Raw genomic sequence first — 70,712 nt, forward strand, 5'->3', positions numbered from 1 at the left:
TCTGTTCGCATGATCGTATTTGGCTTATAAGCCATGGCTTATTAGCCAATAAATAGTATTTTTCTCTCACACCAAATCAGCCAACAGTACTTTCAGCCATAGCTTATAAGCCAAACAAGCCCAAATGAACAGGGCGTGAAAAGAGGGTCTATATGCAAGCATGGGTGCTTAGACCAGTGTGGTGGGATACTATGTCCAAATGGCCCTACAAATTCATCCTGGGGGTTATTTGAACATTATTAGATGCTTTAAGGCTACAATATCAGGTTTTATAGTTGGAGGAGTTATATAGTCAACTCTTGATATATTATGGGGATATTTAGACTTTTAAATAAGCCACATCAGCAAAACCACCTTTAAAACTTTCTTAGTGGGTTATTTAGATGATTTTCAATAGTTTAGGGATAAAATTTGATAAGATTTGTATCTACAAACAGTGGCCAGTCCAGAAATAGTACAATTCTAGGTTTTAAATTAGTCAAATTTTCTTCAATTTGGTCAACTTTATAGAAAATAGTATCACCGTTTATATCTACCAAACAACGGTGAATCTAGAAATGAACCAACAGAGACCCTAAATAATAGAATGCTAGAAATTTTACTAGTCATACATTAAATAATATATAATAAACAACAAATGACGATATCAAATCAACAAGCAATATATAGAACATCGAGGATAGAAAAATACCAACTAAAAAACATCTGATAACCGAAAGATCATACTCCCTTTGTCCCATAAAGGATGCAACAATGGGATTTTGTGCAAGTCACTATGGTGGATTGTGCCCATGTGTGGATGAGTGATGAGTGATTGTCAAGTGATGAATCCAGCTTTAGTTTAGCGTTGAGACTAAACATATATAGCGTGAGTAGTGGTGTATGCAACATGTCTATTGCCTTGTGATGTGCAGGTGTTGAGCGTTGAGACGGTCAACGATAGTGGAGAAGGTCAAGTGAGTTCATGTTGATAAACTAGGAGCGATGAAGGATGGACATGGAGGCTTGGATCGAGGAACCGAGGGCCAGAGGATGGACCATGGACCGCTAACACTTGGCAACGTCGACAAGCAAGTGTATATGCAAAGACGTAGTAGACGGTGTTGATTGAAGTCAAGATGGTGGTTGACCAAGTCAAGGTGGGTGTGCGAGGACTTGGTGATTGAGCGGTCGAGGACGAGTGGTGACACGCGTCGAGATCGTTGAGGAGGCGTAGCGGATACGCGACTCCAGTCGCTGGGTTTGACAATTTCGGCCCAAAAACTATGAGTGGCAGATACAAGATCAAGAAAATATGCATTGTCGCACTTCTTCTTTATGAGACTGCATATCATTGCACTTTGATATGAACTTGGAACAAGTTGTATATGAACGAAATCTTGTTCTTAAGCTTATGACTATTAAAAAGTGACATAGGCTTAACTTGGTTGAAAAGTAAGACTGACAAGGCATATAATTTCTTGCAATTTAAATTTTATTGCTATAATGTATAATCGATATAACAGTTTTTTAAGCACCAATAAAGTGCACAAAAAAATTAATGTTTTCAAGTATTAAGGCAGCTAAGAAAGAAAGACCATACCATGTAATAAAACTACTAATAGGATTTGAACTTTTGTTTCTGCTTAAAGTACATTGTATATGTATGGATACGTGGTCCAACTATTTTCTAGAATGGCTTGTATGAGAATATGCTCGTATATGAATTATCTATGATGCTCATTTAAAGAAACATAAAAACTCAAAGCTAGAAATTTGTATATCTCATCAAGAGGTATAACTTTCATGCACAAAGTATGTTTATCCGACATCATACAAGAGAGATATGATTTTCTAAGGCGACAAGAGCTGGTACACAATTAATATGCTTCTAAAACTTTATATTATTTTTTGAGCATCTTAACGACTTCAAATGACAAACACACAAAAGAAGAATTTGTAGTTGAGAACTACAATTTCTATATACAAAGCATCTTTATCCGACACCATACAAGAAGATATGATTTTCTTGGGCGACAAGCCTTGGTATGTGATTAATATACTACTGAAACTTTATTTTTTTAGCATCTTAATTATGTCAAATAAAAACTAAAAACTAGAATGTTGTAGATGTCATCGAGAGCTACAATTTTTATATAAAAAACATCTTTGCCCTAGGTCATATAGAAAAAAGGTATGATTTTTTTAAGGTGGAGCTTTGTCGCTAACATGTGGATTTTATCTGTCTGATCCATGCAAGTGTTGAATTGACATGTCATGTAAGATAGCGGGTCAGGTAAACGCCCTGTTTAAATCTAGATGAGACCTATTATAACTTCATAGAGCCATAAATGCATTTTAGGACTTTGAAGACCTAGATAATACCTCAAGACAACGTTGAGAACCGCTGATGAATTTTTGTCTGTTTGAATGTGTTGGGCGCTATATGCCTATAGAGAGAGAAAGCAGGGCAGCGACATGACCAGTGCTGCTGCCTCTAGAACCCCATATATCCATAAGAAAACAATAAGATAAAAAAACAAAATCCAATTTATTTTTGGAATGTTTAGCAACTCTTTTCTAATCTAGCATCTTCATTCTAGCTTTTCTGGCTCCACTCACAACTGGATTTAGGTTGAGGCACTCGGCAAAGGTCAAATTGCACTCGTCAAAGCCTTTATTGAGTGCGGCACTTGACAAAGAACACACGGCAAAAATTTGATCGACAAAGCCCTCTTTGCCGAGTGTCTTTTATCAGGCAATCGGCAAAGGCTTTGCCGAGTGCCCCGGGGACACTTGGCAAAGAAAAGCGACCGTCACGGCGCCGGTCCCGTTGACGGTCACTTTGCCGAGTGCCAACCCTACAGGCACTCGGCAAAGAACTTTTATTTTTTTTAAAAAAATTTCTTTGCCGAGTGCCAACCCGGAAGGCACTCGGCAAAGAGCTTTTTTTTGAAAAATTTCTTTGCCGAGTGCCAACCCTGCAGACACTCGGCAAAGTGTTTTTATTTTTTTAAAAAAAAAACTTCTTTGCCGAGTGCCAGCCATAGGGCACTCGGCAAATATTTTTTATTTTTTTAAAAAAAAATTCTTTGCCGAGTGTCAACCCGGAAGGCATTCGGCAAAGATTTTTTGTTTTTTTTTTAATTTCTTTGCCGAGTGCCCTATGGATGGCACTCGGCAAAGTTTTGAATTTTTTTTAAAAAAAATTCTTTGCCGAGTGCCCTATGGCCGGCACTCGGCAAAGTTTGAATTTTTTTTTAAAAAAAAAATTCTTTGCCGAGTGTTATGGTCACAGCACTCGGCAAAGCTGAAAAATCTGTTTTCTAGTTGCCCATTTTTCTAGCTTTGCCAAGTGCTGTGACCATTGCACTCGGCAAAGGGGTCCTTTGCCGAGTGCAACACTCGGCAAAGTGACCCAAAACGGCAAATTTTAATTTTTTTTACATTCCATCATGACAAATAAATTCATACAAACATATATCACATATATATCTCATCCATCACATATATATCACATCCATCACATATATATCTCATCCATCCACACATCCATCCGCCCATATCACATCTATCATAATATATATCACATATATAATAATAAGTGCTCAAGTCCATCTAAATAAATCCACAAGTCCATCAAAGTCCACAAGTGCATCACAAGTATATCACAAGTCCATCACCAAGTGAACAACAAATATAAAAAATACAACATGCACTCATCTCGGCCACTGCGACTGTGGTGAAGGCCTAGATGCATCATTCGGAGGTGCATGAGGTGGATTATTCGAACCACCGTCAGATGGAGACTGCACAAAGGAGAAAAGATTGCATGTGAGATAAGATTATTTTGATAGCTAATCTAGGACGATAGAGGCCATACAAGCAAAGCACAAGCGAAAGTAAAAAACTTTGATACTCACAGGAGTAGTTGCAGCTGCAGGACGCGGAGGCGGAGGTGGAACCAACAGCCCAGGTGGCAGAGGCAAGCCCATATGTTGCACAAGCCCTTGTAGGAACTCCGTAATGTCCATCAACCTCTGCGCCTGGGCCCGCCGCTCGGCCCGCTCGGCCTATAGCTGGGCCCCCAGCTCCTGACGTTCCTTCATTTCTTGTTCCAGCCAGACCTACAATATTTCACTCCAATGTTTCAGTAATGCAAAGCTAATTAAGGTGTGTAAAGATCAATGTATGACGAGTAAAACAGGAATAATCTCGAGTGCGTCGACCCAGTGCTGTGCAGCGGTCAGCCATGTGCGAATGGCCGGGCTCTCGCTCGTGCTCCGTGCTCGAATCTGGGAGAGAGAGAGGGAGTAGAGGCCGTGTCGATGACGCCGTCTCCAAGCTAGAACCGCCCATGCTTCTTGCCTTGCCCCGCCCTCATGACGGCCTCTCCATCAAAGTCCTAGGTGCTCGGATCGTGGTCTGACCCATGGAGCGACCTCGCCACCTCAGTGTACTCACTGATGCGGGAGTGGACGCTCGGGTTCATGTATGCCTCGGGCAGGTCCTCCAGGTTGAAGGAGACGTCGGACGTCGCCTTGCCCTTGTGGGCCATACACCATGCCTGGAAGTCCGAGCAAGCCTGGCCACTATGTGACGCCGACTGCGAGAAAGACAGCACGATGATTAGAAATCAGGCAGAATTGAGCGTGACAATAGATAAATCAATTCACGTACCCATGCTTGTTTGTATCCACGCGAGGTTGCGGCTGCCTTGATGGTGTGCTGGACCTTGCATCAGCAAACGACGGTCCTGAGCATCCGTGCGCATCTTGAGGTACTCCTCCATGAACCACCTCTCCACCATCATCGCCCAGCACTCGGGATACGCTTGGCACTACCAGGGAATCATCTACACGTCATCAAGTATTGGACATATAAGAAGATCAAATTAAACCAACTTAATCTCAAAACGAATCAATATTGATGTTCTTTATTTACCTCAAGGTACTGTTCCCGGGTCAGCTGCATCTCTCTTGCGTCTTTTTTGGTTTTCCTCTCTCCAAGCTTCGACCCGTAGTAGGTTACGATGGCCTGGATGCGCACCTCATGATGCATGTCGGTGACGAGTTTTTACAGGCTTTGGTAGTCACTTGCTCCGCCCTGTCCTCAAATCCCTCCTCGCATCTATAATAAGTCTGCATACAAAAGCGATGTATCCATTCATTATTTCAAGAAAAGTCCAATGAATGCGACGTATTGAGCAATGTTGTGCGAGGGAGACTTACCCAAAACTCTGCCTTCACCCATGCCGCCTTGTTGGGGTACTCCGCATCGGAGGCGACGATGTAGTGGTCAAACGAGTAGGCTGGCTCCGTCTTCGATGCGTACATGACAATGCCGGGGAAGTGTTGTCTGCACCGAAGACCCAGGATGCTGTTGACTAGCCATGCGCTACCACCCGACACAACCACCCAGTTCCTACACAAGTGATTAAGAAAAATTATTAGTTTTTTTCATCATATCATATGAAGTGGTGGTGATAACATATATAGTTACTTACTTTTGTCCTTCGGGGCGAATCACCGGGCGTTGGTGAGGAAGCGGAACCTGTGGGAGGCTCGCGGGACCTCGCAAGTAGACACTCGAAGAGAAGTTGGAGGAAGCGGAACCCGTGCCTACCGCCTCCCCTCCTCCTCCTCCTCCTCCTCCTCCTCCTCCTCCTCCGTCTGCCGAACCAGCTCCTCGTCTGACTCGTCCATGGGCGCCACCTCCTCCTATGGCTGGTGGTCCTCCTCATGTGGCGTGGGAGGAGACGGCCCCCTCCTGCGGCTAGCGGTCCTCCTCCTCCTCCTCCAGTCTGATCCCTCTGCCGTCCCCTCCGCCCCCTCCTGCGGTCGGCGTGGTCTTTGGTAAATCGAGTTCATGGACCTATGACGGTCGCCCGCCATCTTTGTTCAATCACCTGCAATAAAAAGGAAAAACAAGACGTAATTAGAAATAGGTGCAAAAATGAACAAAACATAATTACAAAAAACATAGTAATACATGTATTAGAAATATATGCAAAAATGAACAAAACATAATTACAAAAAACATAGTATTACATGTATTAGAAATAATCTCCATGATTGAGATTAGCTGGATCATAGGTCTCGTCATCACTATCAACATTGTCCAACTCATCAACACTATCCGAAGGAGGATAAATGTAATCGCTCAAGCATTTGTATGTCCTTCAGATTTCACACCTCGTCTCCAGCGTCCTCGTCATCATCCCTTTCATTATCTACTTCCATTCCTATCTCTTTGGTTAAGTCTATGTCAAACCTCCCTTGTAGCCCCTCTTCTTGATAGAACTCTCCATCATATGTGTTTGGGTTGAAGTTGTAATCTTCATCGTTTAGGATAGGTAGTTTACCATGTGGCGATACCTTGTGCACAATAGACCAACCCTTAAGATGCTCGGCGTCTTTGCACGCGTATGACGTATAATAAACCTAGACGGCCTGTTGAGCCACAATGTAGACATCTTTTCCTGGATAGACAGAATCCTGTCGAATCTTGACTAGCCTAAGCTTAGGGGTCTGTCTCGTTACACCAGGATGAAACCAGTGGCATTTGAATATGACAGGAGTAAGAGGTTTGGAACCATAAAATGATAGTTCGTAGATTTCTTCAATTCTTCCATAATAGTCGAGTCCATCAGTGCCAGGCGTAACAACTCCGCTATTTGTGGTTTGTCGATTGGGCCGACTCTGCTCGTAGCTTGCTGTGTGAAAACGATATCCATTCACGTCATAACCGGTAAATGACTTGACCCTAACGGCACAGCCGTTTGCAACCTATCTCAACTCATCACTTATAGGCGTATCAGTTTAGGCTTTCTGTTTGAACCAACAAATGAAATCAGGGCTCCCTGGTCCCGTACCCCGTGAAAGAAGGGTATCATTTTCTTGCGGGGTAGGTTGCCTTGATCCATGCTAGGATTGACGAAGAAATTCCCTGTACCAATGAGAAACAAGGGGGTTGGACGAAGAAACAAGGATATACGGCGAAATGAAACAAGTTCGTTCAGAACTTACCCAATGAATGGTTGCACCTTGACAAGGTTGGTCAACACATATAGCATGATACTACGCCACTCTTCATTTTTCAATTGCTTAGTGGTCGATGCACTTGCGCTTCCGAGTTGCCCTTGGAAAAGGCTGAGGTTCGATTCATTTTCGCCATCATTGTAACGAGGGGGTGGATTATAAACGTTAGGAAGTTTCTCAGTGTAGTATTTCTCTGTGAAGTTCGACACCTCCTCTAGAATGTATGTCTCTGCAATGGAAGTCTCAATTCTGGCTTTATTTCTACATTTTTTGCGAAGAGTCTTCAGACATCTCTCGATTGGATAGCACCAATGGTTCTGCACGGCCCCCCCATCCGTGCCTCATACAGGAGGTGTACAATCAAATGCTGCATCAACAAGAAGCAGGCAGGTGGAAAGATCTTCTCCAACTTACAGAGCAACACGAGTGCCGCTTTTTCCAAGTCATCAATGACGGTCTGAGAGAGCTCCTTGGCACAAAGCTGGCGGAATAAGTAGCTCAACTCTGCCAGCACTTGCCAGACATGCTCCGGGACATAGCCTCAAACCATCGCCGGAAGAAGCCGCTCAATCCATATGTGGTAGTCATGACTCTTCATCCCATTGACTTACAGAGTGCCTAAGTTAACTCCCCTCTTTAGATTCGCTGCATACCCATCAGGGAACATTAGCTTCTTGATCCATTCAAGTACTTCCCTCCTTTGGTCCTTTTTCAAGACGAAATTGGCCTTAGGCCTTCTCCAGGTCTTGCCACGACTAGTAGGTTGCATCTCTTGATTTGGTCTATCGCACAACATTGCCAGGTTCACTCTAGCCTTTGGGTTGTCCTTAGACTTTTCAGTGTCCATGAGTGTTGCCCAAAGTGCCTCGGCGACATTCTTTTCAGTGTGCATTACATCAATGTTATGTGGTAGAAGAAGGTCATCGAAATAGGGGAGCCTCGTCATGCCCGAGATACGAGTCCACATATGCTGCTCACCATATCCCACAAAACCACCTTCTTCATTGGGCATGAGAGCATCTATCTGAGCATGAACCTCAGCACCAGTCATCATCCACGGTGCAGGGTTTGTCACTTTGACACCTTTCATAAAGTTCTTGATGTCTTGTCTGAATGGATGGTCAAGAGGTAGGAATTGACGATGTCTGTTGAACGACGAGTACTTGCCACCCTTCTACAACCAAATAAACCTCACACCTTCCTTGCATATTGGGCATGGAAACTTCCCGTGAACACACCAGGCGCAGAATATCCCATACGCCAGGAAGTCATGCAGGGAGTAGTGGTACCAAATGTGCATTTTGAAGGTTGTCTTTGTAGCTCGATCGTATGTCCATACCCCTTCGTCCTAAGCACGGACCAATTCATCAAACACGGGCTCCATGAACACACCCATATTACTCCCTGTGTGTCCAGGAATTATCAACGACAAGAATACGTTATGTCATTGAAAGGAGACACTAGGGGGAGATTAAGGGGGATAACGAAGACGAGCCAACATGTGTATGGGGCAGCCATCATTCCATAAGGATTGAACCCATCTGTTGCCAACGCGACACGTACATTACGAGCCTCATCTACTTTGTCACGATGTTTGTCATTAAAGCGGATCCAAGCTTCACCATCGGATGGATGTACCATCTTATCAGGATTGTACCGTTTGCATTTTTGTGCCATGTCATCTGTTTCGCAGATTCCTCGGTCATGTATAGCCATTGGATCCTCGGTAGGAACGGAAGGTACCATAGGATTTTCATGGAGATCGTAAGTTGCCTCTTTTGGCCATCATCGGAGTCTACCTCCAAGTACCTGGAGGATTTACACTTTGGACCGAACTTTGCATGCTCGTGTTCTTTCCTAAATAGGACGCACCCTTTCAGACAAGCATGTATCTGCTCATACGGCATCTTAAGTGCTCGAAGGAGTTTCTGTGACTCGTACATGCTCTTTGGCAGAATGTGGCCCTCCGAAAGCAGGGTGCCAATCATGGCCGACATCTTATCGAAGCCAGGTCGACTCAAGTTTAACTCGGACTTCAACCCCATGAAGCATCCAATGGCATCTAGTTGAGACACCGTTGACCGATCGTGAAGGGGTTTCTGTGCCGAGTCCATCATGTCATAGAACGCTTGTGCGGCTGCCTCCATCTCCTCCTTCTCACGTCCCTCATCGAACTGTCCTTGGTGAAAGTCATCTAACATGTCTGTTACCCCGGCATCAGGATCAAAAGCCTCCACCCATGGTCTTACCACCTCCTCTCTCATACGATGGGCTTCACCATGGTGGACCCACCAGGTGTAGTCCGGTGTAAATCCATTCTTCAGAAGATATCTGATATCACATGTAGAGATGTCCTGGTTTATAAGCATCGTACGTGACAACGTGCATGAAATCTTTTGAAATTTTTATCATAGCCTCCACATATGATATCACGACATCTCAACAAGTTTCATGATTTTCGGACTTCGTTTGCTTTTTTTAGAATTTAAAAACACTTCACACGCAATTTCGCGGACATGTTTCGTGAACAAGATGTCCGAAATTTCGGGTCCGTTCCTGGATACGGCCTCTCACAACACTCACTAACATGACTATCAATTTTTGAATCATTAAATTCCATTATTCGTACCACGTGCAGTTCAAATTTCTATTTTTCGAAAAAATTCAAGTAAACGAAATAAAGTAACTAAATATAACAAAAAACCACAAAAAATCTCCAAATTGTAACTAGGAGTTCCTGGTGCTTTAAAAGGGCTGCACAAAAAAATTGGAGACCAAAAACAAAAAAACTTTGCCGAGTGCCGGGGGATGGCACTCGGCAAAGAGTGTCTTTGCCGAGTGCCAGGCATAAGGCACTCGGCAAAGATGGTTTTAAATTTTTTTTTTTAAAAAAAATTCTCTTTGCCGAGTGCATCCACAGGAGCACTTGGCAAAGAAATTATAAAAAAAATCTTTGCCGAGTGCCGTGCCAGGGGCACTCGACAAAGTATTTTAAAAAAAAAATTCTTTACCGAGTGCCAGATCTGAGACACTCGGCAAAGAATTTTTTTAAAAAAAATAAATCTTTGCCGAGTGCTAGATCTGGAGCACTCGGCAAAGAATTTTTTTTTAAAAAAAATCAAATCTTTGTCGAGTGACTAACAGCAGGCACTCGGCAAAGAAGGCCGTGACCGAACACCGTTTCGCGGGCAGTCTATGCCAAGTGTAGAGATTTTGCTGAAAGTCTGGCACTCGGCAAAGAACTCTTTGCCGAGTGCAGAATTTTGCACTCGGCAAAGTCTCTGTTTCCAGTAGCGACTGCTAAGAGTTTTTTTTTTTTTTGTACTCCCTCCATTGTAAATTTTTAGTCGTTCTGACTTTTGGATACACAAAACTTTAGTTATGCAACGTTGCAAGTAATGTGATCGAGGTCACGAGTCACGATACAACCTCTGGGGCGACTAAAAGGGCTAGTTCATAGATTTTTTGTTCGGGGCGTGCTTTTTGAAATATTGGTATTTCTGCTAAAATTAAAAAAAAAATCTGAATATGGCGTGGGCTCCGTCCCACCCGTCAGTGATAAAGAAAAGTTACGGTGAGGTTGACTAGAGAGAAGATTAAGCACTAAACATGATACCAATCAGGGTAAATACAGCTCAGGTTGACGAACAAGAAAATTAGAGTTGACGGCAGTACGTAGGTGCGTGTAAATGTAAAGGGCAACACAACTCCAACTAGATGTTTCCCTCAGGGATTCCCGGCCGGGCGTCGGTTCTTGGAAGCGGAGGCTGGCGGTACGCCAGGAAACCCCGGAGGGAGAAGCGGCACCGGCACGGGGGGAAGAAGCCGCGGCGGCGGCGGCGGTGGCGGCGGGTTAACCAACGGCGGCAACAACGGTGGTATTATCGACGACGGCGGTGGCTGTGGGACAAGCGGTGGCAGGACGGACGGCGGAGGCGGGGCAGGCAGGAGCGGCGGCACGAGAGACGGCGGGGCCGGCGTGACCGGGTTCGGCGGGATGGGCACGCCGCCGATGTTCGGTGGCTCCGGTACGAGCGGGAGCGGCGGGAAGAACAGGCCCTTCTGGCTGCAGAGCTCCGGACGGACGGCGAACGCGCCGGCGGAGAAGACGCGAGCGCCGCCGCCGCCGCCGTGGTGGTGGTGGTGCTTGTGGTGGGCGATGAGATGGAGCCCGCGAGCGGAGCTGGTGGTGGTGGCGACGCATGGCGGCGCCTGAGGGAGGTGCACCGCCACCGAGCAGGACGTGATGGACCGGAGCTTCTGGCTGCTGCTGCTGGGCTCGTGCTGCGCGAGGTGGACGTGGAATTTGCCGCTCCGGTCGGTGACGACGTCCTTCCGGATGACCGGCCGTCCGTTCCCGTCGTGGCAGCGGACTCCGACCAGGGTGCCTGCTTGAAGCCGTAGGCCCGTACTACGTGTTAGAGAAGCAGGCAGGCAGGCAGGCTTAAGCCTCAAACATTGTCATACGGTGAAAGCAGGTTGCATGCGCACCTGAAACGGCGGTGGCAGACTCGGAGCTGCTGGAGTGGACGATGACAACGGAGCCGACGACGGTAGCGGTGGCGGGGGCGGTTAGTACTGGGCGAGCGTGCTTCCGGCCATGGTGGTGGTGGGTGGCGGAGTAGCAGTGGAAGCAAGAGAGCTGCACCAAAACAAGGAAGAGCAACCAAGAAGTGCTGTTCATTGCAGCGGGGCTAGCTGTGGTACCTCCTAATAGCTATCTTCTCGTGCAATGCAATAGGAGACGCGCCGTTGTATTGTATTTATGCATGACGCAGTAGAGGAGATGTCGATTTCTTGTGTAAATGGACGTAGGCGATGAAGACACGTTGTCGTCGTCGGATTTCGTTGGAAACAAATGCGCGCGCGGCGAATAATGCAGGAATGGACTTTGTTCGCTCGGCAATTTACGCAGGTAATATAGTCGTAGTAGTATAGATAAGTAAATCTACACGCCGCACAATGAATAATTAGCTGATATGCAACTTTTAATGCCCAGTAGTACCTTCTGAATTCACCTCACAAAAAAAATGCTCGTTGAAACATAATGAATTTCGTTTTGTCATATGTCGAACTATTTTAATTAAGTTCACCTAAATTTAAAGAAGAGGGTATTAGCATTTATGATATCAAATAGATAAATTATAACAAAAAATTGCATCTTATCATGTTCATTTTTAATACCATAAAAGTCTAACCTAAGCGGTTCAACGCTCGATTATTTCCAGCCGTAGGATGAAGCTGCCCCGTCCGCCTGCCTCGTCTCCGGTGGCTCCCCGCCATCGGATCCGCCTCTACCCCACCGTCGCGCTAATCCGGCTTCGCTAGGGCATCACTGTGACTCCCCCGCCCGTTCCCTGCCCAACCGCCTTCCTCCACCGCCCGGCCAACGGCGCGACCGCTCCGCTGCCCCCGCGCCTGCCACCACCGCCGATCTGGCCTTCCTCCAAGGTTTTTCTTCTAAGCCTGCCGGAGTTGGAGAAGGAAGGCCACTCAATCTCAAACCCTAACCAAGCTAATCGCAGGGCAAGAGCTTGAATGGGGACATCCATAAAATCGAGTGTTGGATTGCTCCAAAATAACCGAGTATCGTTTAGCATTTCTCAAAAATTACCATTGTTTCTATAAAATCTTGTGAGAGTTATGATGATCGGACTTAAGATAACTTATATTAAAGTTCACTGTATTTTGCTTGTGAATGGTGCAGTTTTAATAATGTCTCACCTCTTATTACAAGGAGAATGGTAACGTTGTAGGCTAGTATGAACGCCGCAATAGAACGCATGGCCTCAACGTAGCCACCTTGCATCGTCCCTGATACTGCCAAAGACACGCGTAGACGAATGGGACGACGGAGATGTTTTTTGGGAGGTTCTGAGCCTTGTTTATCTCTGCCTCTGCATTCTGCGGCCTATATCGTTTCATGCCCTGGTTTCTGGCGTTTTCTGCCCTCACGTTCACGGGCTCTTGTTGCAACGTACTATCACTATCCTAGATAGGATTATAGCTCTATAGCAGTCGGCAGGGAAAATTTCTCTTTTTTGACAAAAGAGGAGTCGGCAGGGAAATGCTCATATACATATATATATTATATATAGAGAGAGAGAGAGACTTTTTTTTTATCGACGCCCTGACCTGATCCATCATACGTATAACAACAGAGTTCATATCACATCGTTAACACAATTATTCCAGTTATGCGAGCGAGATCGAGCGATGCTCGCTTCTTCTATGTAAACAGATTAACAGACAATCCGACATCACACGTTACACGTATGGTGGCTCCTTTAGATCATTATCTTTTTAATCTATTTTCACAACTTGTTCTAAAAAATATGCAAAAGTATAGATGCTCAAATGGATGGCCCGCCCGAGCCCATTGAGGCACGACCCGATAAGAGTTGAGCCGTCACGGCCCTGTAAGCAAATTGTGCTGTGTCATGCATGTCCACGGGCTCTGCCTTCGTCCCAAGCACCGCTCGCCCGATGAGCCTGCCGAGCTGGAGCTGTGCCTCGGTCGCGCTGGCGGACCTGTATCGAACACGCCGCTGGAAGAGAGAATTAGGGAGAAGGGAGAGGTCGTGGCAAGGGCTCCTATAGTTGCTCGATTACTTAGAGGAGAAGCATCAGGGGACGCGAGCTCCTCGCTAGTTGGGGGAGGGGAGAGGGTCGGGGGAGCCGACGTGTGGGATCAGGGGAGGGGAGAAGAGCGGGGTTGGGGAAGGGAAGAGGAGTCTGGGAGCCAATGTAGGAGTGGGGGAGGGGAAGGGGAGAGGAGCGGGGGAGCTAACGCGGGATCGGGGTCGGGTGAGGGGATCAGAGTAGGGAGGCGATGCATCATCAGTGATAAATGGGAGGCGGTGGTGCGAAGAATCGCGCGGAGGCGATTGAGAGAAGGGAGCTAGGATTTGGAATGTGCAGTTATGTATTAGCGGGCTATATCGGGCTGGCCAGTAATCAGGTCATGCCAGGCTAGCACGCTGTGACGCTGTAGTGGCTGATGCATGGCCCACCGATCGAGTTGGGCTGACGCGGTCCCGATGGCCATCAGGCCGTGGGTCGTGCCCATAGGCCTCGAGCCTTATGGCCGCAAAAGAGCCTATAGCCAGATTAAGCCATGTTCATTTCGTTGAAATTTGGCTTATGCTGATTTGCTGTGAGAGGAAAATAATATTCGTTCGCTGAAAAATACTGCTGAAGTGGCGTGAAGTGTTTTAGTATCATCTTCAGGTTCTGGGTTCGGCACTTCGGCGATCTTCTCTATCATTAAAGCTGAGCCAAACCATGTCATGGAATAGGTCAAGTCTACAAGTTGATTGATTTTTTCTTCCAAAAAATTGTAAGCCAAGTCAATTTTTCTTAAAAAAAAACAGGCTGGACAAGTTCAACAAAGTTGGGCCAGGTTCCAAGCCTGGCCCAAATCAGCCCATGCACGTGCAGCCCATCATAGTCCCTGATTGCACGATCAGGACCAAAATCTTGTCGGGAAGCAGGTGTCGCAAACCACACGTTCCAGAGTCCTCACACAACACGACCGCCACCCACGACTAGCCATGCTCCAGCTCGCCCCCACCCCGCGGCCGTCGCCGGCGGCCGCTGCCCGGCGTAGGCGCCGACCCTTCACCTCCGCATGCATCTGCTGCTCGAGCGTGCACGAGCTGGAGAGGTCCCCGAGCCCGAGCCCGCGCCCACGCCCGGGCGCGTCGCTGCGGGAGGCGAAGCGGGTGGTGCTGGTGCGGCACGGGCAGAGCACGTGGAACGCGGAGGGCCGCATCCAGGGGAGCTCCGACCTCTCCGTGCTCACGCCCAAGGGGGAGTCCCAGGCCGAGACCTCCCGCCAGATGCTCCTCTCCGACTCCTTCGACGCCTGCTTCACCAGCCCGCTGGTGCGCTCCCGCCGCACCGCCGAGATCATCTGGCAGGGGCGTGACGATGATCTCATCCCGGACTCCGACCTCCGCGAGATCGATCTCTACTCTTTTCAGGTTTCCATTTTTACTCTCTGTTTTGCTCCCCCATTACTGTGTATTCTGTGCAGTGCTACCAGGGTGCTTTTGGGAATGCCTGCCCAATTCTGTCCGCTTGTTAATTCCTTGATGGATGCTTGGTGCTTGTGGAAATGCCTTAAAGTAACGTGCTGGCGATTCTGGTTTCCAGGGACTGCTGAAGCATGAAGGGAAGGAGAGGTACGGGGTTCTCTACCGGCAGTGGCAAAAGAATGCAGCCAACTTCAGCATTGACGGCCACTACCCGGTGCAGGAGCTGTGGGGCCGTGCACAGAGCTGCTGGGAGAGGATTTTAGCACACCAGGGCAAGTCGGTGCTTGTGGTTGCGCACAATGCAGTGAATCAAGCACTTGTTGCCACTTCTTTGGGTGGGTACTCCTACATTTGAGCGTGGATCGGAGTTTGTTATGTAAGTGTGATTGAAACTGATTTGTGCTTACCTCACGATTATGTTTAGGACTTGGAGCAGAGTACTTTCGGATTTTGCTCCAGAGCAATTGCGGCGCCAGTGTGCTGGACTTCACCCCACAGACAAGTGGAGGCCCTCCTAGTGTTTGTCTTAACCGTCTAAATCAGGTGAGGGTAACTTTGTTCTCATCACTATATATGTGAGATATTCTTAGCAACGCTAACAGAACATGTAAGGAGTATGGACTAAGTAGTACAAGAACCATTTACATGATTCTATTATTATTTTTTCGTTCAAAAAGATAATATTCTTGTAAGGAGCGACATGTACTATTTACCAGTTCTGTTAGCATTTCCACTTCGTATCAACTTAGAGATCAAAGAAATTCACAAGACAATACAGGAAAACGGAAGGGTCAAACAATTAAAACATGGATTAATCCTGTCCCCAATTGTATGTACAGACCCCAAATTCTCCTGTTGCTGGGGGGAGTTCTGCGGGAAGAAAGACAAGCAAGAGGATCATTCTGGCATGTCAAGGGGCTACACAAAGCAGTTCTGAGGTATGGGGTTTTACTTGTTCATTCTTGTGCTCTATCATGAGGAAGCACTGACTCTTTGTTTGGCATACCATATTGTAATTCCTGAAATTGCCTTCAGAAAGTTGTGCACACCAGTCCAACTTGGTCTTAATTGGCATGAAACTAAGAAACCATGCATCCCTATTCCCTAATCTACGCCATTAATTGTTCATTGCTTTGGTTTCCAGATTAGTTTAGGTGGAATGGGATATGCGCCGCTGAACATGCTTGGGACTATACAGGTACTTTGTTTTGTTTCTTGCATCATAATTTGTTTCCAACACAGAAGTTGAGCTCATTTCTGTACAAATACTTTCAGTCTCAGAAGACTGCAGAACTACTTCTGGATTTGAAGGTCAACAGCATTATCTGTAGCCCGCAAGTTGCAGCTGTTGATACTGCAACTGTTATATGTGAGGTGACCGTGATCTGAATTAAACATGAAGTTCTTTAAATTGTGTTCCTTTTTCCTTATGCTTATTTTCGGCCTGCTTTATCTGATCCTATGGAGTCAATTGCAGGTCCAAGAGGCTGCAGATTGCTTAGGTGCTGATTGTGTGCCTCGTTACGTAGAAATGAAGAAGTTGATAGAACTTGAAATTGAAGATGCCTTTCAAGCAAAGCAGAAGGTTAAACCGTTGCCAATTCCTATGATTTCTGCTAAGTGTCACTTATTTTTACTAGCGACTAGATTATACGAAGATAACACTGTCCTTAAACTTGCATTTACATCTCCATGAACTCTCCTATGTATAAATGAGCCTCTCCTACGGAAAATTGTAACAACATTTTATTCATTTGATGAGTAATCGACAACTCTTTGTTTTTGTTCTTCAGAGCTTTGGGGAAATAGTTCAGTCTGGTTGGGTGGGGGGCATGGAATACAAATTACTGGAACAACTATGGGCTCAGTCCAAGGGTGCATGGAAGGCACTGTTAAATGAATTAGCAGATGATACATCAGAACGTGTTCTTGTGGCCGTCGGTCATCCTGCCATTCACCTAGCTCTAATCTGCCGGTGTCTTGATTTGCCAATGGAGTACATGTCATCTTTTCACCTGGATGATGGCAGCATCAGTGTGATCGATTTCCCAGATGGGCCGAAAGGAAGAGGCATCATCAGATGCACAAACTACACAGCCCATCTGGGAAGATGGTCAATACCCATTACAAGGCCAACGGAAAATGATGAAGAATTCTAACATGGTAATTAACCTCTGTATAGCAGCATCCTTCAGAAACACATCTCATGAGTAAATAAATACCTCATACTGATGTACATATAATCTTGATCTCCATATGACAATATTTATGTACATAAAAAGTATATTACCCATTTGTTCAGTTGGAAAAGCAAAAGAACTCCATGTCCTGCTGCGCGCTCTGCACCCTGTGCAGGTGCAGATTTAGCTATGCACAGGGAGTCTGAAGATACTGACGGTTGGGTCACCAGGCAAATGATGAATACAGGCCTTGTTTGGTTGCCAAATTTTTTGGCAAAATGACACTGTAGTGTTTTCGTTGTTATTTGACAATTAGTGTCCAATCATAGTCTAATTAGGCTTAAAAGATTCGTCTCGTGGATTTCGTCTAAACTGTGTAATTAGTTTTATTTTTTATTTATATTTAATGCTTCATGCATGCGTCCAAAGATTCGATGTGACAGCGAATCTTGAAAATTTTGGCAAAGTGAAGTGGAACTAAACAGCCTCACAGTGTATCTATTCGCATAATGCCAAGTGGCTATCACTTGAAGAGAGTGCGATGGATTCGTGGGACAAGAAGAAATGCTGACAAAGGCTGCTGCCAAGATCTGCATGGCGGAAGGTTCACAGGTTGAGCATGAGCATGCCACATGTCCTTTCTGCTGCCACGTGTAGCCCTTCATCCTCCAGCAGCGCTGCACTCTACAGGCTACTGCAACACCTCGAGCCGTCGCCTAGTATGCCCCATTCCATATGGTGCTACAGCTGTAAGCCTCTAATGGAGTACTCAACGCCGCACCAGGTGTCCAGGTACCAGCAGCACGGTTACTCCGGCGACGGCCACTACACGGGCCGGCCAAGAAGCACAGCCGGCGGTGAGTCCGACGACGCCCTCCTCTTCCTTGCCGTCCCGGCAGGCTGGCTCATCCGGCTGCTCGCCTTCCTCGGGGAGCTCGTCGCGTCTGCCATCCTCAGCCTCGTCTTCCCCGTCGCCGCTCTCGTCGGCGTGCTGCGCGCCCTCCCTGCAGCGGTCGCGTCCAGCCTCCGGCGCGCGGCGCGAGGCCTGCTCGCCGCGGCGTGCACCTTCGCTGCACTTGTGGCCGCGCTGCTCGTGTCCGTGCTCCTCGGCTTCCTTCTTGTCCGGCACTGGGTCGAGGACCCGGTCAACGTGCGCCAGCAGCTCTTCTTCGACTACACGGAGGCGCAGCCCAGCGCCGCGGTGGTCCTTGACGGAGCTCGAGGCGCCGGCGCCGACGCCGTGCTGCCGGCGGGTCACTCCGTCAGGGTGTCCATGGCATTGCTGTTTCCTGATTCCTACCACAACCGTGAAGTTGGCATGTTCCAGGTACATGCACATGCTTGTTACCAAATCTCCGATCCGGTAAACTCGTTTGCTGATGTGTGCATCGCACGGTGAACTCGTCTTGTTCTGCAGATAAAAGCAGAGGCGGTCTCTGTAAGTGGAATCACCATGGCATCGGCTACACAGCCATACATGCTGAGGTACAAGAGCACTCCTGTCCGGCTGGCGCAGTCTGCGCTGCTGTGCGTGCCACTCACTCTCGGCATACGCAGCGAGACCCAGGCCGCAAGTCTCAAGGTGTTGCAGTACAGAGAAGGCCATGGCCGGCATAGGAGAACAGGGGTCATCAGAGTCTTGCTGCAGCCAAGAGCTGCGACGGTGCAGCTGCCCCAGGTGTACAGAGCAGAGGTTGTTGTGCAGACTGCTCTTCCGTGGGCAAAGAGCCTGGCACGCGGCTTGAAGTGGACACTCTGCGTGTGGGTGTCTTCGTCTGTGTACATTGCTCTCATTGTTCTTGCCGTTTGTTGGGCCCGGCCTCTCGTGGTGTCCGCGAGGAATAGGAGGCTGTCTGAGATTCAGGCCGATGGAAAGATGGCTTCTGGTTTGGGTTCAGAAGATATTGGTGAAAGCTCAAGCAAGGAGGTGTCTGAAGATTTTGCAGTGAAGTGGAGAGAGAGAAGAAGCAAGCGGAAAGCACAGTTTCGAACGCTATTACATCGAGGCACCATGGAGCTTGAGTCCACTGAAGGTTCAACTTCTAGTGTTGCAGTGGTGGAGACTGGTGAGGCAAATGATGATCCTTGAGAATCTGATTGTATACAATCATCAGTATCTGATGATATCAACTAATTTTAATCGAGGGTGTTGCTGTGAAATTTGTGTTTGTTGTTACCACTACCTCTGTGTGTGCTGTAGATGTGACTCAAAGGCTTCTATACTACCCTACATTTCAGACCAACACATAGAATAACAAAAACATACATGGATGAATGAAAACTGCATGAACTTCATGGAAGATGGAACCTTGTCTCCTTGCTCATGTGGCTCCAACACTTTAGTTGTTTGGGCGACCTATATTTTCATGGTTGCAGAAGCTGCACACAGGAACAAGTTTCTACTTCTACGTGTCAGTATTTTGTAAGTTAAATCGCTCTCTCAGTAATCTGCACATTTTTTTCCACTCTCTGGACAAGTTATCTGGTTCAAATCATTTGCTTTCCTGCAAATAGGTTATCATATCTGTTCTTTTGTTGGGTAGGATGTAGGCACAAAAAGACATCAGATTTGTTGGATAGGTCCTACTTATTACAGGTGCTGAAAATTGTATAAGTTGGGACCATTGTGTGCTCTAGGAGACTGAGCTATTAGATAAACTCCATAGGTCCTATACTTTTTACTGATCTACAGCTATTGAAAACTTTCTAAGATAGGGTCCTTGTGTGCCACAGGCAACTGATCTGTAATCCTTTGTATGTACGCCAATACTTTGTGGGAACAATGTAGGGACAGAATAATACATTGAGCACTGTACAATCATGTTACCGTAAAAGGATTGCTAAGCTTAGGACCAAGTGGGCTCATGATTTATGATTTAGTGGAGACTTCTCATGCTGATCAGAAGATTGTTTCAACTTACAGAGGTAGGGAAGCTCATCATTTCCAGTTGGGAGCTAGTACCTGTTACTTCCTAGTGAGAGCATAGCACTTCTATTTGGATATCTGAATTTGCATGCATGTTGATTTTTCTCTACCTTTTCGTTTGGTAAGACTAAAGAAGTCTATGTACCATCTCCTCAACTGCCTTGCTGCTGTCAGTTAGGACTTAGGAGTAATATATCTTCTCCCCCACCCAATAGTAGGTTGATGATAGAGTGACCTCTTTTGTCAATCTATGCATTTATAAACCATTTATTGTCTAACTTTTCTAGTTCAACAGGAACAAAGAAAGGAAATATGCCTCATGTGCATAGTTCATCCTGCCATTCTATCATACACATATAGTTGAAATGCAGCATAATATTTGTTTCTCACACTATTAACAAAAAGGAATTGTGCCTACTAACTGGATTACATTACGCGGTCCCTACCCTTATGCAAGAAGATCCACATTATCTGAGTTGCCATAAGAAGGAAGAAACTAATTCGAAGCATTCCATTTATTTCTGTTTCTGCCTGTTGTTAAAACCTAAAAGGTTACAGAATGGTTGTCTATTGTTCTCACAGATCCTGCCTTATGTTTTGAGGTGCATCTCATTTAGCCACTCTGCCCTACCAACATTTCTGGAATCTGAAAACAAAGTCAACAGACCATGCACTGAATTTATAATGATTTGGGATCAGTGACTGGTTTAGCCAATGCATGTATCACATTTTCATATCTGCACTTTGCTCCATAATTCAATTTAATATATGTTGATTTGTTAAACTATATTTGACATTCTCATTTCTCAGATCTGATTGGCTTATGATTCATGAACCAATGGACCAGGACCTTGTGCAGACTGCAGATCCTGCATCAGCAGTAGGTGAGTCCCAGCATACTCTCGGCTTGTTCGCTGGTTGGTTTTTGGGCTAATAAGCCCGGCTGGTGCTGGTTTGTTGTGAAAGGAAAACAGTGTTGGCTGGCTGATAAGCCCTGTCTGGTAATAAATATGATGGACCGGCAAGAAGGGGGCAAAATTATGAGATTAAGGTTGCATTCCATGTGAATTTTTTATTCGCCATATAGTTTTTGGACGTTGCAATTTAAGAGCTGTTAGTTGGTACCTAACAAAAATGTGTTCTAAGCCTATGAACAAAAAATGGAGACACTAGCCATGTGACAGGGGAGCAAGCTTTTGCTTCGTTTAGAATCCGTCATTAGTCAATCTCTCAATCATTGGGAGGTGAATCCATTTGCTTTCGTACTGAATTCTGTATAGGTAATAAAGTCACAAACTTTCCACTGCGTTCCATTGGAGTGTGAGATCTCGGTAGTCGTTGGCACTGGCGTGTGCCCGACCGTACTATGTTTTTTGCTCATCATACATTTCACACGTCAGGGGACCATGAGCATGATTCTCTGATCCCTCCACACATTGTTTATCCAGTTGTCAGTCTGAACCAACACTTAACCCTTTGTTTTTTGGAAGAAGCCTATTTTTTGCCATCAAACTCTAAAACCAGATATCTCAGGCCATTGAACTATCGAAATCGGGCACTTTGACCCTCGGCTGCTTTTGAAGGTGGTTTTGCCTATATTATGTATTTTTCTAAAACTAATAAAACTATGATTAAATCTCTAAAAAGACCATAAATAATTCATTTTAAATCATAAAAAACCTGCTGCCCCCTTATCCGTACTTCATCCATCCATGTCATCATACCCGTATAGCAGGTTCTGAAAATTGTTGAAGATCAGGAGATCTGGTTCTTTACACAACGAATTTGAAGTTCTAAAGCATTCCAGTTAGTATTAGTTGCAGCAAATCTAGTTTTGCCGGTCTTGATTCAACTGAATTAAGTTTTATATACAAGGTAGGACGGGATCATGTGCTGGAATGGTTCTTCATTGCCTCGCTGCTGCCTGCTAAACTAGGACCAACTGGCTCTTGAGTGAGTCTTGATGGAGTGGAAGCTTCCTCCCATGCTGATCAAGATCTACAGTGCTCCAACAACCAGCAGGTAAGCACGAGGAGCCATTCTGACTGGAGCATAGAAGACGACAAATGCACCTGAATTTTTTTCCCCTAATGCTTCTCTTTTTTTTTTATGTAGAGTAATATAACCTCCCTCCCATTGCATGATGACATCATCTCAGTCAGCTGGTTCTCTGTTGTAGGTCAGAAACAGTGTTAACTTGTAGTCTAACAAGAAAAGAAACTGCGCCCACCGTACAACAGCAATTCATCTACTTGCTGCTGAGACATACGGCTAGTGATACAGGTACGATAAAAAAAAACGAGCAGAATACTAGTTTGCCTCCTTCACTTTCCTGGCAATACAAATTTTATTTTTGCTGACAGGATTAGATATCTACTAGACTGTACGTAGATCATTGTGCACGGATACCAGTTTTTTCTGATCTTTCCTGGAAAGGAACAACAGGGTTAAGACTTAAGAACTGGTTTCAGATTTGGCCGGTTGTTGAGAGCGCTGAAACCTGAAGAGCTGTCTACTGTTTTTCATGGATCCTCTTTTCCTTGTTTTCAGTTGGGTGTTCCATTCCTGCTTTAATTAACAAATGTGATTTCAGCATGGGACACAACTATTTTATTTTTTCATTCCCCTGCTTGATCTCTTCTTTATAAGAAGCAAAGTCAACAAACCATGCATCATGCATATAGTATATTATTTAATATTTTTAAATGCTCCTGGGATCAATCAAGCACCTGGTATTGCCGGCCGGCATTCTGAGTCATCGAAGCAGATCGTCACTCCTTGAATGCCAAAGCTACCATCTTTTTAGTATACTCCAACTGAGCTTTTTTTAGCCATGATTTCACATGGTTTGCTTTGCTTGTCAGATCAGACTATGGCCATGCAATTGCATTGCTCATGGAGTCAAGGACTAAAGATGGCAATGGGGACCCGCGACCCGATACCCGATGGGTATTTACTCCATTAGGGTCTAAATATGGACTAAACACATTACCCACGGGTACGTAAATGGACCAAACCCTTCACCCATCGGGTACGTGGGTATGGGTATGTTTCAGCAATCCCTGTACCCGTTTACCCATGGGTGAAAAATACCCGGCCAAAAACTAAATAAGCCCACCAGCCCATATAAAACCCTAGGTTCACCCGCCGGTCCTGCTTGGCGACTTGGCCGCTGGAGCCCTCGACCACTCGAGGGAGGCTCGACACCGGGCCTCCCGCCGTCGAAAAAATAGGCGCGTGAGTAAAGCGCGTCATTACCTCGTCTCGACGCTGGTAGCCTGGCACCGCAATCACCACTCGCCCAAAAAAATGCCTCCGCCACCGGAAAAAACTACGCCGCCCGCCCGCCCCTCGTGACCTCGTCTCGGCGTCTCGCGTATTCGCATCGCATCGAAGCTCCAGGAACTCGCCACGCCATGCCGGCGACGGAGCAACTCGAGCAAGAACGGTGATTGCCCTGTTCCCCTTCCCCTAATCCCCTTCATATCATATTCTTTGCACTTGCAAGCGTAGCACTGTAGAGGCGCTTGGCCCTCCGCCCTCCGCGCCGCGCTCCTTTGCCTCTTTCCCCGCACTAACCAACTCCTTCACTCCGGCGTCAAGGGATTTCGTGGAGGTCCTGGAGGATGGTGACCACCTGAAGCCGCCGGATCTCGAGCTCGTCGACGCCGTGAACACTCTGAAGCTCCAAGATTCGGAGGTCCAAGTTGAAGTCGCCGCCGATGCTCCTGCAGCGGATCCGAAGAACGGCACCGGCGCCGCCAGTACTCTTGCATCCAAACCCAAGAACGGGAACGGCGCCGCTCATACATCCAAGTCCAAGAACACCACCACCAAGGAGAAGAAAAGGACCGGGGTTACTACGGCCGTGGAGAAGACGAAGCAAAAGGACAGCTGACCCCCTCTTTCTCTGGCTTCATCTCGGGAAGGTGCTGCTGCTCCTCCTTTCGGCCGCTGCTCCTCTTCTGCAACCACATCTTCGGGTGGAGGTGGTGCAGTAACTAATACTCGGCCTCCTAGTACTAGCCGCAAGTTGCTGCAGCCGCTGATGTAAGTAAACCCAAGAACAGTAGTGCTAGTGCCAGATTGTATTTATTCTAACTATATGCTTCTTCTAGTTTAAATGAACCAAAACATATCCTGCCATGTCTGTCAAACCCACCATTTCACCATGTCTTTACTTTCAGGTTTTGTTTATTGGCATGCCTAAATTTTTTATTTCATCTTGACATACAGAAACATTTTACTATGGACATCATGACGATGCATGCATATAGGCAATATAGCATTGCATTCAGTTAGTATACTGTTAAAATAACTTTATTTTTTCTATTTTTAGTGACATAGCTATCCTAGCTCCTCAGTTGTGCAATTACCAGTTCCCCTATTGCCATATGTAAGCAGTTCAAATAGAACAAATCGACAGATTTTGCTTGTTTCCCATGTCCTGCTATACCTATTATGTTTGATATTTTTTAGCATATCTTTTTGAGAGAATTCCTTATTTGACACTGAAGAAATGACTCGTTTCTTTCTTGGCCCTCAAAAAATTTTCGTTCCCTATTTGACACCGAGTTCAACTTTCGTTCCTTCCGTGACACTCCGTCGCGTTTTTCATCCGGCCACCGTTAACTGCGCTGTGAAAAGGCGATTTTGCCCCTGTGGGCCCCACCACCCTTCTCCTCTCCTCCTCCAGGCAGTCGCCTCGCTCCCTCCGCCTCCCCGCAGTCGCGCAGACACGCCCGTCCCTCCCGATGGCGCCCTCCACTCTCTCCCTCTCTCCACTCTCTCTCCCTCCCTCCCTCCAACTCTCCATTCCGAGCCCCTCTCCCTCCCGAGCACGGCGGTGGTCCTCCCTTCCCATGGCGCGGCGGCGCTCCTCCCTTCCCTAGGCGCGGTGGCGCCCCTCCCTTCCGCGCTCCTCCCTCTCCTCGATGGCGACTGGCGGTAGACTAGAAGTGGCGACGACGGTGGCGTGGTGGAGCAGGCGGCCGCGACGACGGCGGTGGAGTCCGGCGAGATCCGACCTCGGGGCGTGCAGATCCGGCCTCGGGGCGTGCGGATCCAGCCTCGGGGCTCACGGATCCGGCCTTGGGGCGCGCGGATCCGCCCCTCGGGCGACCAGCGGTGGACTAGAAGCGGCGACGACGGTGGCGCGGTGGAGCAGGCGGCCGCGATGACGACGGTGGAGTCCGACGAGATCTGGCCTCGGGGCTCGCGGATCTGACCTCGGGGCGCGTGGATCTGGCCTCGGGGCGCGCGAATCCACCCACGGATCTGGCGAGCTCGCCGGCGGCAAATCGAGGGCGGGCACGGGCGCGGCAGCGGCTGGATCTGTTGGTGGGGAAGCCGGATTCGGCTCGACGGTGGAGGATGCACCCCGGCGGCGGATCCAGCGAGCGTCGACGGCTGCCCGTGGATGGGCTCGGTGGGCCCATGGGTGGCGGGGACGGCCGACGGCCTTCTCAGGTGGTGCGGCCACGGACTGGGGGAGGACACGGCGGCCTGGAGGAGAGGAGGGAGAAGGGTGGTGGGGCCCATAGGGGCAAAATCGTCTTTTCACAGCGCAGTTAACGCTGGCCGGATGGAAAACGCGACGGAGTGTCACGGAAGGAACGAAAGTTGAACTCGGTGTCAAATAGGGAACGAAAATTTTTCGAGGGCAAAGAAAGGAACGGGTCATTTCTTCAGTGTCAAATAAGGAATTCTCTCTATCTTTTTTTATTAACATTCATTCTTATTATGTCATACAAATTGAAAAAAATGAGTACTAGCCGTGATAGGTAGGGTGGACCGGTTGGCTGTTGAATTGTTGATTTTCATGTGCGGGAATAAATTATTGGCTGGTACGGGTGACCCGCCGGGTATGATTTACCCAGCCGGGTATGGGTCTGGAGAAAATTCTCCACCCATGGCGGGTATGGGTATTCTGGCGGTACCAAATTTTTATGGCGGGGATGGGTCTAGGGTGGCCATACCCAATGGGGATTTACTCATTGTCATCCTTTATCAAGGACCAATGGTCCATGCTCCATGCATGCACCTGTGTGCGGTTCTTAAATTTCAAACGGGCTAGTGAGTCCCATCATTGCTAATTGGCTACCTGATCTAGCAAACCCGGCCTATCATCAGTTACTTAACGCAATGATCGATCTGTCAAGTAAGATGGGATCAAATTTATGAGACTATTTATGTGCAGGTTCTTCCACCTCGTCCGTGCAATGCAAACGCGACACATTTTGTGTGGCACGTGTGTGTGTGCTAACTAATAGGGTTTTGCAGTTGGAGCGGTAGAGGTATACCTTAAATTATTGATGAGTAATTATCTCGTGATGATAGCGATTTGCATGTGCGGATGCAGCTGCATTGATGGAAGACGGAAGACATAAGCTAAGAGACAAAAGATAGAAATTGAAAAGGCTTTGCTTCGTTTCTAATTCATCATCTTTTGATTTGATACGCCTGACACGTGTGTAGTAGTATAGTGCCTGATATTAGCCCTCATTTATTGGGAGGCTGAACATGTGCAGTATATATATAGTGCCTGATACTTACGGGTAACTTTATGTGTAGGTAATAATGTGACCAGATTGTCCTTTGTTGCAGTCCCTATTCCCTAATATAAACTCACTGTCTGGTGGTCTACTAACTGAGTCTATCGATTTTTCGTTTCCTAATTTGTACTCAGTTTAGAGGAAGTGGATTTCGAACACATGATCTCATTAGTTGATAGTATTATGGCTTGTTTGGCTGCACTTCAATCTATCTTGATTTACATGTATTAGAGTGAATCCTCGGTAAGCTGGCACTATGCGCGTTCGTCCATGAAACATTTTTTAGATAATGGAACAAGGTTTCAGCCAACCATTCATAAAACATGGAGATGGACAAGGCAATGCAGTAATCCTCCATCTTTGCTTCCCTTGGTAGTTGGTAGTATAGCATAGCATTGTTTAGAGCACTCCCAATACAGAAATCATCATAGTTTCTATGAACATTAATTGCACTGTCATCTAAGCGTTTTACTGATGTGGCAAGATAGTTATTGAAGAGAGAGAGCAAAAATCATAAAAACCGGGTCTAAGTTAGAAACCATATCTACACGAGAAAGACATGAAGGGATGTAATCGGTAGAGAATAGAGAAAGAAGGTATGTAATTAGATAAAAAATATTCTGTAGAAATTATTTATTGGGACCATAGTGTCTATAGAGATGAATTGAAAGACTGCCGTTATCCGATTCTCAAATCCGGCCTCAATTACTGAGAGTCGTAACCGTTATTAATTCCACGAGTTGCATTGTAGCAGTATTGCATTCCGTTCCACCGGCGCGTGGATCGTAGTGGCACTTCCTACTCTAATTGGTAGCTGGGCGTTGACGTGTGCGCGTTGTGGGATGAGGTGAGCCCGTGATGAGCGTGGATCGGAGTACTCCTACTCTCTCTCGTCTCGCGTGTTCATCGTCATGCCATTGCTGCGTCCTGCGTGTCCGCACTTTGCCATCGTTCATCTGCCGACGCTTCCTTCCACTTCCACCCCCAGCCAACGGCTGCCTCTTATATTTATCTATTGCTAACAACTTCGTTGATCGACCGAATGATTACTGGACCACAGGAGCAGAGAAGTAGATAAGAGTTTACTATCAGAAGCAACGGACCATATAAAAAGGAGGGGATGGGAGGCAAGAATTAGGGCCTGTTTGGATCCCATAAACTAACAATTAGTTGGCTAAAGTTTAGCTTTAAAGATCTAAATAGGTGAACTAGTTGTTAGTTCACTAGTCTATAGAACCCAACTAGTTGGACTAATCACTAGTCCTAGGTTCATCCAAATATGCCCTTAGACTCTCATTTTTTTTGTTCGGTTTAGGGATACCGAAAATGGGATTAGCCACCTGACAAGTGGGGCCCACATGTTAGAGTCTTTTTTTTTCTCCTTTCTTCTTCATTTCCCGTCTCTCCCTTCCTTTCCTACGCACACATCCATGAAACCTGGCCCATGGGTGCCGACGCCGCCACTCGTCCCCGTCAGGCTGGGCACTTTTAAACTGAAAACCGAACCAAACCGAGCCGAACAAAACCCAAGTCGGTTTTTTCGTTTTTCAGTTTCGGTTTCAGTTTCTGTATATGAGAAGATCGGTCTTCGGCTATGGCTTCGGTTTTGGGGTGACACCGAACCGACCACCGAACAAACCGAAGTATCCAACACCGCCAACACTTTCCCGGGTCAACTCCACGCACGCACTTTCCCTCTCCTTGGCTTTATCCGCTCGACCCCTCCTCTTCCTCAGACCCTTTCCTTTCTCGTCAGCGAATCCTTGCGCGGGCCAGGTGGGGCAGCGCGTCGGCAGCTCGGGTGGAGCCGCGCGACCACGAAGCTAGGCTACTCGATGGCAGTGGGGGCTCATCTGCGCGGGGCAGGGCTGCTCGTCGTCGGCGGGGGGGGCGCCCGCATGGGGCATGGCAGAGCGGCTTGTCGGTAGCACGGCAAGACCGTGTAGGGCTGGCTGCTCTTCGACGGCGGGGACGGCTCTTCGTTGACGGCGCGTGGCCAAACAGCGGTAGTAACGGGGGCAAGGTTGCGCAGGCCGAGCGATGTTGCCCGTCGCCTCTTTCTCCTACGCGCTGTCTTCGTCGGTTTGTTCAGTTCAACCGAAAACCGAACCGAAGAAAGGCTACATCGAACTGCTCGATTTCTCCTCCTATGACAGACCGATCGGTTTGTGTTTTCTAGAAACCGAAGTTTCTGAGAACCGAAGAAACCGAACTGAAGTATCGGTTAAAACTGATTGCCCAGTCCTACGCCCCCGCCATGCCTTTACACCATCAGGACGGGGCAGAGCTTGCCCAAAACACGGCAAGCAGAGTTCGCCCAAAACGTATTGAGGACGTGACGGAGCCAACCGTGTGTGCCCCTTCTTGCTCGCGGCCCGACAATGCACCTATGGCCATCGCCCTCGGGTCTCTGACCCCCGCGCTACTGCTCTCCACCCTCGGTCCCACGTGCCCATCGCGCCTAGTTGACCCGCCCAAGTGCCCACTCTCTCAACACACATAGCCATGCGCAATCGCTTTGCTCTATTTCTGTTGTCGGTGAATGCGAGAGTGAGAGGCGAGGTGGGCCATGGAAACCATAGCTAAATCTATAGTTTTGTTCAGAGACAAATCCAATGTGGGCCGATTGGGGGCTCTAGCCCCTACCCCATAGAGCCTATAGAGCCCTCTCTAAACTTTATAGCCATGGATGAAGAGGAGAAAGGAGAAAGGAGAAAGAAGACAGAGAAGAGTGGAGGAGAAGAAAGGGAAGATGAGCCTGTTAGTATTGATCTCCCACCAGTTAGGCCCAACGGCCTAACTGGGCCTTGTTCTCGCGCCCTGATCGGGGGCGCCCAACCCTACATGGTTGGTGGGCCCCCGTCGCACAGCGCTATAAAGGAAAGGTGGGGGCCGGGGCTCGCAGTACGAGGTTCACCGCGCCGCCAGTCACCCCACCGACATCCTACACCCTAGACCCGATCGAAAGTAGGGGCGCTGCCAGCGACGGGAAGTACCACCGACGTCGGCAACGCCACCCGACGCTCACGCCGCCGTCGAGGACGCCACAGCGCCGACTCCCTCTCCACCGACCGTCGCTGCCGGCGCGCAGATGGCGTCCGCCAACGAAAGCCCGGCCGGAGCTTCAACAACTACGGCGTTTGACGGTTTGCTACTTATCACCTATCCCTCAATCTCTCTCTATGAAATCCGATTGATCTATTACTGTGCTAAGAATCCCGATCCGATGAACATACCTAAGAACCTTAGAACTAACAATGGCATCGGAGCCAAGGTTCAACAAGAAATCAAACCAATACGATGCGGATCGGGAAAGAAAACAGAAAACCGAACTAAGACCTAACCCTAGAAAGAATCCCATCACCAATCGGTTCAATCCGAGAAGAAAGAAGAGGAACCCTACCATCTAGATCTCGAATCACACAAAAGGTAAACACGGATCGGGGAAATCGGGTTCAACCGAACCCTAACCCTAGATCCCCTTTTCGGGTGAACGAGTGAGAAGAAAAGAAAGAAGAAAGAAATCAAATCCGAAAGGGGAAAAAGGGAAAAGAACAAAAGGCGGCACAATGAAACCCTAACCCTAATCCCATTCGGATGAACAAGCCAAAAGAAACACAGTAAAAACCCCATTCCCAAACCCTAACCCTAATTCCCGTGCGTTGGAATGGGGAAGAAAGGGACGGGGAAGAAACCGGCGCGGAAGAAGAAGAAGAAGCGCACCGGCTCTTCTGCCGGCGCCGAAGAAGAAGCCGAGCCGGGGCGCGAACTCGCCGGGCTCGGCCAAGGTAGCGCCGCGGCCAGGCCGCTCGACGGCGGCGTGCTCACCCGTTGGGGAGCACGCGCGTCAGCGAGGGGGCCGGCGACGGCGCAAAGGACCGCCCGCTCTGCTCCACGCTCGCGGCTGCTCGGTAGCGGCTGTCCTCGCTGCTGCGACTGAGAAAGGAGAGAGAGAGAGTAAGAGCCGAAATGGCTAGGGTTCCAGGGCGCCGGCCGCGGCCTGGGTTTTGATCAGCGCGAAACAGCCGCTCGGCCGTCGGATCGACACGAACGGCCGCGATACGCTGGGCCAACTCGCCGGCCCAGGCGGGAGGAGGCGCGCGCGGCACTTTGCCGGCCCAGGCCCAGGTTGCGGCCTGGGTGCGGCCTGTGCGCGCGAGGCAAGCCGGGCCGAGCCGTTTTCAGCGCGTTTTGGGCCGCGCTGGGCTGAAATGAAAGAAGAAAGAAAAATGAAATTTTGTTATTATTTTCCAGGAGTAATTTAAATGCATATTTTGATGAATTTGAATGATTTTTATACAATTTTCTATGCAAATTTTATCCAACGATATTTTGCCCAGAAAACAATGAATTTTTTTTAGTGCTTCTGGAAAATAATAACATGAAAAGATTATTAATATTTCCGCTGCGCATGATAATTATTGTTCTCTTTGATTAAATTTGAACCAACGGGATAATTTAATTTTCAGAGAAATGAATTTCTGATAATTTTGATGCAATTATGATATTGTTATTTTCTGACCAACGTTGTTAATAACAATATTATAATTTTTGATCTATGAGAAATTGTGCATTAATTTTACTTCTGCCCAACGGTGATGTAAAATGTTTTGCATGGATGAATTATAAGTTTTAATTTGACCAACGTTGAGTTAAAAGCATGAATTTTATGTATAAATGTTTCTTACTTACTCTGGTGTGATTGACGGAGGCAAATGCATTGTGAACATTGCCAACATCCCGACACTCAACGGAACCAATCACCGTGTGTGGCGGGAGAAGTATGAATTGGAACTTGCGTTGGGAGAGGCCGATTTTGCCATCACCTCACCGTGTCCCACTGAGCCAGAGGACCCGGTGAGAGGTGACAATGAATCTGACGCTGATTTCGCTTCTCGGAAGCGTGATCATGCTGAAATAAGAATGAAATATGACCTTGAACATAGGCAATGGACTCTCTCCAACCGCAAGTGCCTGTTGGTAGCCAAAGCCACCATAGAAGAACAGATAAGGGGCTCAATCCCTGAATGTGCTACTGCTAAAGAATATCTTGAGAAAATCAAGAGTCAGTTTACTGGGTCTACCAAGGCCACAGTAAGTTCACTGATTAAGAAGCTTGTGAATGAGAAATTCACTGGTGGTAGCATAAGAGAGCACATTTTGAAGATGAACACTACGGCATCTAAGCTAAAAGAAATGAATTTGAAGGAGGAGGATTTCCTAATTCATTTGATTTTTGCTTCTTTGCCGAAAGAATATGACACCTTCATTGTGAACTATAATATGCAGCCTGAAAGATGGGGCATAGAAAGACTCATCTCAATGTGTGCTCAAGAAGAGGAGAGGATAAAGTCCTCACAAGGTGAATCTGCTCATTTTGTGAAGGACAACAAAAGAAAGAACTTTAATGGCAAGAATTCTAAACCACAAGGGAAACCTAAGTGGGATAAGTCCTCTTCCTCCAGTTCACAGGGAAAGAAACCCCAGAATTCTGAGAATCAGCAGTATGGTGGAGCTGAAAAAGATCAGTGCAAGCACTGCTTCAAGAAGGGACACTACAAGAGGGATTGTCCAGACTTCCTGAAATCTCTGCTAAAGAAAGGTGATGAATTTATTACATTTGTAGATGAATCTCTGTTTTTATGTTATGATAAATCCACTTGGTGGGTTGATTCAGGAGCAACTACTCATGTTGCAAATTCTTTACAGGGGTTAAGTGGGACGAGAACCTTGCAAAGAGGAGAAAGAACGATTAAAGTTGCAAATGGACTGCAAGCCAATGTTGAAGCCATTGGAGTTTTTTCTTTAGAATTGAATAATGGTTTTGTACTTAGACTTAAAGAAGTACTTTATGTTCCCTCTTTGCGTAGAAATTTGATAAGTGTTTCGAAACTTGATGATGATGGAATTGATTGCCATTTTGGTGATGGCAAGTGTAAGATACTGGTTAATAATAAATGTGTTGGTCTTGCCTTCCGACAAGACAAGCTTTATTTATTATCTCTTGCTGAGAATGCGAACAATGTATGTGATAAGAATGTGAATGATTCCCCATCTACGAATGTAACTAAGAAGCGGAAGAGAATTGATATTGTCTCTTCGAAATTATGGCATTGTCGCTTGGGCCATATTTCGAGGGGGAGAATGGAACGATTGGTTAAGGAATCAATTCTCCCGCACTTAGAATTTTCAGATCTAGAGCAATGTATTGATTGCATCAAAGGAAAGTATGTCAAGAAAATTAAGAAAGATGCCAAACGAAGCACAGGAATTTTAGAAATAATCCACACAGATATATGTGGTCCTTTTCCTGTGAAAAGTGTGGATGGTTATGACTCGTTTATAACATTCACAGACGACTACTCTCGTTATGGCAATATTTATCCAATTAAAGAAAGATCGGAAGCATTGGATAAATTCAAAATATTTAAAGCTGAAGTTGAAAACCAGCACAATAAGAAAATAAAGATAGTACGATCAGACCGAGGTGGAGAGTACTATGGGCGACATACCCCATATGGCCAAATTCCTGGACCATTTGCAAGGTTCCTACAGGAAAATGGCATAGTTGCTCAGTACTCCACACCAGGGGAGCCTCAGCAGAATGGAGTGGCTGAAAGACGTAACCGTACCTTAATGGATATGGTAAGAAGCATGATGAGTTACTCCACATTACCGATTAGTTTATGGATGGAGGCACTGAAAACCGCCATTCACATACTTAATCGAGTACCAAGTAAATCGGTGCCTAAAACACCGTATGAATTATGGATAGGAAGGGAACCCTCACTTAACCATTTGCGTGTGTGGGGCTGTCCAGCTGAGGCAAAAGTGTTTAACCCGAACATAGGAAAGTTAGACTCCAAGACAGTCAGCTGCCATTTTATTGGCTATCCAGAAAGATCGAAAGGATATCGCTTCTATTGTCCTGACAGATATACGAAGATTGTAGAAACAAGACACGCTATGTTCTTGGAGGATAACATGATCAGGGGGAGCGTGGTAGCACGAGAAATCAACCTACAGGAGAAGCGGGTACATGTACCCACTCCGATGGTTGAAGAACCATTCTTCACGCTACCTGCTGCTGTTGCACCGACAGTGCAGGACACTGTAGTGCCAACACCTGTTGCAAGTTCTCCCATGGCGACAATGAATGAACATGAGGAACCTGTCCTTGAGGAACCTATCCTTGAGGAAACTATAGAACCAAATGTTGCACATGAGGAAGAACTACAACAGCCCAATGTGGAACAAGTGCCGGAGGCACCTAGAAGGTCTCAAAGAATAAGAAGATCAGCTATTACTGATGACTATGAAGTTTATGAAACTGAAGAATGTCAGATGGGGGACGATCCCACCTCATTTGAAGAAGCCATGAGAAGCGACCACTCATCAAAGTGGCTTAAGGCCATAGAAGATGAATTGAAATCAATGAGTACCAATAAAGTTTGGGACTTAGAAAATATTCCTAAAGGAGCCAAAACAGTAGGCTGTAAATGGGTCTACAAAACGAAATATGACTCCCAAGGGAATATAGAAAGATTTAAAGCGCGACTCGTGGCGAAAGGCTTCACGCAAAGAGAAGGGATTGATTACAATGAGACGTTTTCTCCAGTCTCATGTAAAGATTCCTTCAGAATTATAATGGCACTTGTAGCCCACTATGACTTGGAGTTACATCAAATGGATGTAAAGACGGCTTTCCTAAATGGGGATTTGGAAGAAAATGTTTATATGGCACAACCGAAAGGTTTTGTCGTAAAAGGAAAGGAAAATATGGGATGCCGCCTAAAGAAATCAATTTACGGATTGAAGCAAGCTTCAAGACAGTGGTATTTGAAGTTTGATAGAACGATAAAAGTTTTTGGGTTTGAAGAAAATGTTGAGGACAATTGCGTTTATGCAAAGTTCAGGAATGGAAAGTACATATTCCTAATTTTGTATGTGGATGATATCTTGCTTGCCAGCAGTGATATCAATCTACTAATGGAAACGAAGAAATTCTTGTCCTCGAATTTTGATATGAAAGATCTCGGTGAGGCCTCATTCGTTTTAGGAATAGAGATTCACCGAGACAGGAGAAAAGGGGTTCTAGGATTATCGCAAAAGGCATACATAGAAAAGGTCCTGAAGAAATTCAGTATGCATGCGTGCAGTCCTTCACCTGCTCCTATAGTCAAGGGCGATAGATTTGGGGAACATCAGTGTCCCAAGAACCAATATGAAATTGATCGAATGAAAGCGGTACCGTATGCTTCAGCTGTTGGAAGTTTACAATATGCTCAAGTGTGTACACGCCCTGACTTAGCTTTTGTTACCGGGTTACTTGGCAGATATCAAAAGAATCCAGGAATTGAACATTGGAAATTAGTGAAGAAAGTCCTGCGTTATTTGCAGGGTACGAAAGGCCTCATGCTTACGTATAGAAGATCTGATTCCCTGCAGATAGAGGGGTATTCAGATTCTGATTATGCGGGAGACGAAAGAAAATCCACGTCAGGATATGTATTTACTCTCGCAGGAGGGGCTATATCGTGGAAAAGCTCCAAACAAACCGTAACTACATCCTCGACAATGTATGCCGAGTTTGTAGCATGCTATGAGGCAACGGGGCAGGTGAACTGGCTGAAGAAATTCATACCCGAATTGAAAGTGATTGATGATATAAATGAACCACTGCGATTGTATTGTGATAACAATCCAGCGGTACAGTACGCTCACAACAATAGGTCAAGTGGTGCTGCCAAACACATTGACATAAAGTACTATGTTGTGAAAGATAAAGTTCGGGATCATATAATAAATCTTGAGCACATAAGTACAGAGAAAATGCTCGCGGATCCGCTCACAAAGGGCTTACCACCCAACGTGTTCAGAGAACACGTAGCCGGCATGGGTTTAAGGGAAAGCCTATGATTCCCGAACATACGAAGGGCCCAAAGAAAGTTTACATTTTAAAACGGAGAATTGTATTGTGGCTGTTAGTCTAACAGTACTAATTGCTGTGACGATGGGACAGTTCTATGCACTAATCTGTGATGAAATAGGATGGAAGCAAGAAAAATATGAATTGAAAGTTTTGAGTATGAAATTAAAGAACGAAGAATAGATGAGAGATCAAGGGGAAGAATGTTAGTATTGATCTCCCACCAGTTAGGCCCAACGGCCTAACTGGGCCTTGTTCTCGCGCCCTGATCGGGGGCGCCCAACCCTACATGGTTGGTGGGCCCCCGTCGCACAGCGCTATAAAGGAAAGGTGGGGGCCGGGGCTCGCAGTACGAGGTTCACCGCGCCGCCAGTCACCCCACCGACATCCTACACCCTAGACCCGATCAAAAGTAGGGGCGCTGCCAGCGACGGGAAGTACCACCGACGCCGGCAACGCCACCCGACGCTCACGCCGCCGTCGAGGACGCCACAGCGCCGACTCCCTCTCCACCGACCGTCGCTGCCGGCGCGCAGATGGCGTCCGCCAACGAAAGCCCGGCCGGAGCTTCAACAACTACGGCGTTTGACGGTTTGCTACTTATCACCTATCCCTCAATCTCTCTCTGTGAAATCCGATTGATCTATTACTGTGCTAAGAATCCCGATCCGATGAACATACCTAAGAACCTTAGAACTAACAGAGCCCCCTCGCACAAGTTCCTGGCTCGGCCCTTAGTTTAGTTATATAATCTTATTGGCTTTACAATGTTAATTAAAGAGTCTGATTTTATGATCCTAACCGACAGCGTTCACGTGTCCATGATTTTTATTTTTGTTTATATGATTTTATTACTTAATAAAGTCTTTAAATTCAATTTACTTCCTCCCTCTCAAAATAGAGAGGACACTATTAGATTTGATGTGGTCTTGAAGATCACACTTTGGCTATTAATTTTTCTTATAAGTACATTTATAATTTATAACAACAAAAGTATCATCATCAGGGTAAAGAGATAGTCAGGCACTCAGGACGGACAAAGGCGTCGTGAGGGACAATGCTGCATTCGGTTTGTGGTTTGGCTTCTGGCCTTCTGCGCGTGGAAACATGCGTTTTGCGTTCCTGCTGCCCATGCGGCTACTGCGATCCCTTCTGCAACTACTCGGTGCCACTGAACTCTTCACTCTGCAGCCTGATGGTGATGGCGACACCCCCTGACGCCGCCCTCTTGGTATTACTCCCTCTAATCTTTTTTATCTGTCCCTATAGGAAACCTGTTGGTTAAAAGTTTCTCAACTTTGATTAGGTTTTTAGAAATATTAGTATGTTCAAATAAATTAATTACAAAATATATTCAAAGATGTATATAATGATATTAATTATGTATCATAAATATTAATATTTTTGTATATATTTGGTTAAAGTTAAGTAAAACAAAAAAAAGGTAGAGGGAGTAATAATGTTGTTACGAATGTACTAGTATCCCAGGCTGGACAGGGCCATGAAAACCATGATTTTGTTATGTTACACTTTGTATGGAATAGAGATACTTTTATTTTTATGTTATATATATGAATCAAGATAGACCATAAAACGAGTCCATTTTTCGTCTATCCAACTATTGTTGTTTGGTTTTCGTGATGAAACTCTAGAGCCGAAACTTTTGACCATATTGATATCGGACAGATTTTGCGATCTAGTTGGGTTCAAAGGTAGTTTTATATTTTTGAAAATAATGAGATATGTTATTTTCTAAAAAACATAAATAATTCATCTTCAAAAAAATGGAACCAATATCAAAAAATTGTAAAAGTACAATTTATCTATTGGTGCTAGATTTGGATCTTGCTTTTACTTGTCATTAGTGTTTTATCGCCCATAGTTTTTGTGGAGTCACTCCTAGCCTCCCACCCTCCCTGAGGATCATACGGGGAGAGGCCTAGGGTTTCCCACAGGAAGAAGGATCGGTGAGCTAGCGTGAGTGCGAGGTCGAAGGTTCTCCCGGGGGGGGGGAGTACGAAATAAATGCGGACTAATTGCCTATTAAATTGTCATCCAAGAACTCTCCCTTCTTGCACGGGCGCCCCGAGTATTTATAGGTCACACCCGAGGTCATGGTGAAATTACGCTAGGGTGGACCTTGACAAGTCTGCTGTGATACAACGACCAAGGGTAAGGGCGGTAATCTTTCCCCCCATGGCCAACTACCCTAAACCCTAAGGGCTTGGGAACGTCGTCGCCTTCACGCCGGCATCCCTTGACGGTCCGTGCCATATCCTCGCTCGCCTGGAGCGAGGTTCACCATTCGCCAGAGGCCAGCGTCCTGCCGGAGCAAACCTCCGATCATCACGACGAACCTCCGCATTCGGTACCTGATAACAGGGGACAACCAACGAGGAAAAAACCCTCGCGACGGGGGTTAGCAGCCACCGTGAGATTGATCAGTCAACCCAGAAAAGAGGTTGAGTGCCAGGGTGAGGGCTGAGCTGGAACCATCTTCCCCCAACAGTTTTCCCTTTGTATTTATTTAAATCATCAAATTATTTATGCTATATTAAAATTAGGGATGAACCAAGAGAATCCATACTTCGAGTAGAGTACCAAATATGTGAATTAAAATTAGGAAAACCATTTTTATAGGCCGGTGGTGCCATGCCAGTTGTAAATCCTAACTACGATCTATCTATGTGGTGAAGGATTGCCGTTCCGAGGGTTTGATTGGTGTCAGACATGGCATCGAAACACCACGCTATTGGCTATGTTCGGCTGGCATTTTTTTTTGGCTGGCTGGTTGGCTACAGTTTCTAGCCGAAGCAGTGTTTTTCTCTCACAACATTTCAACATGAACAGTAAAAATTTAAGTCCAGCCGAACACTGCCATTGACGCCACGACGACGGGACAACGCCTCCCCAGAGAGGATGAAGGACAATGCACAACTCTCACTGTAACACCCCCTACCCTAGAAAAGAAGGACAATGCACAACTCTCTCACTGTAACACCCCCTACCCTAGAAAAGCTATACGAGGGAGGCCCAAGCTCTCTCTAAGGACGAACCCTCATAGCATTCTCACCCCGTTTCTAACATTTACTACAAAACTTCGTGTTCAGGAACACGGACAAACACTAGAATTTGGAGGTAAGGCGTATTGGTTGAACCAACATAAATCCTGAGTCTTTGAGCGCAAGAGACTACACGCACGGCTACAGGTTTACCGGTCGGCGCTACGAAATGTTGACAAATGGATTCAAATTTTTTCTAGTTTAAAATAAATCAGTTCTTTTTTTCTAATTTGAAATGAACTAGTTCACTTAAAGTGATGAATATAGTTTGGGCTCTGCAATGCGAGCGACAGAATGTAAATCCTAAGGATCCGACAAGCTTTGCTCTCAAAGTTCGGAGCTCGCGTGGAAGACAAGAAGCGCCATGAATGAATGAATGAACAAATATAAACAGAGCTGCACGCCCACCGCCATCTCAGCAACAACGGCCTGGCGGAAGCGGAACGGACGGTTGGTGTCGCCCCCGCCCGGTGATCCGACGGCCAGCACGGCCGCCGCTAGCCTTAAAGCCGAAGCCGCCGCCTCCTCCTCCTCCGGCAGTTACCAGTCGTCTCTCTCTCGTGCTCTGCCTGCGGGCTGCCGTGCAGTGCTGCCCGCCACCCTCGCCCGCCGTCGGGTCGCCTTGCCACGTCGCCGCCCGCCCGCGCCCACCACCTGAGGCCGGCCGGTCGCCCATCCATAACGCCCACCCCCGCAGTCCAGTCCCCAGCTCTTCTCTCACACACTCGCACGCCTCCTCCCCTCACCTCCCACGCTTCACCGCGCGCGCAGATCGGAGGAATAATGGTGAGCGCGTCGAGCCTGCTCCTGCCGTCCTCCGTGCGGGACCTAGCGTCCTGCGTCTCCGACGGCGCCGTCCGCGTCGCCTGCACCACCCCGGCGTCCACGCTCACCGTCTCCTTCTCCTCCTCGCCGGCGCCGCCGTCCACGCTCTCCGTCGCCGTCACCTACCGCGCGACCCCGCAGGCGCCGTCGTTGCCGCCGCTCCTCCTGCGGCTCACCTGGTCGCACTCCCCGCACGGAGCCCCGGCGCTCTCCTTCGCGGGCCCCACCGCGTCGTCCCCCGCCGTCCTCCTCCGCCGCCGCAAGGGCACCTTCTGCCTCCCCTCCTCCTCCTCCTCCTCCTCCTCGGCACACAACCCCCCGCTCGCCCTCTTCTGGGACCTCACCGCCGCCAGGTACGACGGCGCGGCCTCGTCCTCCTCCCCGTCCTCGTCCCCGGAGCCGATCTCCGGGTTCTACGTCGTCGCCGTCGCCGGCGCCGAGGTGGTGCTGGCCGTGGGCGACCTGGCGGCGGAGTTCGTCAAGGCTAAGTTCGAGGGCCAGATCCCCCGGGCGCGCTCCATCCTCCCCGTGTCCCGCGCCGACCGCGTCGTCGTGGCGGCGCCGGGGCAGACGCCGGGCGCCGCGGTGCACACAGCGCGGGTCCGGTTCGCCGAGGGCGCGCCGGAGCACGAGGTCGCCGTGGGCTGCTGCCGCGCCTCCGCCTCCGGCAGGCCCGGGGAGGAGGAGCTCTGGGTCAGCGTCGACGGCAAGCGCGCCGTGCACGCGCGCCGCCTGCGCTGGAACTTCCGGGGCAACCAGACCGTGTTCATCGACGGCGCGCCCGTCGACGTGCTCTGGGACCTCCACGGCTGGTGGTTCCAGGACCCGCCCGGCTGCGCCATCGTCATGCTCCGCGCCAGGAGCGCGCTCGAGAGCAGGCTCTGGCTCGAGGAGGAGGCCAAGGCGCCCGGATTCGCGCTCCTCGTGCAGGCCTTCAAGACACCGCCTTGATCCTCATCTTGGTGACGCCACCTGATGATGGAAAAAATTGCAAAAATGACACTGATTGACTCTTGACTATGATGATACTCGGGTGGATGACAAGTTAATTCATCTGTGTCTATGAATATGGGTCTACTATAAAATCTACGATCGATGTCCTATTTTTGCAAATCGCCCCCTGATGATGAGGTCAACCAAATGCTGTCGCTCACTGCTGCCTGCTGGTTCATATTTCCTCTGCCTTTTGACTTGAATTTGGTGGTATTTAGCAAACCAAACCAAATCCAACCACGGCCATGTTTAGTTCACCCAGAATCCAAACTTTGACACTATACAAAAAGAAGATTTTTCATCACATCAAATTTACGGTACATGTATGGAGTATTAAATGTTGACGAAATAAAAAACTAATTGCACAGTTTGGTTATACTTTACGAGACGAACGTTTTGAGCCTAATTAGTCAACGATTGGACAATTATTACTAAATACAAACGAAATGCTACAATACACTACAGTACCTGCAGAATTCGGACGGCGCCAACTCTGGGGGCAACTAAACGCGCCCCAGGAAAATGGTTGCGTTGACGATCTAGATATTTGTAGATTCCGGTGTGTCGAATGAGTTTGGGAAGACACCATGAATCTCATGTTGGTATGGTATACAAAGAGGAGAGATTGATTTGTGCTTTTGGGTCATCTTCTTCCTTTCTTTCTTTTAATTTGCTTCTTCTTATTTTCCGGATAATTTTAGCTCTGTGTTCTCGTACAGTTAACAAAGGATTATACAGTGTCATCATAGAGTGTGTCTTCATTCAGCATTGTTGTGATTAGCCATGAAATGAAATCATGGTGTCCAGGTTGCTTCCTGCTTTGAAGTACACTAGAAAGAATTGATGCTTACCTCCCTATCTGTATCCTGTTGCTCTTCACTGTTTTTATGGAATGCTGCAGTAATAGTGATACAAGTGATTCTAGCACAATTCCTAGTACAGCAGCACAGGGCAACAACCTGTGCCTCAATGGATTCCTGCATCCTCTCCACCAAATATCTTTGTACTAATTCCACTATTCCAGAGACCCACTGCATGTTTACCGATGTTTGGAGCCTATCATATCATTCACATGCATTCTTCCAACAACCACCATTTGGTTCCTGTATGCGCCTTATTCGTTTGGGCTGGTTTGGCTTATAAGCCATTGATAAAAGTATTGTTGACTGGTTTGATGTGAGAGAAAAATACTGTTCGTTTGTTGATAAGCCATGACTTATAAGCCAGATACGAGCAAGCGAACATTATTTGATCATGTAATTTCTGCAGGTACACAGTGATGTCCCTGTCATAATTTATGGGCACATGACTGTCTCTCTCTGTTTACAATAAACAGAGCATTAGAGGGGGTGTCAATGGAAGGAAATGATGCATGCACTTGGTGTTTGTTGGTCCCAAGCTGACCCGGCATACAAAACAAAAACAAGTTGAGGATGATGAGGAGTACAGGCTACTGCTTTCTCCGTCCCAGTTCCACTCTTGTGAGAGCTTGGCTTCCCAGATTCTGCTGCGTGCTTCTGCTTTGGCTTTTGTTTTCTTCTCCGGAGTTTATCTGATGCGCCACGCCAAATTGGCAATAGGAATACGTAGAATAGCAGGCGAAAGGGACTGATGGCGCTGTCACCTATCATGTGAGCATCATCATATCTTGTTACTCTGTTTGCCAAGCAACCATGTTGCTGCACCAGGACAACCAAGCAACCATGTTGCTGCCCCAGGACAAAATCACCACTTCTTTGTTTGTGTCCTCTTCCTTATTGTAGGGTCTGGCTTTGGCTCCTTGTTACTACTACGGTATAGAGGATCAGAGCTGTTGAAACTAAAAATAGTGACGTCATCGACTTATAGTTTCTTTTGAGAAAAAAAAGAGAGATAAAAACAGATCCTTACTTGATTATATAGCTATATAGTGCATGAAAGAGTCGGAATCAAGCGGAGCTTCAGCAAACGGACCCTACGTACTACACTTCTACGCACAACAGCATCAGTATCTTTTAATCTGTCTTTGGATTTTAGCTGGGCCTTGTCCCCAAGAACAGGCTGAGGCAGGCAGGCTCCAGTCCAGAATCCAGATGACAGTTCTCGGCACGGCAAGTCGACGGCCATGGAATCTGGCCAGCTTCGTCGTGGTTTGTGAGGCTGTATGGCCTTGGTTTGGAGTTGGGGTCGGCCAAATGCAGTGTTGCTTTCACGATTCATGACACATTGCTTTCAAGCTATGCAACGTATACAGACTGATGCATGTTGAATGGCGACCGACCTGCTGATCTATCTGTACTCTGAAGATGACTACTAGATGTATAATGCTGTGCTGATTTGCTGCCAATGGAGTAGTACTTCACACTATTTCAGGCATGGCTGCTGCCCTCAAGTTCAGATGGCAGGCCTGCTTTCAGGCATGGCTGCTGCCTTCAGATTCAGATAGCAGGCCTGCCATTTGTTTCTCCACTGCAGCACGTCTGGAAAATTCAAGCATCCAAGGAACTATATTTGTACAAAAAGGTTATACAAGGCATGCAAGTCTGGTGAACCTCCCGGTTTATATGGATTGTGATTGTGACTACCAGTGATTCTCCAGAAGCTGAAGGCGACGAGTGATTCTCCAGAAGCTGAAGGCGACGAGTTCAGTCCTGATTTCTCTGTTTTTAGTCACTGCGCATTCTTGCTTGGGTCTGTTCCAATTCTACAAGTAGCTAATCTTACTGGCCACCTGCGCATGTCTAGCGTCGCAAGAATTCACATCATCGCCCATATGGATTAGTGATTCTCCAGAAGCTGAAGGCGACAAGTTCAATCTTCCATCTGTTCGCTCTGTTTTTAGTCTCTGCGCATTCTTGCTTGGGTCTGTGCCAATTCTACAGGTAGCTAATCTTACTAGCCAGATGCGCATGTCTATCGTCGCAAGAATTCACATCATCGTCCATGATATGCAATTGTACGCGGCCTCACTATCTGTGTATTACTCCTGAATGAATTTCATGAATGGCGATTGCGAAAGCATACCTAGCACGTACGATAGCCATTATCTAATTAGGAAAATCAGGATTGTGATTGTGGCACGGGAGAAAGAATTGTGAGAAGAAAGTACGGATCACGTACGATGGCGCGATGGCCGCTGTCATGGCCACAAAAGAAAGATGGTAGTGATGATGGCAGGACTACTCATCTCTTGCCATCCCTTGTTTTAGAGAGATGATGATCCTCAAAATTTCAATATTTTCACCGTTTTGGCAAAAAAGAAAGTTGTTGGTGCCATTTTGGCCTTTTACTCGCTTGTGAAACCTCAAAGACAAATACCACTGTTTCCGCAGAATGACTAAGAGAGGAAAATAGGATTTTAGAGGCATTTGTTGTATTATATCCCAAATATAAATCATAGAATAGGTAATATATGCACGATATCAGTGCTAATGAAATAAATCATGTTATTCTCATAAATTAACATACACATAAAAGGGAGCATTATTGGAATGAATAAAATAAACGAGAATAGAATGTTTAGAAATTTGTAACCTTGAGTGGGATGGTGGAGTACCAACGGTGCTGTTATTTAGATTTATTATTTAGATCTGACCGAGTCTTGTTGATGTATTCGACCTTAGCTGATACTACAACGTAGCAACTTGACTCAAGCTATTCACCCTCGACTTCCCAAAAACCTTATTTGCCTTCCCAAAAACCTTATTTGCCTTCTTTCTGCCCCAGATGACTCTTTCGGCCATCGAGATGGAATAGACTATGGTGGTGGCACAATAGATAGAGAGAAAGAAAAAAAATCTAATTGTCTACCTTAATAAGAATTCCCAAACTTATAGAGCTCCTCATATCGTATTTCTAGTGTACCTTAATCAAGAGGGGTTGGTATATATATAGAGAGAGAAGAACCCTTACATTCACATTAACTAGCAATATGGTACTAATTGATATCAGTATATTTCACCTTTACTCATAGGTTGAAATATTAAAGCCCATTATAATACACAAGTAAATATGGCCATTATAATACACAAGTAAACTTACATGGTCCAGCCTATATATAAACTCTAACGATAACGATAGCATGTCAATATTTGCCACTATATTGCCAGAATCTACCATTCGGCCAAAGTTTAAGCAGGCCAAGTAATAAAAGAAGATCAGTAATCTAACTGCCGAAAAGTGGGTGAAATTACAATGGTACAAATTCCTGCTTCCGGAAAGATCACCAATATTTGTTCCGGAGCTCACCAAATTTCTTGATATGAGCTGCAACACGTCTTCTTGTTAGAGAGACACCGGTCATCCGGATTCTGTTCTTAAACATGCACACATTTGAATTTGGTCACCGTTTGGTGGCCATATCCTTCTAAAACCTATATGCCTCACGAGATACACTAGGAAAAAATCTTAGAAATTCTTACAAAAATCAAAAGACATAAGTTCAATGATTTGGTACACTCTAGTCATTATTGACAATAATAACCGCTAGATTTCTAAAAATTATCACGTCGGCCATTAAGAAAACACTCTAAAATAACCATCTAAATTATCCACCTATATCATTATGAAACATTTGCATCTAACCATCTCCGTTATTAAAAATAATAAAAGTAACCTCCGCACATATGCCATTATCAAAATTAATATCTAACAAGTTTTAAATTTGCATCTAAACTACACGCTTCATCCATTGTCAAAAAAAATAACCATTAAAATGTGTATCTAAATTACCTACTCCTAATTATGAAGAAATAACCAAAAGCACTTCTATGTACACTTCTAAATACAAAATCATGTCATTATTATTATTTTTCAAAAACTAATTTAACTTATGCAGCGTCATAGCTATGAAAATATATTAGGAGGGTTTCACAGGTCAGTTGGGCCTTAGGATCGAGTTGGGTGTCATCGTATGTGCTTGACAAAAACACTTTCCCACATTGGATCCAGGCCACACGATGCTACAGCCAGGGTTTTCAATTTCGATATTATAATTTTTTTTCGATGACCCCTAAAATTATCGAAATTCAGTTGAAATTTCACTAATTGTTTTTGAACCCTAGCTATAGCATACGTTTCAACACACTGCGATAGGTTTCCGTAGCAACTCCCCGTCCCCAAACAACTACAATTTTATATTTGAACCAAGTCTATTTTTTTTTTAACTTTGACTAAGTTATAGAAAGTTGTATTAACATTTATTTTAAAAATAGGGTTATTATGAATTCCCTGATTATTTGATGGTACTTGTTCAGTATCATAAATGTTAGTATTGTTTATGTATTTATTTAGACTTAAAACTGTTTAACTCCTCAAAATAAATGATTGTAATTTCTTCGTGAAGGATGAAGTAGTTAATAATGGTCTGATCATTTCTGCTGGTCGATGATAATAACAGTATTTTCATGCCTAGCTTGAGTGAAACAGCTGCATGACTGCATCCCCCCATTTTAATCTCTGTTGCAGAAAATCCTGTTAGTTTTCAAATGCTCTCCTCAAATGGAACCAGTCAAGAGCTTCCTATTTGCTGATGCCACATGTAATGATACTAATAATAACTAGCCTTTGGCGAATTCACTGATGCTTTAATCTCTCTGTGGTATCCGTATACCACGGTTTGCTGTGTTTCAGCATGAATATTGAACAGATGAAGTGTGTTTCGTTTCCAACAACAAATTCCAACCTACAGCAGCCAGCCAGACATCCGCCCCTGTACAGGCGCTTCTTCACCCTGCAGCCTGCAGGACAGCGGACTCGCCGACTCCAGGCAGCTGCTATTGCTATTTGCAGGGCCCTAGATGCTGCTTCCTTACTGTTTTGGCTGTTATTCTCAGGAGTGGGGTTAACTTCGGACAGCGGCATGCTGTTAGCACCCCCGTCCACCGATGGCCTAGATGCCACCTGATTCTCCTGGTCGGCCTCATGTCTAGGAGCCTCTGATGACCTTGACGAGTGCCCGGTGCCGGCAAACAGGCACCGGCATGGATCTGATGCTGACGGTTCAGGAGAGCTTGGAGGGCTGATCACCACCACACTGGGTAGCGGAGGCGGAGGAGCAGTGTGCTCGCTGTCAGGGTTATCGAGCAATGAGACTCTACAGACGGGGCAGGTCGAGTTCTGCTCCAGCCATAAATCTATACAGGCCATGTGGAAATCATGGCCACAGTGAGGAAGAACGCGTAGCACATCCCCCTCTTCGTATTCTGCGAGACAAATGACGCACCTGCCAGAAAACGATGTGAACAGTTCAGTGACTAGTGCCATCAAAGACGGTTGCTAAAGAATTATCAATAGGGAACAGAAATGAAAATCAGCAATTTTCACTTTGATGCGAGAATAGGATGCCAGGCATGGTTACTACTCTCTTTGGTTAAGAATGGAACGCTCTATGACTCAGACTGAAACTGTTTTCCCTCCACGTTTTACCATCAGATGGTTTGTGTTCTCATGTAAACTCAGTGAAGCTATAGAAAACCAAAGGCACGTAAATATGATACAAACCAACTTGTGCAGAGTAATACAGGCACCAAGTTGAGAACTCTTGGGGTGAAATATCTAGTTCTGACAGTGACAAAAATTTTAAATTCACGGTTCAGTATTCAGCCAGAATACTTGTAATCTGATTCCTGTTTCACTTCATCAGGCACCGCAAGTGAGGTTAACCTACTCAATAACAATGCCTAATGACCCATCTTCTTCATGAACAGTTAACACCCATACCCCATTTTGATGTCATGTGATTGATCAAGTGGTCTTAGCTGTTCAGTAACAATGCAAGCTGAGGGACATCATGATTCCATTGTCAATCTCCAGCGAAGCACAACAATCAGTACACTTGTACTAAAAAAAAAACTGCACCGCCACTGTATTTAGGCACCGAAGTCATCAAGGACAAGGCACCAACATCCTCAAGGACAGCTTCTTTGGTACTGAGAACGCAATCAACATCCTCACTGACAACCCTTTCGGTGCCAAAAGGCTATCTCCTATCGTGGCAAGGACATCTTCATGATTCCCAGCAGCATTAAGCAAGCACAGAGGCACAGTGCACAGGTTTGGACAAAGTGTTGGGAAAACACCTAATAATACGGTAAAAACACTAATTAACAGGAGGTAGGTTTATTCATGATTTCCCATAAGTTTGTTTCGGTTATTGAAATCAGTCAAAACATCATTTCCACATACCGATGAGGATGCAGTAGAACTTGTGTTAACTTATATAGTGCTACGGTCTAAGGTCAGACTAACATTCACATTCAACAACTAATATCAGAACTGTCATTAAAAAAACAACTACATATCAGAATCATTTCACATTCTCAGTCCTACTCCCACCCCCAGAACAGTCAACACTCAACAGTCAACAGTACATCTACGGCCGACAAACATTAATACAAGCAGACAAGCATAACAGCATGATCTCATTTCTGTAAGCACTGACAGTAACACTGATACCCGCCAGAACACCTAAGAATTCCCAATCGGTCAATGTTATTATTTCTGCAAGGGGAGGGGGGAGAAGGGAGGGAGATCCCGTTCCCCACCCACCCGAGGGCGCCCTCGCAACTACAAGGAGCAGCAGCGCCCCAAACGTGTGACAGGACCGACGAACGAACCAACGAACGCGACCACCGCGCGGCGCGCTGCACGTAACCGACTGGACCCCGCCGACGCGAACCGACCCCGCCTGACCGCACGCGAGATTGCACGGGACAGGGACGCTACAGCTACAGGAGCGAGGAGGTGGCGTACGGACGCAGGCTGGGACCGCCGATCGCCGGGCAGAGGAGGGGTACTTACTGTGAATCGGCGTCGAAGGCGCCGGAGCCGCGGGGTCGGGAGGCGAAGGCGCGGGTGGGGAGGGCGGCGACCGCGGCGGGACCGAGGCCCCCGCCGCCGCCGGCGGCGGTGGCGGCGGCACCAGCCGTGGGGTGGAGGACCTGGACGACGGCGAAGGTGTAGTCCACCGCGTACCGCGGGAGGGCGGCGGCGAGGCGTGAGCGGGCGCGGCGGCGGTGGCGGCGGAGGAGCGCGCAGGCGAGGCGGGAGCAGACGAAGGCGATGAAGATGAGGCTGAAGCAGAAGCCCGCCAGCGCCAGCGCCATGCTCGGCGACACGCCGGACGCCATCCCGCCCCGCGGGGAGGCTTTCGCCCCTTCCCCTCCTTAGTCGGGGCCTCACGCCCGCCTCCCTCTCCGCTGGGTTCCCTGCCGCCTGCTAGTGCCGCTGCCGCAGCATCTGCGGGGGCGGGGAGGTGTGCGTGTGGGGACTTTTGTGGTGGACTGGACTGCTCGGCTGGTGGGCCGTGTCGATGCGGTGCACACTCGATACGATAGCTAGCCTGCCTTTGCGTCCGCGCCGCCTGTTTCTGTGGCCTGCGCGCCTCGCTGCCGTGCCGTGCCCACTTGGCGAGTTCCGCCCTTTCAGTTTCAGGGCGGGGCGGCGAGCAGTCGGCAACGGGCGCACTAGCGGGAAAGAGAGAACGAGCGGCCGGCGTGTGTCCGCCGCCCCCGAACCCGCCGCGGCGGCGGCTGCGGACATGGAAACGACGACGCGCCGTGCATTTGTCTTGTTAATCGGAACTATGCCATTACAATTTGGCCCGGTTTAGTAACCAAAAATTTTGTATCCAAACTATCACATCGAATCTTGCGACACATGCAATATTAAATATAGACAAAAAAAACTAATTACACAGTTTGGTTGGAAATCGCGAGACGGATGTTTTAAGACTGATTAGTCCATGATTAGTCATAAGTGCTACAGTAACTAACATGCGCTAACGATGGATTAATTAGGCTTAATAAATTCGTCTCGCAGTTTTCAGGTGAGCTATGTAATTAGTTTTTTATTAGTATCCGAAAACCCCTTCCGACATTCCCGAAACATCCGATGTGCATCCAAAAAATTTCATTTCGCGAACTAAACGCAGCCTTTGTATGGTTGCCAGAAACGTTATTATTATTTATCTATTTTGAAATATGCCATTACAATTCTAGTTCTTCTTGAAATACGTCACGCTCTACGTCTAACGTTGCCCTGAGCCCAGCTGCAGGCTAATACCCACATACAGTATTTTTCTGTATGGACTGTAATGCCCCTTTCTTCTTTCTCCTCCCCTCTCTCTCTTGCTTGCTCCGTAACCTCCATACAACCACACAGGCCGGGTTGTGGCGGCGCGGGGTGCACGCGTGGGTGACACCGAGACGTGGCCTGCGCAGGAGTGGCGGGCAGTAGTGCATGCATTTGAGCGCGCGGCGGTGGCGCACGGGTGAAAGTTGGGCTATGGCGGCGCGGGGCGCACGCGTGGGCGGCGTCGAGGCATGGTCTGCGCAGGAGTGGCAGGCAGTAGTGCAGGCATCTGAGCGCGCGGTGAGGCCACGACGATAGCTGCTTGGGTGCACGGGAGGCACGGACCCTGTGTCGGATTGGTTGAATAGGCACATCGGAGTTCATGCCTTCATGTTCATGGCACCGGAGGTGTATGAGTAGTTGAGTACAACGGGCTGAACATCTACTCATTTGGGATGTGTGTGGTGAGCTCTCGGAGGTACATTGAGCGGAGGCTGAGGTCACGACGGGAGGCACGGCTGCGGCGGCTGAGGTCATGACGGGGAGGCGTGGCTACGCGGGGCCGCGTACGTCGTTCCTGTAGTGTCGATAGAATATCGTCGTTAGTCCTCCGAGGGGTATCCCACGAAGATAGATTGATCGGTAGAGATACGTGTAATCGAGAACAAGAAGGCAACAAAAACACACGAGTTAAACAGGTTCAGGTCGTCAGTATAACGTAATACCCTACTCCTGTGGTCTGTTGAATTGTATTGGCTATCGTATGATATTACGTGTGTTTGAGGGATTCCTGCCCGCCTTATATAGTCTGGGGCAGGGTTGCAGATCGGTTAGATCTAGAAGATAACCGGAAAGTAATAACAGATTACAGGAATCATAGGATCATATGTATCCTAACAGATCTCGTAGTATCTTCAGAATATCTTCCTGGTGTCTTGCGGGACGCGCTGAGCAGCGTTGTGCCCCACGAGGCTTCGTCTTGTGAACTGGGCCACCCCTAGGGGCGCTGTAACACCCTAAAATTTGCCTATTTTAAAAATAGGTTTAAAAGGAGTTATTTCTGAATTTTTGTGCTCATGAAATATAGAAAAATAAAAATTCTTCATTAAAATAAGAATTCATCATAGGGTTTAACAACATGGTTGTGCAAACATGTCGGTGCATTTGTTTCTTTGTATTGTGTGAATTTGATGCAAATGGAAAACATTCAAAATGCTTTTAGAAATAAATTAAAAATGGCTTTGAAGTAAAAGAAAAGAAAATTAGAATTTAAAAAGGTGTAAATTTTATTTTTGAAAACTTACCAAAATTTCTGAGTTTACTTTGAATTGAGAGTATAATTTAAATGATATTTAAATTTGGTTTTGATTCAAGGTTCAAATGAATTCAAAACCCATTTGAAAAGGTATTAGGAAAATCAAATTTGAAAAAAAATTGAGCAAGCCTTGCTTCTTGCCCATGGTTTTCTCCCATCTGGCTTTCTCCTTTCCCCGGAAACCCTAAGTGCTAACCTAGTTTATCAAGTGATCATGAGATATGTAGCACACTCCAAGTTGCGAAGCAAACAAAGATCATAGCATGATGATGATGATACCATGATGATGATCAAGTGCTTGGACTTGGAAAGGAGAAAGAGAAAAACAAAAAGCTCAAGGCGAAGGTATAAACCGTATGAGCTATTTTGTTTTGGTAATCAAGACACTTAGAGAGTGTGATCACATTTAGGATTGATAGCCGTACTATTAAGAGGGGTGGAACTCGTATCGGAATGCGGTTATCAAAGTGCCACTAGATGCTCTAACTCATTGCATATGCATTTAGGATCTAGTAGAGAACTAACACCCATGAAAATGTTTGTAAAAAATATGCTAACACATGTGCACAAGGTGATACACTTGGTGGTTGGCACATTTGAGCAAGGGTGAAGAAGTTAGAGGTGAAATGGAGTTGGTCGCAATGATGCTGGCGTCGGTCAACTGACCGGACGCTGGGTCGCTCTGCGACCGGACGCTGATGGGCTGCGTCCGGTCGTGTTGTCGGTCAGCACAGTGATTAGGGTTAAACACCGAACACTGGGCTGTGTCCGGTCAAGCATGACCGGACATGTTGAAGGGTCGAGATGGCGACTAGAGGGGGTGAATAGTCTTTTCTAAAACTTAATCACGTCGGCTAACCGATACAAATGCGGAATTAAAACTATCGGTCTAGCCAAGACTATACCCCACTATATGTTCACTAGCACCTTTCAAAGATAACAACTATGCAACAAAGATGCCGGGCTAGCTAGAGCTCTCTTAGTCAATTCTAGGAGCAAGGTCACATAAACCTATGCCACTAGTACTTTAAGCAATGAGGGAGCTCCTACACATGCTAGTAAGCAAAAGCACAAAGCTAGCTAAGCTCACTAGCAATGCTCAATAACAAGGCAACCAATGCCTAATTAGAGAGTGCAAATACTTAGCTACACAAACTAAGCAATGTGACTAACAAGGTTACACAAACCAAATTAGCCATGCACGGGAGCTACTTCTATGCTACACAAGCAAGAAGGTAATTAGTAAGCTACACAAGCTATCTAATTACAAGAGCAACTACACAAGCTTAATATGTATAAAAGTAATTACAAGCTTGTGTAATAGGGATGCAAACCAACAGGAAGAACAAGGTTGACACGATGATTTTTCTCCCGAGGTTCACGTGTTTGCCAACATGCTAGTCCCCGTTGTGTCGACCGCTCACTTGGTGGTTCGGCGGCTAATTAGCATCACCCGCTAAGCCCGCACGTCGGGCGCCACAAGAACCTACCCCTTGAGTGAGGGTAGCTCAATGACACGCTTTACTAAAGTTGCTCTTCGCGACTCCCGCGGGGCGAGCACAAGTGCCCCTCACAGGCACTTCTCTGGAGCGCCGCACAAGCTTCTTGCGTGCTTCGACGGAGACCACCACCAAGCCGTCTAGGAGGTGGCAACCTCCAAGAGTAACAAGCACCACCGGCTTGCAACTCGATCACCTAGTGCCACTCGATGCAACCTCATGATGCAATCGCACTAGAATCGCTCACTCACACAATCGAATGATCACTATCAAGTATATGTGTGATGGAGGGCTCACAAGCATGGACACTAAGTCCCTTGAGGTGCTCCACACCAGCCATGGCCGAAGACCACTTCTATTTATAGCCCCAAGGGCTAAACTAGCAGTTACCCCTTCACTGGGCAACGGTCGGGCCGACCGGACGCTCCGGTCGTGTTGACCGGACGCTGGACCTCAGCGTCCGGTCGCCCGTAGACGACCACGTGTCCCGATTCCAACGGTCACTTGACCTGACCGGACGCAGCAGCTTCAACTGACCGGACGCTGGACCCTCAGCGTCCGGTCGTTTCTAGTAAGCTCCCGAGCATGACCAGACGCGTCCGGTCGAACGCGATCGGACGCAGCACCAGTGTCCGGTCACTCTCCAGCTACTGCTACACTCCACGTCAGCGCGACCGAACGTAGGCAGTCAGCGCCCGATGTTTTTGGATCCAGCGTCCAGTCACTTGACCGACGCTGGCATCTCCTCCATTCTCTTCACCCTTGCTCAAGTGTGCTAACCATAAGAATTTGCATCCGGCGCAATAGAAAATAGTCATTCCATTTTCCCGAAAGCGCCGAATAGGGACCCAAAACCCATCTCACCCCTGCAAACACCACCTCCTTTGTAAATGTGCCAACACCACCAAGTGTACACCACCATGTGTATGTGTGTTAGCATTTTCACAATCATTTCCCAAAGGATGTTAGACACTCAACTTGCCACGCCACTCGATCCTAGCGACAATGCAAAGTTAGATCACTCGAGTGGCACTAGATGACCGATATACAAACAAGTTTGCCCCTCTTGATAGTACGGCCATCTATCCTAAACCCGGTCATAAACTTCTCTACACACCTATGACCGGTGAAATGAAATGCCCTAGGTTATACCTTTGCCTTGCGCATTCCATTCCATCTCCTTCAATGTCGATGCAACATATGCACCAACACGATCAACAATGATATGATCCACTTCATATCATCACATGATCATATTGGTTCATCGATCTTGACTCTACTTGCTCTTCACCGTTGCCATCATCCATCGGCGCCAAGTCTTGCTCAAGCTTCACCGCCACGCGGTCCATCACTCCAAAGCCTTCGACTTGCCCTTCACGCTTGCAACCGTTCCATCAAGCCAAGTCTTGTCTTGATCTTCTCCACCTTGATCACATGACTCAATGTCATGTCTCATGTGCAATAAGCTCCTTCATCATCACATGTGTGAGCTTTGCAACATCTCCAAGCCATTTTCACCTCCATGGCATATGTTGCTCATACACATGTACCTGTGGACTAATCATCTGTGTATCTCACATAAACACAATTAGTCCACCTAAGTTGTCATTCAATTACCAAAACCAAACAAGGACCTTTCACACGTCCGGTCGGCAAAAACTCATTTTGGACCCTTACTGTAAACGACCGGACGTTGAGGGTTCAGCGTCCAGTCAACTCTGTCGGAGCGTCCGGTCAACATGTCGATCGTTGAGATCAAACGTTCACTATTGAATGCAAGAGACACGTGGCCGCCATCGGGCAACCGGACGCTGGGTTGCAGCGTCCGGTCAGTAGGACCGGAGCGTCCGATCACCCCGATCAGTGCCCAGTGAAGGGGTACAACGGCTCTATTTTGTGGGGGCTTCTATTTAAGCCCCATGGCCTATTCAAGCTCATTCTCTTGACCATTTGCATTGACATAGCAACCTTGTGAGCTTAGCCAAAGCCCTCCCACTCATCTCCATCATTGATTCATCATCTTTGTGAGATTGAGAGAGAATCCAAGTGCATTGCTTGAGTGTTTGCATCTAGAGGCACTTGGTGTTCGTGTTTCGCTGCGGATTTCGCTTGTTACTCTTGGTGGTTGCCGCCACCTAGATAGCTTAGAGCAGCGAGGATCATTGAGCGGAGGGTGATGATTGTCTCCGACTCCGATTGTGGTGATTGTGAGGGGTTCTTGACCTTTCCCCGGTAGAGCGCCAAAAGGTACTCTAGTGGATTGCTCGTGGCTTGTATGATCCTCATCTTGTATTGGTTGAGCGGCACCCTATTGAGGGTTTGGCGTGTGAAGCCAATCAGTGCGTGAACCTCCAAGTGAGTGAATCGCCACAACGAGGAGTAGCTTGCCAGTAAGCAAGTGAACCTCGGTAAAAAATCATTGTGTTCATCATTGATTCTAAGGTGATTGGTCTTCATTGTTATTCATCCTTGTGATTGATTGGTTTCTTCATCTACACGGTGGTATAACCTTCTTGATCACTCTCTTTACTTTACCGTAAACTAGTTGACAAGCTCTTTAGTATAACTAGTTGTGAGAGCTTGCTTACTTGGTTGGTGTGGCTCTTTAGTTAGGCTTTGAGAGCACACTAACATAGGGTAGTGTCATAGCTATTGTGTGAATAGACACTATCTAAACTAGAATTGTGGTAGGTGGCTTGCATTTTGAGTAGGCTAGCGCAACACTTGCTTCGCCTCATAATTGTCTAATTATTTTGTTAAGTGTTGTTGTAGAAATTTTTATTAGGCTTTTCACCCCCTCTCTAGCCATTAGGATCTTTCAAGTGGTATCGGAGCTGAGGTCACCGTTATTTGAGGCTTAACAACCTTTGGTGTAAAAATGGCTCTAATCAACAACACCAAGAAGCCACCCAAATTTAATGGTACAAATTATTCTTATTGGAAGTCAAAGATGACCACACACATTAAGTCAATCAATAGAAAAGTGTGGAAGGTAGTTGAAACCAAAATTGAGATTGGTGATCTGGAGAATCCCACCGCCGCCGAAGAAGTGCTTCTCCAAAACAATGACATTGCTCTAAGTGCTATTCATGATGCAATTGATGAAAAAACATTTGAGCAAATCAAGAATATTGAGATGGCTCATGAGGCTTGGAAGAAATTGGAAGAATCATTTGAGGGCACTCAAGCCGTGAAGGGTGCAAAGGCATACATCCTCAAAGAGAAGTTTGCAAGCTTCAAGATGGAGGATGAGAGTGTGTCGTAGATGTTTCATAGGCTTCAAGTGCTTATCAATGATCTCAAAGCACTTGGAGAAGAGGTGAAGGACAAGGACTTCTCTCACAAGTTCTTGAGATGCTTACCTTCAAGATTTGGCACATTGGTCACAATTCTAGTGAGGAGTGGTTTGGACACCATGACACCAAACCAAGTGTTGGGAGACATCATGACCGATGATACATATAGAGATGAAGATGAGAAGGAAGAAAAGAAGGAGAAGAAAGATGATAAGAAGGATGAGAAGAAGAAGAGCGTGGCATTTAAGGCCACATTATCCAAGGGCAAAGCTAAGCAAGAAACATCAAGTGAAGATGATGATTCATGGGATGATGATGATGATGATGAGAAGATGGCTCTCTTTGTTAAGAGATTTGGTAAGTTCATGGTGAAGAAAGGGCTACCATGCTAGAAGGAAGAAGTCTTCATCCAAGAACAAAGAAGAGTCAAGAAGGTGCTTCAAGTGTGGAAGCAAAGATTATCTTGTTGCTCAATGCCCATACAATAGCGACAATGATGATGACAACAAGAAGAACAAGAAGAAGGACAAGAAGGAAAAGAAAGAGAAGAAGGACAAGATGGCCTTCAAGAAGAAGAAGGGTGGTTCATATGTAGTCACTTGGGATAGCGATGCTTCATCAAGTGATGATGATGATGATAGTGATGATGTCAAGACCACCAAGAAGAAGGTTCTTGCAAGCATTGCTATCAATGAGAAGCCTTCTCTCTTTGAATCTTCATCATGCTTCATGGCTAAGACCACTAAGGTACAATCTTGTGATGATAAAAGTGATGAAGAACATGATGATGAAAATGAAAATGATAGTGATAGTGATAGTGATAATGATGAACCTACTAAAGATGAATTATTTGACATGCTAGAAGATGCTAAAGAACATTTTGACATTAAGAGAAGAGAATGCAAGAGCTTGAATAAGGAGGTAAAAGCCCTTAAGCAAGTCCTTGATGAGCTCAAAGCAACTCATGAGAGGCTAGAGGAAGCTCATGAGAAACTTGGCAAAGCTCACAAAAAGCTTGAAAAGGCTCATTCCTCTTTGCTTGATGAACAAGATAAGAAGAAGCATGTTGAAACTTGCAATGTAGGTTTAACTTGTGATATAATTGATGAATCACTATCCATGCCTATCATTGTTGCTCCCACTAACCCTTCTTGTAGCACTTCCATTTCTACCTCATCTAGTAGTGATGGTCTCACTTGTGACACCTCACTAGTGATTGAGAATGAGAACCTCAAGAAGGAGGTCAACAAGCTCACTCACACCTTAGCTAAAGCTTATGGTGGTGAGGACCGCTTGCTTATATGCTTGGGTAGCCAACGAGCTTCTCTCTACAAAGAGGGATTGGGCTACACCCCCAAGAAAGGCAAGGTGGCCTTTGCTCCTCACAAGACTAGTTTTGTAAAGAACAATGATCGGTTTTGCACTAGTTGCAAGCAAGTTGGTCATGTAGAGCAAAAATGCATGAACAAGAAATCACAAGCTAATGTATCCTTCATAAAGCTTGATTCATGCTATATGCTTACTAAGGGTATAAATGGTGTGAAGGCTAAGTTCATTGGTAAACCATGGATGGGCTCAAAGAAGAAAGCCATTTAGGTACCAAAGAGCTTAGTGACTAACCTTCAAGGACCCAAGCAAGTTTGGGTACCTAAAAGGAATTGATCTTTTTTTGTAGGTCAATTACAAAGTTGAAGGAAGGCATTGGGTTCTTGATAGTGGGTGCACTCAACACATGACCAGTGATGCAAGAATATTCAACTCAATCAACACCAATGGCAATGATGGTTATGATAGTATCACATTTGGTGACAATGGCAAAGGCAAGGTCAAAGGGCTTGGTAAGATTGCAATATCCAATGACATGAGCATATCCAATGTGTTGCTAGTAGAGAGCTTAAATTTCAATTTGCTATCCGTGGCTCAATTGTGTAATCTTGGATTCAAATGCATATTTGGGGTAGATGATGTAGAGATCATAAGTGTAGATGGCTCTAACTTGATCTTCAAAGGCTTTAGTATGAGAATCTATACTTGGTTGATTTCAATGCTAGTGAAGCTAGATTATCTACATGCTTGTTCACTAAGTCTAGCATGGGTTGGTTATGGCATAGAAGGCTTGTCATATTGGAATGAAACAATTGAATAGATTGGTTAAGCATGACTTAGTTAAAGGCTTGAAAGATGTTGTGTTTGAAAAGGATAAGCTTTGTAGCTCTTGTCAAGCTGGCAAACAAGTTGGAAACACCCAGCCTAAGAAAAGCATGATGAGCACTAGTAAAGCATTTGAGTTATTACACATGGATTTGTTTGGACCAACACAATACACTAGTATCAGTGGAAACAAATATGGCTTTGTGATAGTGGATGACTATACTAGATACACATGGGTATTCTTTCTAGTGGACAAAAGTGATGTGTTTGCAACATTCAAATCATTTGTCAAGGGCATTCACAATGAGTTTGAAACAACCATCAAAAGAGTTAGAAGTGACAATGGTAGTGAGTTCAAGAACACTAGAATTGATGTGTTGTGTGATAAATTTAGAATTAAACATCAATTCTCGACCAAGTACACTCCACAATCAAATGATCTTGTTGAGAGGAAGAATAAAACACTCATTGATATGGCAAGGTCTATGCTTAGTGAGTACAATGTGAGTTAATCTTTTTGGGCCGAAGCTATCAACATGGCTTGCTATTGTAGTAACCGTCTCTATTGTTACCGATTGAAAGAGAAGACACCATATGAGCTCTTGAATGGTAGAAAGCCCAATATTGCATATTTTTGGGTCTTTGGTTGCAAATGCTATATCTTGAAGAAAGGCACTAGATTGGGCAAGTTTGACAAGAAATGTGATGAAGGATTCCTACTTGGCTATTCCACTACAAGCAAAGCATATAGAGTTTGGAATTTGGATAGTGGTACTCTTGAGGAAGTTCATGATGTTGAATTTGATGAAACCAAGGGTTCACAAGTAGAGAATGAGAACTTGGAAGATGTTAGAGGCATTCAACTTTCAAATGCCATGAAGAACATGGATATTAGTGAATTGAGGCCTAGGTAAGTGAATGATGATAAAGATGATCAAGTACAAGTGCTCTCCAACTCAAATGTGCAAGATGATACAAATCAAGCTAGTACAAGCGGATCTCATGACAATGAACAAGATCAAATGGCTAGTACATCATCTCAACCCAATGATCAAGCAAGTGCAAGCAATCAAGTTCCAATCCTCCAACCAACCAATATTGCAAGAGATCATCTATTGGACACTATCATTGGTGATATTTCAAGAGGTGTACAAACAAGATCAAGATTGGCATCATTTTGTGAACACTTCTCATTTGTGTCATCCATTGAACCAAAGAAGATAGATGAAGCTTTGAAGGATGTTGATTGGGTGAATCTATGCATGAAGAATTGAATAACTTCACAAGAAATCAAGTATGGGAATTAGTAGAGAGACCAAAGGGACACAATGTGATTGGAACCAAATGGGTCTTTAGAAACAAGCAAGATCAAGATGGGATTGTAGTAAGGAACAAAGCAAGATTGGTAGCACAAGGCTATACTCAAGTTGAAGGTCTTGACTTTAGAGAAATATATGCTCTGGTTGCTAGATTGGAAGCAATTAGAATCTTGCTAGCCTATGCTTGTGCCCACAACATCAAGCTCTATCAAATGGATGTTAAGAGTGCATTTCTCAATGGTTACATCAATGAAGAAGTATATGTTGAGCAATCTCCCGGTTTTGAAGATGATAAGAAACCCAACCATGTGTATAAGTTGAAGAAGGCATTGTATGGCTTGAAGCAAGCACCTAGAGCATGGTATGAGAGATTGAGGGATTTCCTACTCTCTAAAGGGTTCACAATGGGCAAAGTTGACACCACTCTTTTCATCAAGAAGATTGGAAAAGATATATTTATATTGCAAATCTATGTTGATGATATCATATTTGGATCAACAAATCAAGAATTTTGTGAAGAGTTTGGAAATATAATGGCTAATGAGTTTGAGATGTCCATGATTAGAGAATTGAGTTACTTCCTTGGTCTTGAAATCAAGCAATTAAAGAATGGTGCATTTGTGAGTCAAGGCAAGTACATCAAGGACATGATCAAGAAGTTTGACATGATTGATAGCAAAGTCATTAGCACACCAATGGGAACAAATGGCAACTTGGATAGTGATGCAAGTGCAAATATGGTGGATCAAAAATTGTATCGGTCTATGATTGGAAGCCTACTCTATGTGACCGCATCAAGGCCGGATGTCATGTTTAGTGTATGCATGTGTGCAAGATTTCAAGCCTCACCAAGAGAAAGTCATTTGAAGGCTACAAAGAGGATATTGAGGTACTTGAAGCATACACCAAATGTTGGTTTGTGGTATCCCAAAGGAGCAAAGTTTGAGCTAGTTGGTTACTCTGACTCGGATTATGCGGGATGCAAGGTTGAAAGGAAGAGCACCTCGGGCACATGTCAATTGTTGGGAAGATCACTTGTTTCATGGTCATCAAAGAAGCAAAATAGTGTTGCATTATCAACCGCCGAAGCCGAATACATATCCATCGGTAGTTGTTGTGCACAAATACTTTGGATGAAGGCCACTTTGAGTGACTTTGTAATCAAGTTCAAGAAAGTGCCATTGCTATGTGACAATGAGAGTGCAATCAAGTTGACCAATAATCTGGTTCAACATGCAAGAACAAAGCACATTGATGTCCGCCACCATTTCATAAGAGATCACCAACAAAAAGGGGACATTTGCATTGAAAGTGTAGGCACCGAAGATCAACTTGCCGACATATTCACCAAGCCATTGGATGAGAAAAGGTTTTGCAAGCTAAGGAATGAGTTGAACATATTGGATTTCTCAAATATGTGTTGATACACCCCCACTTATATGATATGCCTCTCCTTCGAGCAATCCAAGGTAAAAGTTGATTGGCATGACAATACATCTTTGCTAAGGACATGATTAGTGCATCTAGTCACATTTTCAATTTTATTAGGACCTTTCAAGTGGTTCTATTTTATTAGGCTCATTCATGAATATCAAATGATTTTGATGTCTATATGGTATCACTATTGCTTCTATGCTTGACTTGATCTAGTGGTAGCATATGACATGTTTATGGGCTTGTAAACCTAGTGTTTAATCTAGAATATGAGCTCTAAGTGTTTAACTCAACATGGTACAAGATAACCCTTATTTGGAGGTGTGAAGAAGCTTGTCATTGGATCAAACCGAGTTAAATATCTTTGGCAAATGATCTAGATTGGACCAAATTTGGGAAAATGATCCTCACCCTATTGATTGACATTGATAATCTTGACCCTACAAGTAATACTATCTATATTTAGAACCTTTGTGGTCATTGATGACAAAGGGGGAGAAAAACAAAGATAGTGGTAAAAATAGTGAAAAAGAGGGAGAAATATCATAAAGGGAGAGAAACATAAATATATCTTGATATATGAGAGATATGACAAAGAAAAGGGATCAACTAAAATTTAGAGCACACAAGTAGGGGGAGCAAGCTCATGAACTTGTATGGTGCATTTGAATGTGCATTTCATATGTTTTGCTTGCATGGCACAAGTTTTAAATTACGATATCCATGCTTGTGTGGTGCATGATAGTTGTAGGATTGAATGATGAAATGAAAAACTAGCATGCATAGGTTATATAGTGATTTCTTTTTCAAAGTGTTGTTTCCAAGTGGTATCAAGCTAATCATGGTGCTAAGGAAGGTATAATGGTGCACTCCGATTGGTATCATGCTTCAAAGGTCCATCTTTTATACCTTAGCATTATGTGGTAGACATTGACTCCTATATTTCCTATCTAAGCATATGTGCAAGCTACAATCCAAACTCTTAGCACATATGTAGGGGGAGCAATTGCTACCATTTGGAATTTATGAAACTTGTCCATATCCTTTTACACATGGTAAATATGCTTGGGCAAGCAACATGGATTAAATTGAATTTCAATTCATATCTTTGTATAAGGGTTGTCATCAATTACCAAAAAGGGGGAGATTGAAAGCTCTAGTTTGGTTTTGGTGAATTGATGAAACCCTAAGTGCTAACCTAGTTTATCAAGTGATCATGAGATAGGTAGCACACTCCAAGTTGCGAAGCAAACAAAGATCATAGCATGATGATGATGATACCATGATGATAATCAAGTGCTTGGACTTGGAAAGGAGAAAGAGAAAAACAAAACGCTCAAGGTGAAGGTATAAACCATAGGAGCTATTTTGTTTTGGTGATTAAGACACTTAGAGAGTGTGATCACATTTAGGATTGATAGCCATACTATTAAGAGGGGTGTAACTCGTATCGGAATGCGGTTGTCAAAGTGCCACTAGATGCTCTGACTCATTGCATATGCATTTAGGATCTAGTGGAGAACTAACACCCTTAAAAATGTTTGTGAAAAATATGCTAACACATATGCACAAGGTGATACACTTGGTGGTTGGCACATTTGAGCAAGGGTGAAGAAGTTAGAGGTGAAATGGAGTTGGTCGCAGTGATGCTGGCGTCGGTCAACTGACCGGACGCTGGGTCGCTCTGCGACCGGACGCTGAAGGGCTACGTCCAGTCGTGTTGTTGGTCAGCACAGTGATTAGGGTTAAGCACCAGACGCTGGGTTGTGTCCGGTCAAGCATGACCGGACGCGTTCGGTCAGCAAAAACTCATTTTGGACCCTTACTGTAAATGACCGGACGCTGAGGGTTCAGCGTCCGGTCAACTCTGTCGGAGCGTCCGGTCAACATGTCGACTGTTGAGATCAAACATTCACTGTTGAACGCAAGAGACACGTGGCCGCCATCGGGTGACCGGACGCTGAGGTGCAGCGTCCGGTCAGTAGGACCGGAGAGTCCGGTTACCCCGATCAGTGCCCAGTGAAGGGATACAATGGCTCTATTTCGTGGGGGCTTCTATTTAAGCCCCATGGCCGGTTCAAGCTCATTCTCTTGGCCATTTGCATTGACATAGCAACCTTGTGAGCTTAGCCAAAGCGCTCTCACTCATCTCCATCATTGATTCATCATCTTTGTGAGATTGGAAGAGAATCCAAGTGCATTGTTTGAGTGTTTGCATCTAGAGGCACTTGGTGTTCGTGTTTCGCTGTGGATTTCGCTTGTTACTCTTAGTGGTTGCCGCCACCTAGACGGCTTGGAGCAGTGAGGATCGTTGAGCGGAGGGTGGTGATTGTCTTCGACTCCGATCGTGGTGATTGTGAGGGGTTCTTGACCTTTTCCCGGCGGAGCACCAAAAGGTACTCTAGTGGATTGCTCATGGCTTGTGTGATCCTCATCTTGTGTTGGTTGAGCGGCACCCTATTGAGGGTTTGGCGTGTGAAGCCAATCAGCGCGTGAACCTCCAAGTGAGTGAATCGCCACAACGAGGAGTAGCTTGCCAGCAAGCAAGTGAACCTCGGTAAAAAATTATTGTGTTCATCATTGAATCTGAGGTGATTGGTCTTCATTATTATTCATCCTTGTGATTGATTGGTTTCTTCATCTACACGGTGGTATAACCTTCTTGATCACTCTCTTTACTTTACCATAAACTAGTTGACAAGCTCTTTAGTGTAGCTAGTTGTGAGAGCTTGCTTGCTTGGTTAGTGTGGCTCTTTAGTTAGCCTTTGAGAGCACACTAACATAGGGTAGTGTCATAGCTATTGTGTGAATAGACACTATCTAAACTAGAATTGTGGTAGGTGGCTTGCATTTTAAGTAGGCTAGCGCAACACTTGCTTTGCCTCATAATTGTCTAACCATTTTGTTAAGTGTTGTTGTAGAAATTTTTATTAGGCTATTCACCCCCCTCTAGCCATTAGGACCTTTCAGCCGCCGAGCTCCCTTTCCCGGCCATGGCGCCGCCACCATCTGTGTCACCGTCGGCGATGTCATCTCCCCGATCCAATTTCAACCGTCCGATCTAAGATCTGTGGCCCCGATTAGAAGATACTTTTTGTTGGCACTTTTATTAAAGAGCCCCTTGGTTTCTTCAAAATAGAACCCACAGTCCAAAACGGTTTTCTCGATTCCGTTTTTTTCTTTTGAAAGCGTACTTTGTTTCGGTTAGATTGAAAATACGTTTTTACTTATTTATAGATTTGCCACTGATTTTGTTTTAGCCATAACTTCTCCGTTTTAAGTCCGATTTGGTCCGTTCAACTTGCGTTAGGTTTGTAATTTCATAATCTACATGTTCATACTATTGTTAAGTATGTTTTCAACTTTTAAGATTCGAGGTTAGATTTAATCTATTATTTTAGTAAAGAAAATCTTGTTTATTTCATATCTTCTGTATTTTAACTCCGTTTTAGCCCATTCAAGTTGTGCTAGATTCATAGCGACAAGATCTACGCGTTAGTAACAGTGTTTACCATGTCACTACTTCTAGAATTTCATGGTTTAAATTCTAATTTGAATAATAATTATGCAACTGGGTTTTATAAATAAAATATGATTTGTTTTACTTTAGTATTATATTTTAAACCTAAATTTGACTTAAATTATATTATCTATAAAATACCTTATATATGTTTTTATATAATTAAAACACATGAAGCTAATAGTTTTATATTTTTTTATGAGTAGATCTCCAGGTAGTTGTATCTTTTTAACTGAAGCTCTGATTAGCACATCGCGGTCGTGGCCGAGACGTTGATGCACCAGGATGGCGGAGGGCTGCTTGCCGCCTGGCGGTGTTTGGTGAACAGGCGCGTCCTTGGTGGGACGCACTGAGGGCATGCGCTGGCTGGTGTTGGATTCGCGTCGTCGAGACAATGAACTTTCTGCCTGCTGCGCCGCCGCACGCTCGAGCAACGTGTGAATTTCTCGGCGGGCGCAGCGATCCTCAGACGTCGTGGCCTCCGGTAGGCCATGTAGCAAGGCAGTTGCTGCGGCGATGTTTTGGCTCGCTCGAGCGAAGTGAGGAAGGGTCCCGTCGTCGGTGAGGATCCTTTGGTGTATGGTGCGGGCCGTGGCGCGCGCGTGCCCCTCGTCTTTGCGGCGTTCAATCTCGCGATTGATGTCCGCGTATTCCCAGACGAGCCCTTGTCCGGCCTCATCGATCTCCAGCTTGCGGGCCCTCAGCTGCTCCATCCTTAGGCGAGATGGGGCTGTCGTGTCTTCCCCAGATCTGCCGTCAGGGTTGTTTATCGGGGTGACCTCTTCCCCGGAGACACTTTCGACGTGCCCCTCGGGGGTCTGCGCCATGAAGCATTCCCGGGAAGGGTGGTGGCTCCCCCCACTAGAGTCCGAGCTGGAGAACGATCCTGGCTCCTCATTGAGGAGCCCGTAGAGAGTCTCATTATCATGCTCAATCGTCACCACGAACTCGCTGTCCGTGGGCGGCTGAACCATACGTAGTGCAAGAAAGTGGCTAGCGGTTGCCGCAGTGTTGCGGAGACCGAATGGAAATGCTATCGGGGTGCTCCATATGGGGCCTTCCAGAAATAGGGCAACGTTGCGCGAGGCCTCCCTAGATAATTGGGGTCCAAGGGAGTTGCCCGGCGGGCCCTCAAGCCTCAGATGGCTGAGGTTGATGGAAGGGAGAGACTAGGCGGCCGTGTGAGTCAGCGCCAGTTCTCCTCCTAGTGTGACGATGAAATCTAGGTCGCCGAAATACACGTGTGCGCCCGGGGCCTAGCTGATTGCGTGGGTGGCCATCCGAGGCCTGATTTGGAATGCTCAAGCCCCTACCTGGCACGCCAACTGTCGGTGTTTCGTACAAGCACCGGCAAGTAAATTTATAATAATGCGCGTTAGGCTCGGATGTTGCGCTAAAGGACATAAGATTTATACTGGTTTGGGCTGAATATCCCAACGTCTAGTTTATTGTTGCTCGTGTTATTAGCACCGTGAATGGTTCATTGTAGGGGATACAAATGATCGAGAGAGGAACAGGTCCCAAGTCTCTGATAGAAGGGTCGAAAGGAGGCCAATAGCTTGGTAACAGCTTGACTGTGTGTGTGTCTTGCGTTGTTCGGTCCCCCCTTGTTGGAGGAAGCGCATCCCCTTTTATAGATGAAGGGGATGGCTTTATAAGGGTGAGGACTTAGATGTGGACTCCACGTAGCCTTGTGGCTCAGGTCTACCCAGCTCGGTTACCCATTCTGATGGGTGTGAAAGGATGATAAGCGCCTACAATACTGTCGATGCCCCTGTAGAATGTCAGGATGTTTGCATAATACTGCCCTACGCAGGGTACGGGCCGCAGTACAGTGGTTTTGACTTATGAACCTGGCCCAGCCTTGCTCTGCACACCTCCTAGCTCCTATGAGTCTCTGTCGGAGGGACGTGGGGTCGGGGTCCAGAATAGCGCCGTGGGCAAGGTCTTCTGATTTGGTGGACCCGAGGGGTCGGGAAGCGGGCGCCGCTCCCTTGGGTCCATAGCGTGGTGATAGAATATCCGTCATTCGTGGAGATAATAAATCCTTTTTCTGGAGTGTAGCGGTTGTCGTATATCTTCGTTGGGTTCCGTGTCCTAGAGCTGAAGGCGGCACCTACAACTCTACAGGGCGTGGGGCATGTGCCTGCAATACCTTTTGGGCTCTGCGGCACCTGGAAAGGTCTAAAGCACCCGTCCAGTCGTTCCCTGGTAGTACCTTTCCTGCTGGGGCGCAGGGTATGGTCCTTAAAGCCATGGTTGACTCGAACGTCTTGTCTTGCTCTGTACCCATCATCATGAGGGAACGAAGGAGAAGTTATTAGGTAAGATGAAACCAGCCTGTGGACATCGAACGGGGGCGAGGTTCATCCTCGGTCGTCGAGCGAGACAGAGTCCAGTCCTTATTCCTTGGGCGTGACCGAGCCCACCCCTCGGGGGTCGGGCGGGGCGAAGTCTATCCCTCAACCCTTGGGCAAGGCGGAGCTGTCCCGAAGGCGTCGGGTGGAACGGAGGCCCGCCCTTAGCCCTTGGGCAAGGCGAGGCTGACGCAAAGACATCGGATGAGGTGGAGACTAGCCCTTAGCCCTCGGACAAGGTGGGGCTAGCCTAAAGGCGTCGGGCGAGGCGGAGACTAGCCCTTAGCCCTCGAGCGAGGCGGGGCTAGCCTAAAGGCGTCGGGTGAGACGGAACCAAACTTCCGTCATTCGGGCAAGGAACGTAGCGGCGCCTTTGTCCGTCCAGAAGTTTTTAACGTTCGATGGTTATTGGTTCCACCTCCTAGGGTACCCTAGTATTAGGTCCCCGACGGTGGGGTTCATCCGTCCTTCATAGGGCTTGACCCTAGTGATTTTGAAACTACAGGGCCACTGAAGTGTTCAGAGTGCCCTTGTGAATGCTAGGGGCCCTTCAGGATTGTCGTCGTCATGATCTATGGCGTTGCCAACGTTGAGTGGCTGGAGGGCTGAGTCCGGATAACCGAACTCTTGCTCGTATTCTTGACGGCGGCGTACTTATTCTTTGTGGTGACCGAAATGGCACTCGTCGATACATCGTCGCGCATCTCGGAGATTGTTGAGGTGCGCTCAGACGTCCTGGTTGACCTCCTGGTCGTGTTGGCGATGGTGTTCGATGCGGTTGCCCCTAGCTCCCCCTAGAGGGGTTGTCCATCGTCATGGTGCTGGTCGACGAAACAACTTTGGCTAGGGCGGCGATTGGATCTCGACGCAGCTGATCGGTGAATCGACCTCATGGAGTATGAAGGTCTCTGATCCTGTCAGATGTCGTTGGCCTGGCAGTGCACCGCTTTAAGCATGGTGGCAACCCTGGTGACCTTCGGTGTCTGTGGGAGCCGGGCGAGCTCATTGGCGGCCACAGCTAAGTTAGCGCTTGGGGTCTTGTAGACGTTATGGCTATCAACACAGACAAATTCATCGTCAAGGTTGCATTGGAGTTGGCGTGGCCTTCCTTGCGAGTTGATCTGAGCCTCGGCTAGCATAAGGGCAGTCTCATTTGCTGGGCGCTAAGCACGGTTGACGTTCCTGTTGACGCGGGCAGCGCGGTCCTCCTCGGTTTCCCTTCCCGTGGGAGGCTATCGATGCTGACGTTGAAGATCACGCCTCCACGAAAGGAAGGGAAGGGAGGTTGCTCGGCGATGGTTTTGGCAACAGTCTCCATAGAGCCCTAGGACTCGAAATCTAGATTCTCCTCCAGGATGGTTTGGAGGGATGCTCCGAGGCATCGGCCGGCGTGTAGCATGTTGACAGTCGGCAGGAGCTGGTCGATGAGAGGATGGACATCTCCAACCTGGTCGATGAATTTGCCCCTTAGGGCATCTTGGTAGGTGGCGGCGACGCTGGTGAGCCTGAAGGGTAGGGCCGTAACCCCTGGAGTTTCCTAAGCAACCTTCGATAGATCTGGATTGGAGGATGGTCGGCGCTAAACCAGAGTGGTCAGAGCCAATTCTGCGATTGAGAGGCAATCGGTGAGCTTCTGGCCAACCTGATCGATGGATGCGATCAGATCATCATTGTTGATTTGCCTCCTCTGGTAGCGGGGGAGCGGGCGGCGAATTGTCGGCGAAGACGGCCTCGAAGGCGGTTCCAAGATTGGATCTGCAGTCGCATGTGTTGGGGTGATCGGCGCAGTATTGATCTGCACCGGCTCGATGAGCTCTTCGACTCCGCCAATGTTGATGATCCACGAGATCGATCCGACCATGAAGATCTGGCCGAGCTGTGGGAGGGACGAAGAGCCTGCAAAATGTACCATCTTGTTCGATATGGAAACAGCACGCACACCCCTACCTTGCGCACCAACTGTCGATAGAATATCGTCGGCAGTCCTCTGAGGGGTATCCCACGAAGGTAGATTGATCGACAGAGATGCGTGCAATCGAGAACAAGAAGGCAACAGAGACACACGAGTTAGACATGTTCATGCCGTCAGTATGACGTAATACCCTACTCCTGTGGTCTGTTAGATTGTATTGGCTATCGTATGATATTGCGTGTGTTTGGAGAGGGTCCCTGCCCGTCTTATATAGTCCGGGGGGTAGGATTACAAGTCAGTTAGATCTAGGAGATAATCGGGAAGTAATAACAGATTACAGGAATCATGGGATCATACGTATCCTAACAGATCTCGTAGTATCTTCAGGATATCTTTCCGGTGTCTTGCGGGACGCGCCGAGCAGCGCCGTGCCCCGCAAGGCTTCGTCTTGTGGGTTGGGCCGCCCCTGGGGGCGCAGCCCATGTGGTCTGCCGTGGGTATCCGGGGTCGTACCCCCCACACGCAGCTAATCCTTGATCCGCGCTCCACTGACATACATCAACGCACCATATGTCTAGGCGGGCGACACAGTCGCATGGATGAGGAGGCAGGCCAGGACAGTTGCCACAACGCTCCACATCCACGGAGCAGCGTGTGGTATGGTGGCCCAGCGTGCAGCGCGGCCAGAGAATCGACCTGCGGTAAGCTGGCATACGGACAACGTTCGACGTGTGGCGCGGAGACAACTTGAGTGGCCAGGATGACAACGTCGACGGTTGGTGCGGGTGAGAGACAGAGGAAGAAGAACGACAGGAAAGAGAAAGGGACATAGGGCCCACTTGTAAGTGAGATGGAGAGATGAGGAACAACAAGGATTGTTCGGTCCATACAAAACTGCATAGTGCTGTAGCTGGGCCCAAGGTCTCACGAGGTGTAGAGCATGGTGTATTTCAGAGGGCGCTAGAATTATAATGGCATGTTTTAAAATAGATGAATAATAATGGTGTTTCTTATAGAACCATGAAAATTGTAACGTCGTCATTCTAATTAACCCTTTTTCAAAAGAGACTTTTATTTGTCAACTTGGGTGTAGTGCAGCCCAGGATCTTTGCGTAATACTGCGCACAGCGTTTGCTCGGCGGAACATTAGTGGTAGTAGTAGTAGTGCAGTGAATGGAAGAACAACGCGTAAGTTCGGATTGGATTACGCCAGCCAAACGAAAGAAAAAAAACAAAAAACAAAAAGAGCTATGGACCTGTTCGACAGAACTGAAAAATACTGTTCCGACTGATTATTGTCTAAAAAAAATACCGTTTTAGTAGGACGTGAACAGTGCCCCGCTGAGTGGGCCCAGCCAGCCCCAGTCAGCCAAACACGCCCTATATATATATAAAAAAATGGAGATGCGGTGTATCGATGCCCGTGCCTCTCGCATGCTAAGCGAGCGCTCCACCAATTGAGCTACACCCCATGACTGTAGTTAGTGCCTAATAACCCACGCTAAAATTACTTCTGCAAAGATGACATTGTCACCATACCATGTATGGGCTGAATTGGTCAATTAGTTGATGCGATTTGGGCCATTATTAGATCGTTGGGCTGGGCCTACTTTCGTATTTAAAAAACAAGCACCGGCAGCAAACGCAGTCCTGTGTGCACTCTTGGACCTCTTGCCGACAGAGCACATGGATTCTACTACTAACAAAAAATGGAAAGCATCATGTTGTAGCGCCTGATGCAGCCCGGATGCTAGCAAGCATCTGTGACGACCTCACGATTCGATCTTGTTATGCTCCGCTCAAAAGTCAGACCTGAGCGGGGATACAATTTACATATGGGCATTCCGAAACACATGGCTACCTATTTGGTTGCCTGCACTACTGGAAACTCGAATTGTTCTGTGGGTGAAGAATTTTTTGTACGTTTTTTTTGGCACGCACAGAAAAATTATGATTTTTCTATCGGTTTCAAAATATCCCGATAGAAAAATACAAAAACCGACATAATAATTAAATAATGTTTCTGTGTGTGACAATACACATACGGAAAAAATCAGTACTCACAGAAAAATAAAACTTATTATGTCGGTTCCTTCAAAACGCACAAAAAAATACATGCACGCACACAAAAATCCTACTTGATAAACCGGCCCCGCGCCGCTTCGAGCACCCCGCCCTTCTCTTCCCCAGCGCCCCTCTCCTCCCGGCCCCAGTGCCCCTCCTCTCCCTTCTTCCCCGCGGGCGCCCCGGCCCCAGCGCCCCTCCTCCCCCGCAGGCCCCCGCCCCTCCCCCTTCTTCTTCCCCGGCGGGCGGCCGCTCCTCCCCTCCCCA

General features: G+C 46.6%; 5 protein-coding genes and 1 pseudogene across 7 annotated transcripts; 4 read left to right on the forward strand and 2 right to left on the reverse strand.

Moving 5' to 3' along the window:
* Positions 1–10,604: 10,604 nt before the first annotated feature.
* On the reverse strand, positions 10,605–11,745 carry LOC136487709 (proline-rich protein 4-like). Of its 2 annotated transcripts, none has more exons than XM_066484812.1 (2): positions 11,511–11,745; positions 10,605–11,407 (listed from the first exon to the last, which is right to left on the reverse strand). In XM_066484812.1, the coding sequence occupies exons 1-2, from the start codon at positions 11,701–11,703 to the stop codon at positions 10,746–10,748; spliced, it is 855 nt and encodes a 284-aa protein (XP_066340909.1). In that variant the 5' UTR covers positions 11,704–11,745; the 3' UTR covers positions 10,605–10,745. The 2 variants fall into 2 exon arrangements, with proteins under 2 accessions (XP_066340909.1, XP_066340908.1); XM_066484811.1 differs by having other exon boundaries at positions 10,605–11,410.
* A 2,777-nt stretch (positions 11,746–14,522) lies between these two features.
* Positions 14,523–17,485, forward strand: LOC136487710 (2-carboxy-D-arabinitol-1-phosphatase-like). 2 transcript variants are annotated; one of them, XM_066484814.1, is made up of 9 exons: positions 14,523–15,004; positions 15,177–15,393; positions 15,483–15,601; positions 15,898–15,996; positions 16,203–16,256; positions 16,334–16,432; positions 16,536–16,643; positions 16,852–17,221; positions 17,361–17,485. In XM_066484814.1, exons 1-8 carry the CDS (start codon positions 14,573–14,575, stop codon positions 17,215–17,217), a joined length of 1,494 nt encoding a protein of 497 aa, XP_066340911.1. In that variant the 5' UTR covers positions 14,523–14,572; the 3' UTR covers positions 17,218–17,221; positions 17,361–17,485. The 2 variants fall into 2 exon arrangements, with proteins under 2 accessions (XP_066340911.1, XP_066340910.1); XM_066484813.1 differs by lacking the exon at positions 17,361–17,485 and having other exon boundaries at positions 16,852–17,353.
* A 311-nt stretch (positions 17,486–17,796) lies between these two features.
* Positions 17,797–19,327, forward strand: LOC136487712 (seipin-1-like). Its single transcript, XM_066484815.1, has 2 exons — positions 17,797–18,565; positions 18,656–19,327. The coding sequence occupies exons 1-2, from the start codon at positions 17,858–17,860 to the stop codon at positions 19,325–19,327; spliced, it is 1,380 nt and encodes a 459-aa protein (XP_066340912.1). The 5' UTR covers positions 17,797–17,857.
* A 10,156-nt stretch (positions 19,328–29,483) lies between these two features.
* Positions 29,484–32,639, forward strand: LOC136487713 (uncharacterized). The gene is made up of 2 exons (XM_066484816.1): positions 29,484–32,320; positions 32,428–32,639. Exons 1-2 carry the CDS (start codon positions 31,396–31,398, stop codon positions 32,472–32,474), a joined length of 972 nt encoding a protein of 323 aa, XP_066340913.1. The 5' UTR covers positions 29,484–31,395; the 3' UTR covers positions 32,475–32,639.
* Positions 32,640–38,647: 6,008 nt separating this feature from the next.
* On the forward strand, positions 38,648–40,615 carry LOC136487714 (uncharacterized). The gene has a single exon (XM_066484817.1). It carries the CDS (start codon positions 39,493–39,495, stop codon positions 40,483–40,485), a length of 993 nt encoding a protein of 330 aa, XP_066340914.1. The 5' UTR covers positions 38,648–39,492; the 3' UTR covers positions 40,486–40,615.
* A 5,469-nt stretch (positions 40,616–46,084) lies between these two features.
* On the reverse strand, positions 46,085–49,045 carry LOC136486282 (RING-H2 finger protein ATL80-like; annotated as a pseudogene).
* Between the last annotated feature and the right edge of the window lie 21,667 nt (positions 49,046–70,712).

The sequence above is a fragment of the Miscanthus floridulus genome, chromosome 10 (genome assembly GCF_019320115.1).
Source record: "Miscanthus floridulus cultivar M001 chromosome 10, ASM1932011v1, whole genome shotgun sequence".
In the NCBI taxonomy this organism is placed as follows: Eukaryota; Viridiplantae; Streptophyta; class Magnoliopsida; order Poales; family Poaceae; genus Miscanthus; species Miscanthus floridulus.

Coding starts and splice junctions, on each gene's coding strand:
- LOC136487709 (XM_066484811.1), bottom strand. CDS start 11,703: ATGAACAGCACTTCTTGGTTGCTCTTCCTTGTTTTGGTGCAGCTCTCT. Junction 11,411..11,510: donor GTCTGCCACCGCCGTTTCAG/GTGCGCATGCAA, acceptor TACGGCTTCAAG/CAGGCACCCTGGTCGGAGTC.
- LOC136487710 (XM_066484814.1), top strand. CDS start 14,573: ATGCTCCAGCTCGCCCCCACCCCGCGGCCGTCGCCGGCGGCCGCTGCC. Junction 15,005..15,176: donor TCGATCTCTACTCTTTTCAG/GTTTCCATTTTT, acceptor TCTGGTTTCCAG/GGACTGCTGAAGCATGAAGG. Junction 16,433..16,535: donor CTGCAACTGTTATATGTGAG/GTGACCGTGATC, acceptor AGTCAATTGCAG/GTCCAAGAGGCTGCAGATTG.
- LOC136487712 (XM_066484815.1), top strand. CDS start 17,858: ATGAGCATGCCACATGTCCTTTCTGCTGCCACGTGTAGCCCTTCATCC. Junction 18,566..18,655: donor GTGAAGTTGGCATGTTCCAG/GTACATGCACAT, acceptor CTTGTTCTGCAG/ATAAAAGCAGAGGCGGTCTC.
- LOC136487713 (XM_066484816.1), top strand. CDS start 31,396: ATGTTTCTTACTTACTCTGGTGTGATTGACGGAGGCAAATGCATTGTG. Junction 32,321..32,427: donor GAAATCTCTGCTAAAGAAAG/GTGATGAATTTA, acceptor AATTCTTTACAG/GGGTTAAGTGGGACGAGAAC.
- LOC136487714 (XM_066484817.1), top strand. CDS start 39,493: ATGGTGAGCGCGTCGAGCCTGCTCCTGCCGTCCTCCGTGCGGGACCTA.